Raw genomic sequence first — 72,089 nt, forward strand, 5'->3', positions numbered from 1 at the left:
CTTTTTCTGCAGACTGTATATCTACATGGTACTACTTTCACTTTCAAGTGAAACACAATCCAAGTCCACTACTGGTTCCTTCCTATGCACACTGGCTGGCCTCTCTTCTCCTCTCTTACATCATGTATGGGACTGTACAACCAAAGGTGAATCCCACTTAAGTCCTGGTCTAATATGTTTCATACCGTGGAAGAGGCGGTCTCCAGAAGGTGTTACTCACGGTTTAGCAGAGTACTATACACAGCCCACATAATATGTGGGCCGTGTTCTCCACCGGTGCAGGCTCTATATTATAGAGCCTGCACCTGTGGAGAACACGGCTTGTCATTAAATCTCTTGGCATTGTGATATCATGGAACATGGTGAGAAAGGTGTCATTAGTGCATATATGGAGAGTATTGTGTGTGTGTGTGTGTGTGTGTGTGTGTGTGTGTGTGTGTGTGTGTGTGTGTGTGTGTGTGTGTGTGTGTGTGTGTGTTTGTGTTTGGCAGCTCACAAGAAAGAGGTCATGATTGTTACTGTGTCATTCATCAAAATAGACTGGGTATTGAATGCTACTGTGGCTGTTTTCCATCCTTTGAATGCCCAAAAGGACCTGAAATATTTCTGAAAAGAAATCATGCTGAATGTTGTTTTAGGAAAATAATGACTTGAATCAAATGATGAGTCACAGTTTATCATGGATTATCTGCTTATTATTAAGTTTTCTTAATATTAAGTTTTACTTTAAGTACACTTTGATACCAATACTTTTGTACTTTGTACTCACTCACACCTTCACAACAGACTGATGTATGCTTGTTGTATACAAAGGGTGTGATACATCTTGCCCCAATGCATTTCCAATGGGAGTCACATGGTTTGAGACAACATTTGTGTTGTATGAGGGGGAGGGGGGCAGTCGAAACACAGCCGAAAGCCATACAACAGCTTGTAGTCCAAAATGTTGTATCAAACCATGTGACTTCCATTGGAAATGCATTGACACTTACATCTTGCTTACATCTAGCATGCATCAATGTTGTATGCTAGATCGAAAGGTGTGAGTGAGGCCTTAGTTTGAATTCCGGACTTTTACTTGTAACGGAGTATTTCTACAGTGCAGTATTGATACTTTTACCTACGCAAAACATTTGAGTACTTTTTCCACCACTGCCTAATGCAGAGAAAAACGCTTGACATAAATTGTCGTCATTATAGCTAAGTTAAGCATGTGTTGATGCCATTGCTTACTGTCCTGATTGAAGAAAGGACACATTAGATACCTCTATGCTTTGCCCAAGCACATTCAATGTGGCATGTGCCAAATCAGAAGAATCTGGTATGCAACTAACTTCTTCATACTGGCCATAGCTGTAAGATCAGAAAGAGTTCACAATAAGTATATAAAGCATATAGTATTAGGAATGCACACAATAATCGGTAGCATAATCGGAATTGGCCAGATTGGCCATAAAAATACCATACCATCCCAATTATTTAATTGGTTTAATTGTTTTAATTTATTTATTTCATCAATGAGTTCAATATACATAAAAAGTGTCTAGTACCTCTAGTCTAGAGCAACAGCATTCAGTTGTGAAAACAGACAGGCTAGTACAGGCTATTTATTGATTGATTGAATACTTTATTAACAGGCTTTGGGCCAAACCCCATTACATTGTGTTCCTCTGTATAATGTCGGAATCGGTCAGAATCGGTATCCGCAGATACGACCCTGTAAATAATCTGAGATCAGATATTGGTGATAATTTCATAATTGTGCACCCCTATATAGTATAGTAAGTACTATACAAATATAACTATGTTGGTGGTGGAGTTATGATTATGAATTGGAAGAATAAAGTTGTAATGTGCATTATTAGTCTGTGGTTTTGACAGAATAAAGATGAATACAATATTATTATTTTAAAAAGTCAGTTTCTTTCTCTTTCTTTTCCTGTTTTCCGTCCTCTCCACATCTTTTCCTTTACAATGTGCTTTAATGCAAGTAGACCACTAGAGGGCTGCCTTTACCCAATACATGGTCATCCCAGCACCTAAAAACAGGCAGCTTCCACACTGCCCGAGGACATCATTACACACTCAATAAAGCAATGCAGTCATTTTCTTTGCCTAATTGATCCCGCTGCTGCCCGGCAATGAGCAGTGTGACACTTTTATTGCAGCGGCAGAGAACGCCTCAGTGAAGATACACTACGTATTTATCATTATCTTGTTGTGTTGTCTGGCCAGGCCAGCCATCTGTGGCCGGCATAGAGTGGACTTGTTGGTCAATGGTCGAGGTCAGGGCCTTAGCCACGGGTTCCACTGCAGCCTTCTGTTTGAGAGTCTGTAATCAGCGGCCTTTAAAACAGGCCTGTGAACCGGACCCAAACACACCATGCTCTTGACCAGAGACGAAATGTTTGTGCTAGTCTGCTAGCTTGAAATTGACCAAGTCGTAAACAAACAATGACCAATGTTGATAAGATAGCGATGTTAATGTTTACCATGCCCAGAGGCGAATTGCATGGTAACACACACACATAAACAAACACAGACTCTTTAAGACCCGGATATATTTCTACTTGCAAAAAAGAGATTTCAACCGTAGGCTACTACTACTTTGTACTACGAGGACTTTGCAGAGGAAATTATGTTAATATATATATATATATATATATATATATATTTAATAATTATTATTAAAATAATAATAATACATTTATAATTTACATTTGGGGGATATCTTTCACAATAATAAATGTACATGTTCTAGACATTCTAATGATCATACAATATATATATATATTACAGGCATTTTACTTACTTTTTATAAGCTTATTGACCAATGGCATTGCAAGACTAAACAATGAACATCAATGATGATGTTTAGGTGAAAAAAGAACAGAAAAAATATATATTAATTAATTAATTAATTAAAATATAAATGTATGTAATGTTGGGACAAGACATCATCAACACTAGCGATATACATACAGTACAACATGTGTGTGTGACTCTGTCTGTCTGTCTGTCTGTGTGTGTGTGTGTGTGTGTGTCCTCGCACTCTTTCACAGAGCCACTCCTTGAGCTGTCAAGCACGGCAGGGCGGTAGGTGTGTGGACGTGCACGTTTTAAGCATGCTTCAGGACTCCTGTCCCACCCTCTTTCCCGCTGTCTCATTCTATTGAATGCAGACTGAGAGAGAGAAATTCTGTGCACGCCACAGGCTTGTGCTTTTTTTTACCAATCACAGGGCTTTCCCAACCCTCCCTCCTATTCTCTCTTCTCTTCCCTCCCCTGTTCGCTCCCCTCCCTCTGTCTCTAAGCATGCTGGCCAAAGGAAAAAAAGAAAAAGTGTAGGGGGAAAAAAGTGCTAAGCAGCTTCTGGGTTTTGCTTTCACGAGCACTCCTGCTGAATCGCTGTGTGTGTGTGTGTGTGTGTGTGTGTGTGTGTGTGAAGACTGTATGTGTGTGTGTCCGGGGCGTTCACTCTCTCTGCTGCCACAGAAGCAACACATTGGAGCGGTGTTCGGCCTCCCGAACAAAAGGCTGAACGAGGCAGAGCCACAGGAGGGGAAACTCAGGGAGAGTTGCACAGCGTGACTGTACTTCTCAGGGAGGAACCCAACCTGCCTTTTAGCACTCCTGGCCCCTGGAGTGGAGCGGAGCGGAGACGTGACGGGACACTTCAACAGCCTGAGCACCTTGGATGCTATCCAATACCACGCCTCTCTGTCTGTCTGTTTGACTGAAGGAGGAGCACAATCTCTTCCTGACATTTGTGCGTCGCACTACATCGGTCACGTCTTCACACGCGGAACTGTATGGGAAAAGTAAAAACAGGTCGGAGGGGGCTTAGTTCACGTTTTCTCAGTTCTGTTTCTGTGAACCTCTCTTTTCTGCCTACTGATTTCATCTCTGTAAGCACGGCACCTGCCTGCAGCTCCTGTGCATCATCTCCTCCCGCTGCTCTCCATCCCCCTGCCATCCGCCGCCGAGATGGCAGACGGAGAACCCCGCTCGCCCATCGGTTTGGACTGCTGCAGCTGCTGCCTAGACCTGGCCAGCGGTGCCGATGACTTGGCGCTCAGCCCCACGGGCATCCCCGCGAGTCCCACCAGCCCCAGTGTCAGCCACTTCCGTCAGCTCCGGGACCAGCTGATGTACCACAACCTGAACACTGACAAGCTGAACAACATCATGAGGCAGGACTCCCTGGAGTCGGTGGTGAATGACCCATGCTTCCTCCTCAACGAGGGCATCTGCAACAGCAACATTGACCAAACCATGCTGTCCATACTGCTGTTTTTCCACAGGTATAGTCTTTCTTTCATTCATACTGTCATGGGGCGGTATACTCATCTCAGTTTAAACAGGTCAGGTCAGGTTCAGAAGTGGATCTCTCTCCCCCCCCTGCCCAATATGCAGTGTTTATGCAGTATTTTCTCTCCCCCAAACCAACTTTATGTGATCTAGGTTGACAATAATAATAATGAATTGCATTTTTATAGTGCTTTTCCAAGTGCTCAAAGCGCTTTACAATGGTTCATTCATTCATACATTGCATGTTAGTTCTAGAACTGATCATTAGTTGTAGAGCCAGATAAGTCAAAGAGAGCTGACCAACGGGACATTGACACCTGTAGGTTTTACAGTCAATCATTTGTTTTCTACTGTTTTGACAGAAAGGTGTGAACCTGTTCTTGTATGATGTTACGACATGGTATATAAGAAATGTTTCAAAGAGTGGTTATCTGCAGTAATAGATGTGTCAATAGGCTTACATCTAACTGAATTAACCTCAAACCAACACAGGAAAAAAAAGCCTGTACTGTAGATAAACAAGCATACCGTGATGAGGTTATTCTAAACGTACCAGTTTGTTGTCACGTTGGACCGATTAAAATCAGCTTTAATTGTTAGAGGTCAATTAAAACTGGTCTTTCTCCTTTGTATTACTGCCAAATACTGTTAATAAAGAGCAGGCTTATTTGTTGTCATGTTGGACCGATTCAAATCGGCTTTTATTGTTGGAGGTCAATTAAAACTGCTTGTACTCCTTCTCTGTTGCCGCCAAATAGTGTTTATGAAGACCTGGTTCATTTGGCAGCTCGCTGACATACTATGTTTGTGAGGATTATACGATGTCATGAAACGCAGTGCTGCCAGTTGGCAGGTTGGTTTGGCAGGTACCTTTCAATGACTTCAGCCTCAAATTAACAGTTACCATATTTTTTTGGCTCAAATCTTCCACTGCTTCCTTGACCACTGCTGTGAGGTTGAGTCTGCGCCAGCTGTAGAGGTGCTGCACAATGCTGACGTTGTAGAGGACAAATTACATATGGTGTGTATGGGTTTTCGAGGCAGCAAAATGTGGAGACCCAACGAGAAATGCAATCAGACTCGATGTCAGGCAACGCAAAGCTGTTATCATCAAAATGTTCCCACCTTTGAATAGATACCATATTATACATACCTGGAGCTCAGCAGCATTCCTGGCAAGGGAAGCAGAGATACTGTAGAGGTTCATAAGTATCGTGACATATATTTCAGACACACGTCATACAGTATGATAATGTGAACCTGATAATGTGATAGTGTTTTAGCTTTCCTCAGAAGAGAATGGTGATATCATCATTCACCATTGCCCCAGCTCTGACCCCATCTTATCCCTTGGAAGGCCTAAGGATTACGTATGTCACCAACTCACCATAGACTCAAAAAGCAAAAACGCAGACCTGCTTTTCAGTGTTATTGGCTCCAGAAGGTGCAATAACCTTTATAACACGTATCCCCCTTTCATTGAATACCACAAAGGTTTTGATCTGTTTTGATCAGGTAACCATAACCATAGCAGTCAAAATCTGAATCTGAATCTGTATCTTACTTTAGAAGCCAGCACACGGTTATCTTCATAGCATAATTGTTAAAGTCACATTATTATTATTATTATTATTATTATTATTATTAAGATTTATTTATTGACAGTGTACAACAGGCAGTCGTGAAGAAAAAACTAATTTTGCCTAATTCATGTTTATCTGCCTTTATTTATATCTGCCTATAACTCTACTCTCCTAACCCTGCTGATTCACCCTGCCTTATTGTTTCCACCAGCCGAAGGCATGGGGAGAGTATGTTTTGCACTCCGTCCGTCCGTCCGTGTGTCCATCCGTCCGTCTGTGAACAGCTAATCTCTGGCACTGATGGCTTGATCGCAGCCACACTCAGATTTTTCATACTCCATCCTGACGGGCTAAGATTGGCTTCCAAAGTTCGCAGGAGTGCTCCATTTACAGCCGCAAATCATGACCACATTGTGTGATTCTGTGAAATTCCCACTAGGCCGAGGAATAAATGCCATTTGAAAATGTTCAACTCATGGTGGTGCTATAACTGGCCGATTCGGGTTTTTACCTACAGTATAACTGCACCAATCTGTGTCAAACGTTTTATGCACACTCCCCTAGAGGAAAAATCTTTGCCCTGTATTTTTCACATCTGCTTTTTATAGCGCCACCAGGAGGTCGACATAAATTATGTAAAACACTTTTTATATTACTCCTTCAGATTTTATCCTAATTTCACGCAAATCGGTACACATGATCTCTATAGTCATGTGATCAAGATGGGTTTGTTTGATTTCTCAAATTCCATCCTGATTGGCTAAGATTGCCTTCTCAGTTTTCAGGACTGGCCTGTTTTATTACAAAATGCCACAAATCATCAACGCTGTGTCCGTGTGCATGCATATTCCCACTAGGCTGAGGAAGAAATGCCATTTGACATTTTTCAAGTCAGCCTCATGGTGGCGCTATAACAGGCCGACTCGTGTCTTAACATATAACGGCACCGATCTGCGTACAACTTTATATGCACACTCCCTACAGGCCAAGGAAAAACCTCGAAAAAGCCCACTTATGTGCAACACTTTTTTATTAGTCCTTCAGATTTGATCAAAATTTCAATCCTGGTGGAGACCTGTGCCCTATGTTGCCTATGTTATCTGCTTATCAGAATGCATGTTACATTCCAAAATAATTTCTGCCTAAGTGAAAATGACTTCGGCAGATAGTAGCCTCGGTCCCAGGCTTACTTATCTGCGAAAAGAAAAGCCTGGTCACAACCTAAGGCTGAGAAGCTATCGGCGGTTGTATCCTCCGGAATATCCGTCAGATGTATTTCCCCCGGATACGATATTTTCCCGACCATCACAACACTTGTTGCATTCGCGGAGAATGTAAACTGATTTGTAAAGCATCAAGCATCAATGAGGCTATACGACACATAAACTAGTAGGCTGCGTTGGGAAGCCAATTACATAATGAGATATGTTGTGTAGAAAGTTTACATATATTTATCTGATGGTCATAAGGTTATTCTAAGGGTTAGGGATCAAACTCTGTGAAGCATGGATATGCTCAGCAAGTATGAAAGCATATTTCCACCCAGTTTTCGGCAGACAGTGTTGGGCTGTGTTGGGAAGACAGACTGGTCAGACAGACTGAGCTAGCCGACTAACCTACTGACATAACCATCCATAGCCCAAACCACACCAAAGGGTCAAGACAGGATGAGACCATTTCAGCGTTCGTCCCAGTGGTGTGGTATGTCCTGTTGCACGTCGTCGACCCAACTGGTTCAATTCAATGGCCCAAACCTCACCAATGGGTCGCCATTCAACTCCTTGCAACCGTTTGGCTGCAAGAAGTTTCATGGCTACCCATTGGTGTGGTTTGGGCTTTAGAGCCCCATCCAATCCAAAAGCATGTGTAAACACTATCTTATCATTCGCTAGATAAATAATAATTCACTATCTTATCATTCACTAGATAAATGTTATCATGGATTCTTTTGTATGCAATCCAGAAAAAACTTTAATGTCAAGGTCAGGATTTTTTATCATTATTTTAATCAAACAGCTGTGCTAACCATGCTTTCAAGAATGTACTAGTAAGACTGTTAAATTTTAACATGGTTTATCATGATGAGACCGCCTTGCTACGTGGCTCAGGCTATTAAAGCCTATTTTTATCATTTACTGACACGAGCACAAGATAGTGTGTGAGGACATAATGGTAAACAGGACAATAAAATAGTCCATATAACAACTGAAGTAGTAGATGGCATTAGACTATGTCTATATATGATGTCATGCCTTTTGGCAGTGACAAATTGTGCAATATTGTCGCTAAACAACATTTGACTTATAGTATATACTGTAGCATGGAGAAGGACAATAAATCACACTCAGGGAATGTATTGAGTTTTCCATGTATTTTCCATGTATTTGCTTATAACACCTCATTCAATGCTCATTAATTTGAGAACATTCAATGCCCATTCATTTGAGAACATTTTCACAGGCGTCTCAGCTGTGTTATTTACTAAAGGAACACTGTGTACCTGATTGATTTATTATAAAGGGGTGTGCCAGTTTGATAGGAACATAGCAGAACAACGGGTCAAGAAACTTTGGGCCATGCACTATACAAAATTGACCAGTACTCCCTTTTGACAGAGACAGCTAATGGACTTACTGATATCCTGGCGTGAGTGTTGAGGCTTGGACATGTTTTGATAAAGAAATCTAATATTTGTTATTCAGCAGGGCACAATTATGTATGTACTGTAGCTACACCATGGTTGTATAATAGTAACGCTATATGATCTTGCTGGTTCTGCATTTCCTTAGGTCTGAATCCAGAATCATTCATTTTGGCAAAGGGGACATTTAATATCACACTGTGTGATATTCATTTTTGTAGTCTGTTTTAACAACAGCCCTTGTAGCTCCGTTGTCAATGCAGCATTTGTCGAAATGGAAAGAACGCTGAAAAGGGAATGCTGCTAATTTTGGAAAACAACAACACATCATCATTATTTATTAACAAAAAATAAGTTTCAGCATAGTTAATGAAATGACACAGACATAGAACTCTACCATCTCCCAGGAGGTAAAAAGCAATCAGGTTATGTAAATTAGCAGTGTTTTGACACTATTGGCAGAGAAGTAATGTACGTGTTACCATTGCTCAGTGTGACCCTGCATCTGTCTGTGCCAGATCAACTGTTTGTCTGGCAAACAGATCGAGGCCTTATAGCCAGAACAGCCTGTCCCTGAACCTGATCTTCTCAAGAAGGAATCACGGACACAGGTCATGTGAGGGATCGTGGAATGGCTCTCTCTCTCTCTTGCCAGGATTACAACACAGATTTTTTTTTTTTAAATCTGAATGTACAACATTTTGGTTTCACACACTCACTCACATGCACACACACCCACACACACACACACACACACACACACACACACACACACACACACACACACACACACACACACACACACACACACACACACTGAGAGAGTTTTAATCCTGTCACTTGAAACAAGAAAGCTGCCTTGTTGAGCTTACGCTCTTAGATGTTCATACATTTTTCAAATACTTGGTTCAGAAGGGCCAAAGTTATTATGAAAGAGTTGCCAAAGTTTATATTCCGACTAGGTTGTGGGTGGTCGATCCATTCTCACTGACCTTTTATTGAAATGTCCAGCATAGCACACAGAAGCCTACAAGGACTTGTTGAATATCTGTGTGAGGTAGCAGCGACCTTGTTACATAAAAGCTTCAAGGGTCAGAGAATCCTGCTGAGTGGAGAATTTCAGCTCTCAAGGCTTGTTTGGTGTTTGAGTATGCTGTGATTTCCACAGGATAAAACGGGGGGAAGTGGTTTGAGTTAACTTTTTAAGCTTATAAAGCCACACTTGGCTGGACTAAGAGAGATACAGACAGCACCCTTCCAGTTTCACACCACGTAGTCAGTCAGTCAGTCAGTCAGTCAGTCAGTCAGTCAGTCAGTGAGACATAACCACAATCATAGCCTGCAGGGATGATGTGTAAGCATTTATCCTGGACTTAAGTGTTGTGACCAGTTGGTGAGTTGTTGAAACGCAATAGTTTAAAACTGGTCATGACTGAGAGAACTTAAGCTGTTTGTCAGCTTCTTTTTCTTTTCTATTTTGTAGTTCCCACTATACTGCCACATAATGATATATGTCACATTACTGATTTATATCAGAAACACAAAAAGTGGTGCTGTTACTAGATTGTTTTTAGATGGCAAGATCATCTACAAAAAGTAAACTGAAAGTGCTGAAGGGACCTAGACACTCTCAGTACGTAGATCACAGACTGCAGAAAAGCACACTAATGTACATTTTAATAAAGTAAAATCTTCACAAGAGGTTTCACCAGGGAATGTTAGAATGATGTGACTTCCATGCCCACGGTTAAAGTCTGTCAACCTGTCAACCTGGTTGAGAAAGCAATAATAATGTTTGTCAGTCAAGCCAAAGTGCTTGTCTGTTTGTAAAGCATGAGGAAGAAACTAAATAAAAGGAGGATAAGAGTGGAGGGCTGGGTTTTGCTGCCACCACCAAGTGTGTGCAGTAACTTTAGAACGGGATTAAGACATAACAGTTATAACCTCCCAGTCGAGTCGGAGCCAACCCGAGCCAAATGTCACAGGTTCTCTTTGGAAACATTTACTTCTGCCTTGCAGCAGTTTAAAGTTTTTAACAGTTACGCAAGTTCCTTGGTTTATGGAGACAGGATCCACCTGTGCTTAAAGCTGCTGTACCATGCATCCAATCCATCCTCTTTTGGTTAGGATTGGTGAGCAATACTATACTAACATCATGAACTACTTAAACCAATATATTTAGTTAACCAGGGTTCTTCATGAGTCTATCCCTGGCCCCTCCCTTTTCCCTACAGGATTGCTTTGCCGAAAATAGAACATTGACTGTTGGCTTTAATTATTTTGAATATGGCCACACTAGCCTGAGCAGTGTCTATTATATGTGACCTCAGAGGTATAATGCAATCAGGCTATGCAACCTGTGTAATGTAATGATAACCCAGTTGGAGACGACTATCACATATTGTTGGAACTAGTCGAGACCGGTGCCCGGCTGTAGAGCACAGAGTCTGTAACGATGGAAGTTGGAGACCCATGCTCCACCCGGCTATGCAATATCCGTTGTATCCGTGTCAGAATTCCCGTTCCACCCTGCATATGTCTATGTCCCATATATGGAGATTTCTGTATCTGTCTCTCTGTGTCCAGTTATTCCTATATATGGAGTTCTGTGTCAGGCATGCCCAAATATGAAATGTTGTGATGTCAGAACAGGCAGCTCCATATATGGAGGTATAGGGGTGATCAGGTCCAGAGCCCAGACAGAGGCTTTTGTGCTGGTTCTGGTCAACGGTGTATCTGAAGGACTCGACACCGGGCACTGCTCTCCCTGTGGTGGTGTGGAATGCGTGTGTCAAATAAGTCTGTGGGGCGAACGGTTCTCGAGTTACGTGGATTACATACGTACGTACACATGTACGTACACAGACTTTTTTAAATTAATTTTATTGTTGAAATCTGATAAGTTAAAACTAAGTTATCTGTAAATGGAGTGCTCTTCTGAAAAATGTTCTTCCGCTGTTCAACTAATGAATGCCATGCCTTTTACTATGTCTGTATTTATATTATTTATGAATCTGTGCTCCATACCATGTGAAAATGGTTGTGAGTTAAATAAATGATGATGATGATGATGATAGAATGCAGGCAGGCTGTTTCATTTCATCGTTCCTCAGATAAAGAGGCCATACAGTAGTAGTAGTAGTAATAATAATAATAATAATAATAATAATAATAATACAATTATTATCTTCATAATTGTATTTAGAATGCAATTTACATTGAAACAAATGCCATTGTGATAGTGAATAGAGGTGAAGTCCCAGACAGCTCCTCGTAGAAGGAATACAGTATGATTTGCATAGATCACAGACTGATTAAAAACGGGAGTCATGTACTGGATACAGTGCTCTCTCTTTACAACAGCTTACTACTTTCAACTGATTTCTGCTTTCATTGCCTGGGCAATAAACATTTACACCTTTTAAGCTTCCTAACCAACAACGCTGCTGTTTTCTCTATATGAAGCTTTGTTCATACTGCAGCATCACAGCATAGCACCTTTCTGTATCAATAATAATAACAGCAACAACAACAATACCCTTGGCTAAGTGGCTTTCTAACGTTTTGTGCCCAGGGCACACCAAAGGGAAAGCAAAAATCTTAGGGCTCACCTGTATTCATAATCCAAATTTACACCACTTAAGCCTCACAGATTTTCTATAAACTCACAACATTAGACATTTAAATTATTATTACTATTTTTGGCAAGAAAACCTCACATGACCTAGCCGTCAGGTACATGCACTACACTACAGTTTACGGCAAACAAGAATGTAAAAATGTACATTTGTACACTCGCAATGTTACATGAGCAATCAGGATTTTACAGTTTGCTGTAGGCTACAGTATCTTACTCAAATAATCAGTATCAAAGTGTGACATGTCAGGAACATGCACAGAAGCAAATAATCACATTTCAAGGATAAAGTAAGTCACACTTTAGACTAGGCAGAATTCAACATAAAACTTGTGATGACTCAAGGCATAACTTTGCTCCCCCTAATTTAATATTGGTGATGTCTCGGCATTGCATAAACACTCATGCTGCATTAGCCTGTGAATGAGACTTCATGTTAGCCTTTGGCAAAGCGTGTGGTTTCAAATGTCTCAACCACACATACATAATGTATTTGATTCATACCTCACAAGATAAGAAATCGGTTCCTTTATGATTTCCAAGTATAGAGAACAGATTGAATAACTGCTATGGTGTTGACAACACTGTGAAAATATTCAATTGCACAATGCTGTTAGGGTTATGAGATACTGTATAAATAGTTATTTTAGAGTCACAATTGCCATATTGATAAAGTGTAAACATTATGACAATTCATCATCTGGACACATTGTTTGACCACAGTAAATAGTTGCCCATAAATTATAGTACAGTGATCCATAAATTGATTTATTTTATCTATGAGTTACGTCATGTTAAATCAATGTCTTCCATTACTACAAATGAAATGTACGGGCAGCCGTACATTTCATACACACATTGTGTGTGTGTGTGTGTGTGTGTGTGTGTGTGTGTGTGTGTGTGTGTGTGTGTGTGTGTGTGTGTGTGTGCGCGTGCGTGTGTGTATATATATATACACACACACACACACATACAGATACAGCTCAATGCAGTATGGTGGATGCCTGCGATTATGTATCACAATACATGTCAGCATTTGTTTTATTTTATTTTATTATTTTTTTGTGCATTTTGACACCAGTCAAAATTCGACGTCAAACTCTACGAAGGTTACATGCATTCAGAATGCTCCACAAAAGTCCAACAAATTACTTGCATTTATTAATTGCATTAATTAATGTAAACCATTTTCAAAGGGAATATAAATTCATTGTTAATTCCAGTTCCATTATTATTTGCGTCAGTTCATCAAACAGTTCAACAACAATGCAGTTCAGTTTTCCGGTTGTTAAACAAAGCCTCAAGCGAAGCAATACGTCTATGGAAGCAAGGCTATATTCCCAAGTCCCAACCACATTATTATATACAATTTAAAAAAACAACAACCGGATATGTACAGGAAAATATTTTAACTGGATGACCACGGGAGAGAATGGTAAAATACAGGAGAATTCTGGGTAAAATGAAAAGTTTACAGGTGTGTGTAGGGTGTATTTATTTCCCCACATGAAAGACACTAAAAAAAAAAAAAAATCTTTAGGACAATAGGACCATCCTGCAGTCAAATACAATGGATTTTTTTTGTGCTAAGAAAACATGCACAGTGTAGTCTAACTCACTGTTGGTCTGTGCTCCCTAAGGGTCACACAGGCATTAACATGGAGTTACATAACTTCATGGGCTGCAGGTGTCATGGGATGTAAACAACAGGCGGATTAGTGGAGTGACGGGAAAAGAGAGGAAGTCTGGGAGAGACTCCAGACTCGTGGGCAGACAAGTTGGGGCAGCAAATCTCCAATGAACAAAAGGTGCGAAGACAAGGTCTTCTTGAGCAATGTTAACAGAAGAGAAACAAGACTGAGTGCGAAGACAGTGTGTGTGTGTGTGTGTGTGTGTGTGTGTGTGTGTGTGTGTGTGTGTGTGTGTGTGTGTGTGTGTGTGTGTGTGTGTGTGTGTGTGTGTGTGTGTGCGCGCGCGCGTGTGTGCGTGCGTGCGTGCACAAACGGACAAAAAACCCCAGCTAAAGACAAAACAAAGAGAGTAGGTTTCATGACTTCTAAGATATAGGAATTCAAAGTTTTCATTCTTGGAATTCCGTGGTAAGAGTTCATTGCCTTTCGATAGTTTAGGAAGTCATTGTTTTGCTGCTTTAGGCCAGAGGGAGTGTGAAGTAAATTTGTATTTCCTCAACACTCCAATTTTGTTTCCAGAGTCTCTCCAGTTTAGTTTTAAAAAGAAACAACAGACGTTTGATTTTAGGTCTGTCCTCTCTAAGACTTTGTACCATAGATAAGCCCCATACTAGATGTATAACTCAAGTAGTGATAGTGGTGTGTGCAATAATAGCTCTTTAATGGACTTGAGTTTGAGTTGAGTTACTGCATTGTTGTGTCTGTGTAAATAGGCTGCCTTGGTGCTGTGCCAAGAGATGTCTAGCTGTGTGTGTGTGTGTGTGTGTGTGTGTGTGTGTGTGTGTGTGTGTACTCCTCCGGGATGCACCAAGCACAGTCTATAAAGTGGTAATGAAGGGTATCCGGAGAACTCGCCAGTTTACCAACTCGGCGCAGCGAAAATTCTTCCACAATGTCTTCATCGTTATGCTAACATGCTGTCTTCATCAGTGTAGTATGTCAAACCCGCAGATGTTATAGTTAATTTCTAAAATGATCAAATTATTTTGTGCAATTAAATGGTCAGCTATTCAATGATAAAAAGTTGAGTATGTGAATACCAATGATAGTAGGCCTACCATTTCAGGATATTGTTTACTAATGAATTACATTTGCGGTACTTTGGTGTTTAAACTTTAGCATTCCTACTTCATCTAGTGTAAAGTAAACTCTAAACAACTATTCTCTCTGTCTCTCAATTCAATGCAATTTAAATGAAGGTGAAGTCAAACTAAAATGCACTAAACCGCGGCGAGTCTGTAAAGTGGCCGTGGTGTGAGACTTTTGGTACCTGTGAAACTATTCTGTGGCGACTAGGGCTGCAACTAGTGCTTATCTTTATTGATTTATTATTATTAATAATATTTATTATATTTTGATTAATCAAATAATCGAGAATATCATAATATTATGTCAATGAATCAATGTGATGCAATTTAGGGTGATGCAAATTTAGGGTCTTTACTAACGTACAGATCATTGCTGATCTACAAGCTCACAAATAACCGTGATGGGTTGTGAGCTCCCCCACAATTTATTTTATTGTAAATAGATTATATTTATATATATAATCAATTAAATCAATTATAGTTCAATTAACTGCTGCAGTGCACCCCACAGAGACCTGTGGCTGCAAAATGGCACCAGAGTATTAACCCAACTAACCCAAGTGAGGTCAATTGAGGGCACAAGGCTGTGGTGATGGATTGTTGCGACGTGCATGCTGTCACTTCATCTTTTTGAGCCTTGTCACCGCTACCCTGCGGTGTCACTTGAGCGTGACTTCTGCAAACAAAGGAAACCAAAGAAACTTCAACATGAAGTTTGTAAAATCAAAAACAATCTAACACTTGGTGGTGTGATAACATATGTGCAGTATCAAATGCACCGTTGAGATTGATCCTACGTGCATTCTTGAGGCTTTGCAACTTGTGGACTGGTTATAGGGAGATTAATGTCATGTTTACCTTGGCTGAACATTTTATTTTCAAAGATAAGAAATCTTTTAATCAAACGATCCTGTACTTTTCAAGGATAGATAAAAGGGTCAGGTACGACTTATCAGTCATTATTCAGTCAAGCATGAACATGCACACATACACACACGCACGCAAGCACACACGTGCACGCACACATGCACACACACACGTGCACGCACACATGCACACACACATACACACACGCACACACACATATACACGCACACGCACACACAACCACATAACCACGCACACACTCATGCACACCGTGAGCCAACATTAAGCAGCTGTTGACATCTCAGCATAGCAGCTGATTGCAGCAAGACGTGTTATCCTGGGTGTCAGTCACCAGGTTGATGTAGTTAGGTTCATGTAGATTGAGTTGATCAAAAAATCTCTTCCTTAGTCAATAATCATTATTAATTACTCATTATTAAAACCAAATGATGCAGGTGTGCATAATTATATAAAAACAACTTCCTTCAAAGAATCAGCCAAATTAATCCCTTGAAAAGTGTAATATGTTAAAAAAAATTATGAAAATAGCAGAGATACAGAGCTCACAACACGTCACAATGACACAGATTATGAGCTAGCAGATTGGCTATATTTTCACCATTTAAAAGTATAACTCCAACCGATGCCAGAACAATACATATACCTTATAATACATTTTATATTTAAATATATGATTCTTATAATATTTCAAAGCGGAGAACCAATCAAGCAGTAAAATACTTTAATCTCTCCTATTATTCTTTATGTTAGTGTAACTTTTTCTTCCTCATTCTTCATTCTTTCTTTCTTTCTTTCTTTCTTTCTTTCTTTCAAGTCTCTTCAAGTCTCATTTTATTTGGCAGAAGTCGAGCTTATATAATTCAGAGTGGAGGGGGTGAGGGTTGAGTGACCATGGCTACTGCTTACAGTCTTATCTGTTTGGACCATGGCTGTGGCGCCTATTTAGATAATAAGACAGTCTGTCAACACTCGCCGGCACACTCTCACACACACACACACACACACACACACACACACACACACACACACACACACACACACACACACTACACAGCCCAGTATACCTGACACTGGGGCTGTTGTTCTGAATACGATGTGATGAGTAATTGCAATACAAATAGCCATTATGTTGTAATTACACCATGTAAATGACCATTAGACAGTGATAGGGGTTTTGTAATTTGTAATGCTAGATATTAGGGATAAACTTGAAAAAGACGAAGAGGTCGCACAAAATGCCTTCTTCAGGGTATGATATTGGAGATAGTCATAATATGTCTGTCTTTTTGTCAGAGTACAAGCTTGCTTCAGACAGCATATAAATGTAGTTGTTCTCAGACCACAACAAAAATCAATATGGCCTATATTGTTCAGTGGTCGACAAAGTACTCAACCCAACAGTACTTGAGACTCCTGGTCAAATATTACTACAAGTAACTAAAAGTGAAAGTTACTCAAAAATACATGCTTGTAAAGAATACTTTAAAAAAGATATATATATCAATGCATTGCTGTTTTACAATCTATACATTTAAACAGTAAAAATACAATACTCAAGAAAATGTAATTTTACTGTCCACCACTGCATCATACAAGAGTTATTTTCAGAATACAGCCAAAGTCAGTATTTTCTAGTTAAGAATTCCCTGGTCTCCCTGCAGGCCTGTCTGGAAATTGTGAAATGTGGGCTATAGAGCGTCGCAGTCCCGCCCCCTCGAGAGACCCGGAAAATAAATCGCCGTTCATTTTCCTCATAGGCATTTCTTAAAGTATTTATTCAAAGACGATTACGCCGCGGACAAAGCCAACTCGGATCGTGACAAATCATGACAATGAACACAATATTTTGGGCCGATCAAATCATTAGAAAGAAGAAAATAAAGGCAGGAGACGACACTATTTGTTTTGTTTTGCTTCATATAAATTATTTGATCGGCCCAAAACATTGTGTTCATTGTCATGATTTGTCACGATCCGAGTTGGCTTTGTCCGCGGCGTAACCGCCTTTAAATAAATACTTTAAGAAATGCCTATGGGACAAATGCATTGGGATTTATTTCCTGGGCCACTCGTTGTTCTGAAAGGGGGAGGGACTGTGACGCTCTATAGTCTGCATTGGGCAAACCACCAGTCCAGCCAAAGCGATTTGGTGAATACCGAAAAAAAAAAAATACAGTTGGTTTGTTTTAGTAAGACTATCGGGTTAAGTGGCTAATAAGCTGCCATCTTCCATACCACCCAGACTGTAGCCCCGGAGACCACATGCATTTTACCCAGACTGAGTTATGGAGCCACAGGCAAGTGTGCTAATAAAAGTTTCACTCCTAGCCACACATGTTTCATTTTGATATGCCTGAGGTTCCCTTTTGACTGTTTTCTTATTCAGTATGAGAGTGGTTATAGTTGGATAACCAGACGTGCAAGAGAGATATGGTTTAAACGTTGTCTAACACAACCTCTAAACCTGAAGACCTGCCACAGAATTGAAACTTGAAATTATTTCTTGATCAAGAATATTTCATAAAAAAGATATATGTCAGTGAAATCTGGGATATGCCAGTAGGTCGATTCTAAATATCTGCCTTGTGTGGATACTAAAAATGCAGGCATCTCCAGACAAGTATTCTGATGCTTATTCTTGGAGCCTTGTTTGAGAACAACATGAGCTGTTAGTTTTTTTCTTCTCCCCAGTCCACTGTAGTCTGTCGAACAATAACGCCAGACAGCTTCTTTGTTGAGAGGGCCTGAGCGAGTCCTATCATTAGCTAGTCTAAACCTTCCAGGGTATTTTTCACATGCAGGTTGGGTACATACTGTACAGTACTGTACCTTGAGAGCATGCACAGTCGCACAAACACCCCCCCCCCACACACACACACACACACACCATACAGACTGTAGAGAGGGTTGAATAATGACACTGAAATGCACATTAGGACTCTTGTCAGCCGATTGCACACATCCACATTCACGCAACCATTTATCCATACAAACGGTACACGTGCGAATATTCACAAGCGCACGCTGAACATCTCTATTACTGCCCTCCATGCCCCTGCAGGGCGTGCAGCTGGTGTTAAGGCAGACTTTAGTTACAGCATTGCCAGCATAGCCCATTATGGTGGAGAGCTGCTAGAGTTGCTGGGAAAATAACATGTTTTCTTCCCTTCTATATACCTCTGCCCGTCATGGAGTAAGGTTTTCCAATACACAGGAAAGGTTACAGTGACACTGATGAGAAACGTTATTGCCAGAGTCAGACATCTGCAGTTGTCAGTTGTGCAACGCTGTTGTTGTTGTTTTTGCTCTCTATAGCCACGCTTTTGTGTTTTCTAGTAAACAATTTTGAGCTGCGGGGGCGGATGTGTAATTAAAGTCAAGAAAAGTAGCCCAAACATGACTGTCTTGTCATGCAATGAGAGAGATCAGTTGACAAAAATAAAGGAAGACATTTTTTGTCATAAAGCACAGGCAAACTTAGAACTGATATGGTCCAGATAAGTTAAGTTAAGTGTGCAATTGGCTTTCATACTGGAAGTTGCCATGGTATATCCTTTATGAAAGCTGCAATCCATAATTATGCCCTACCCGGGATTTGAACCCCAGTAGTTCCCCTGCGCAATCGCCCACATTTCTACCATTGAGCTCTGCCACACAGATTGGTTAAAATTATGTGTTATTCACGCACAACCAAAGTTATGAAAATTGTACCATTAAATCTACTTTAAATCTGTGAAAACTTTAAAAAGTCAGTGCTTTGTTTTTCTACACCAACTGTTATTGCATCATCAATCTTAGATATTTTCACAACATGGAGATGGTTTAGAAAAGACACAGTGAACTCGTCTCACCTCACAGCCCCCGTGCTGGGAACCATGGGTGGAGAAGAGTTGGGCAACTCTAGCGGTTTCATCAGACCGTGTAGAACTGTGCTCCTCGATGAACTGTGAATGATTATGAAACAACCTCATATGTGTGCAGATGTGCTGCTGTCATTGCTCCTAAATCACAAAAATGACACATGGCCAAAATGTATGAGCCATATAACTGCCAGTAGAAATGACAATTAATGTGTTTGGGGGGGGGAAAGTCAAGTAACTGGCAAAACTTCATATATATATATCCCCTCTTTTAACGTAATGAATACAGTTTACTGTTTATTACCAATGCTTCCAAGTTTCCTATTCTGTACAGCAAGTCTCATTTTCCATCTTGTATTTTGGGACAGAGGATCTGTGGAGAAAGAAAGAGAGAAAGAAAGAATGAAAGAAAGAAAGAAAGAAAGAAAGAAAGAAAACAACCAAGGAAACAACAACCATAAAAGTATGATCTAACTTGGAAAATAATTGTCATGTTGGATGCAATTCTCTCTACGCTATAACATAAAAGTATGTAATGTAAATAATACCTTTTAAAAGTTCTGAAATGTAGATTCTTACAATAGCACGGCACCCACCCGCAGGAGAAGTGACCCTATGTTCTACTTAACCCATTGACGCCTGGTGCAACGTATACGTTGTTCTACCCTTGATGCCGGCCGTGCTCTCTGTGTCTCATCAGCTATTGCTATACATGTAGCAACATAACTATTAAAAAAAAATCATCAGAATTTGAAGGTTTTCAGAAACCTTAGGTCAGGCCCTAGAAGGCGTTCCCAGATTCGGCCTCAGGCATCAATGGGTTAAGTGTGGTTTTGGACTCTTACTGAACTGAAATTATGTGGGTTTTTTTCCCCCGCTCAGTCATGGTAAGGCAGCTTTAGTCAGATGAAAGAAAGAACAAAAGTACAACAGAAGTTAGAACCAAGCACGCAATAAAGGAAGGAAACGACAAAAACAATATTTTAATCTAATTTGGAAAATAACTTCTGGTTCACAGGGCACTTTACGAAGTGGACACTCCCAAAAGTACCATAACATTTCCTTCATGATAACTGTGTACTGTATCAATGGCACAATGCAATTTAGTTAATCAGGGTAACTTCCTATGATATAATAAGTGTCCCTTTGAACAGAATCAACGTCGCTGGCCACAGCCTTTCCATGGAAGCGATGCATGCAGGACTCTGGTCCACTTGGGCCCATTAGCAAGCTGTCCTAGGACTCTGGTCCACTTGGGCCCATTAGCAAGCTGTCCTAGGACTCTGGTCCACTTGGGCCCATTAGCAAGCTGTCCTAGGACTCTGGTCCACTTGGGCCCATTAGCAAGCTGTCCTAGGACTCTGGTCCACTTGGGCCCATTAGCAAGCTGTCCTAGGACTCTGGTCCACTTGGGCCCATTAGCAAGCTGTCCTAGGACTCTGGTCCACTTGGGCCCATTAGCAAGCTGTCCTAGGACTCTGGTCCACTTGGGCCCATTAGCAAGCTGTCCTAGGACTCTGGTCCACTTGGGCCCATTAGCAAGCTGTCCTAGGACTCTGGTCCACTTGGGCCCATTAGCAAGCTGTCCTAGGACTCTGGTCCACTTGGGCCCATTAGCAAGCTGTCCTAGGACTCTGGTCCACTTGGGCCCATTAGCAAGCTGTCCTAGGACTCTGGTCCACTTGGGCCCATTAGCAAGCTGTCCTAGGACTCTGGTCCACTTGGGCCCATTAGCAAGCTGTCCTAGTGGAATGAAGAGGTGCATGCAGGACTCTGGTCCACTTGGGCCCATTAGCAAGCTGTCCTAGTGTAATAAAGAGGTGCCAAGCTCTGTCTCATGCTCTGGATGTCTGTCCAAAGTGTCCATGCAGAGGAGAGAGAGAGAGAGAGACGTGAACAGAATGTATGTGCCAAGTTTCACTGACTCAGTGATTGTTTCTGGCCATTCCCCAGTAGAGAGAGAAAGAGAGAGAAAGAGACAGAGCAAGAGGGAGAGAGAGATTAGGAAGAAGAGAGAGAGAGAGCGAAAAGCACTAGCAGGTTCTAACGAGCGAAAATAACAAGATGTATCCTGTCCAAGACCTCGCTCCTGGCTTTTTGTCCGTTTGTTTACAACAGGCTGTCGTGCCACAACGTGAGACAGGGAGGGGCAATGGTAACTGGCACAGGTCGGTCGTGTCTACGCATAATGCTCATGCCAACCTGCAGCACCATCAGGAGGAGCATTTAGCATGCATGACAGTAATTGATGTCTCGTCAGTCGTCACATTCTTTCCAGCCTGCTGTCATGGAGAGCAATGAGTCACATGTACTTGTTTGCATGCTCGTTTTTAAACAAGCAGAGATTTGGGGTAAACAGCCGACCTCTGGAACACATCGATGTTAGTGGAACAGAGCTCTCTGATGCAGAGCTCAGGGACTAGGGAATGTCCGATACTGCCAAAAGAACATGGGGTATTCAGGGAGGAATGCTGAGAAATGTCTCCCTTCCATAACCTTGTCACGTTCTTCTCCTTCTCTTTAATTTTCCATTCTTTAACCATGTCACTCTCTTCTCATCTCCTTTCTTTAACCTTGTCACTCTCTTCTCTCCCTTCAATGTCCACCTCTATGCAAATGTCTCCCTTCCTTAACCTTGTCATTCTCTTCTCCTTCCCTTCAATGTACTCTGATATAGACACGTCACGCACGTAAGCAAGCATGCACGCACGCACGAGCATGCGCACACACACACACACACACACACACACACACACACACACACACACACACATACACAGTGTCTTATAAGGGGAAATGTATGGCGATAGCACTAGAGGACTGGTAAAGAAGGGGGTAACTTATGTAACAGTTGAGTTGAAGTCATGGCTCTTTAGTTTAGGAGTCAGCTGATGCCTGCGGTCTAGACGGTTCTTGGTTAAATAGCGATGTGGCTTTTTGTTCTGGATTACCTCGGGCTCAACAGGAAGGTTGACAGCTGCACTCTTCTTCACCTTCAAAGTAACAGCTTATGGATCAGCAAAGGCCACCTTGAACTTGTTAGAGGTTAGGGGTTGCAGTTCATGGCTTATATAATATGTCTCCATGCTCCATCTAGATATTCTAAACTTAAGCCGGCAGCACTATAAAACAGATCTTTTCCACTTTGGGTGCCCTGTAATTGAACATATCAATTCAATTTAATCGTAATCTGTTTTCCATGCAATTGTTGTAATTCTGCAAGGAAAGCATATCAGTCGACATGCAGAATAATTCAGTCATAGTGGTGTGTGTCTGTTGCTCTCCACTTCACTCCACTTAATGCAAGTGCATTTACAGTATACTGTTTTGCTGTGGGTTACTTATTATGCCAGAGCGCAGCACTTTGGAACAAAATGATTGCGGCAGGGCACACACAATAAATAGTTTATGGTGCGAATTTGAAGCAATTGCAGAATTGCATGCAACAAACCTACAAACAAGGCCAATGTATTAGACAATTTGAATATTATTCTAACATATTGTGGTGACTTCTGTTATTTTACCCACACATTTGTATCTGTGATTATCTGAAGTAACTATATCAGACATTTACATTGTTAATGGCAACTCAGTGCAGAAGATCAATGCTGAAGAGCTCTAACAGATGCATGCGGTAAATCCCTCTAATTGATAGGAGAGAAAGGAGGGTCAGGCCCTCAGGGTTTGAGTCATTTGCAGGTGTGTCGGCTAAGAGACAGCATCCATCCATAGTTCATCTCTAAGGGTTCAGTGTATTGGCTGATAGCTCCTGTTGAAGGACTATTCACAGCTTTTTTAAATTAAAAAATGTCCTTATTGTCAGTCAAATGTTGCTGAACATACCTCAATAATTCATTCAATTTTGCTAAACATCATCATGCGAAATTTTTAATTACGTTTGTGAATGAATCTCTACAGAAAATGTTTTACTAAACCTTTCAAATCAATCCGTATTTACAATATAATTATAATATAACCAATAACAATTATTATGTCTTGAATTCCAAATTACGTATTATCTTAATCTTATTAAGTTTCAAGTCTCTGCAATTGTTTTTTTTATACCATACTGAAATGAATGGAATCCAGTGGCGTCTTAGGAAATCAAACAAGCCACGGAATGCTTAGGAAAATGGTTTAGTGAGTAAGTAGCAATGTCAATTATAATACTGTGAGTTCAAGAGGCTAAAAATGCCAGACCACCAGTATGGTCCTTTGAGTCCCAGATAGCGTTCTCTTCTTACTGAGTTACATAACAAATCGACATCCTTCTATAAATGCGCCAAGTGACTGAGTGTGATCCTCCGAATATCTAGAGAACTGCTTTAGCGATCAACTTTAAACTCAGCGTGACTAATGCAGAGGACCCAAGGACAGTTGCCCCAAAGAAATCCATCATGTAGAGTACCCTGGTGAAATCAACATAACGCCATAGACTGGCCTGGACTCCATATTTGAACATGGCTGACAGAGAAGTTCTATATGGGATGCAGATGTTAACCAGAGTATTCCTCTGATGAAACAATGGGCACCCGTGTTTAAAAACTATGTGAAACGGGCACAAGACCATTTGGACTGCCTGGCGGCCTTTGAAGACTACTTCCTGGAGCAGGAGAATCACTGGGGGGCAATGGTCAAGGTGTTGATGAACATGTATACCAGCTGGAGATCTTGGAAGAGGAGAACATAATGCGCTCATAATACCCTCCAGTGACAGGAGCAGACAGCTGCGCAAGAATCAGGGGCTTCAGAAGTTCATCAAGTGGTTGCAAGAGGCAGAGGATGAATCGTCAGAAGAGGAAGAGACTGCTTGATAAGAGATGAGGACGACGTCAAAGACTTTGAGACTGTTGTGTTCTTCATTAGGCTCAGAGATTTTGATTTTTTAGGGAATTATCTTCAGTTACCTTTGCAGCTTTCCATCACTAATCTACATCCATATCAAACTGTTTTAGTTTTATTATTGAACATTGAAAACGGACATGCATTGTTTCTCATAGGGCCTGCTACGCATGGGGCATGCTACTGGGCTACTGTATGAATATCAACATGAGACAATAAAAAGGTAAAAAAAATAAAAAAGAATAATGTCCTAATAAAACTCTAAACTCTTATGTTATATAAGGAGTTACCAATGCAGCTACGCCTAAATATGGAGTGTGTTTTCTAACCTCAATGTGTCGTCATGGCAGTCTTCAGGCGCAAACAAATCAGTCAGCTCCATATATGGACATGTGCTGATGACATCAAGATACAGAGATCTCCATACATGGGCATATCAGTCGGATCGGCCGTGCGTTGTAGGTGTGGCACCTAGATCATTTCCTTTTTCTGAGGGTATCCTGAGGATTTTTTACGATTAAATCGTCACTTTAAAGTATTGAATGAAGGTCCAGTGGGTTTCTTGTTGTGTTTAGTTTTACTTTTTTTTCACGTTTGGGATCACTTTAGACTTTAGAGGAAAAGGATGCTATTGTACCTGACATGAAGGGTAAATTCAGAGAAATACCCATAATAAAGACTCCTGGCTGTGGTTTGTATGGAAGTCAGCAAAGGGAGGATAAAAAACAAAGTCTTGTTTTATCACTTGTTCAGACAGCAAAGATACTTCCTCCCATTCATATTGAAATAACCCCTCCAACTACACATATCAGTTTCAGACAAGGTGGGGCTTGCCCCGTTTCATTTATTTTTTGTTTTGAATGTTATTGTGACTATAAAAGGATTTGGGTCATCACAGTGAATACAATGCAGCAAACACATCTTGTGTGGTCTCTCTTCATGGCAGTGTAGACCTATTCCTCTCTCAGTATCACCTTTCAGGCGATATAGAATTAGCATTTTATAAACGTACATTATTACTTGTGTGTTCTGGAAACAAAATGGTCAAGGAGAGCGTACGGTTACTACGGTAGCCAGTATTCCTGGAAGGAAAGCACATCCATGCAGCAGGGCAGATTACAGATTTAGATGTGCCTTATCATTCTGATCCCATGAGCCTAGCTAATTCTGCAGGTCTAGCACTGCGACCGGTAACACACAATGTCACACCACACCAGACAAGCTTTTGGATATGAGATGTTACATTAAATAAAACTAGGATGATCCTCTAGATATTTTCTGGTTCATTTATATTCTTATTATTTCATAACCACATTAACCCTTGTGTCCCTATTTTGGATAAAGATTTCCGTCTATTAAAATAATTCAACAATAGCAAAAACTACTTTTTTACCTGTAATAATAGCCCTATGCATCGCATGATGGAATGAATAACTTGTTATGTTTTTGTCTTGTTAAGATAAGACACACTGTCCCCACCCTCTCACTATCCATTCTTCCCTCCCTCTGTCTCTTTATCTCTCTTTATCCATCTCTCATCATATCCCTTTCCTCTCCTCTCTGTCTCACATTTCCACTCTCCTCTCTCTCTCTCTCTCTCTCTCTCTCTCTCTCTCTCTCTCTCTCTCTCTCTCTCTCTCTCTCACTCTCTTATGTCAAGGTAACCATGGTTTTTTTTGATAGTTTACTTAAAGAACTGGGAGTACAGCCAGAGGTTCCTATCAGAGGAAACAACAGCTGTGAAAGGCCTCCCTTCCCATCCCTTCCCCTCGTTCTTTTTTCCTTTTCTTCCCCGTTTTTTGCATTTCCCCTGTTGTTGGTGTCCAGTAGCTGTCAGCCAGGCTAACCTGTATGCGCTACAAAAGCGAGGGGTTGTTCCTCGGGCTCTGGAACACACAAAGACATCTGGGTGAACTGTGGCACGGGAGGAAAGGCGATATACTGTGCATTCTTCTCGGGGTGCTACTCCGCGCACAATTCACCCGGGCTCTCTGTGTGCAGACGACAACTACCCTGACTATTATCCTGCAGCCAATACAAAGACACGGATTTGGATCTTTTCTAGTAACTCTCCAAAGACTCCAAAGTATTGGCTGGGACTTGCAGTCTCCAATGTACAAAAAAACAGGATATGCCGGTTGTTGTTGTTCTCTTCTGTGATCGGCCACTAACACAGCGTGCTCATAGAAATATATTGCCTCTGCTCTGAGTGTGGTCAGACATATCTCCAAGCAAACGGAAATATGCATATCTTTCACCACTTCCATGTCTTCCATGTTAGTGTCAAGAGCGGTTTATAGTCTAAATATAGGAAGCCAACACTTTTTTCTATGTGTGTTTGCATGTTTCCTCCTTGTCCTCATGAAGGGGTCACACAACATTCCATTCTCTCTGCTATCCAGCAAACATTCATCTTCAGATAAAACAAGAAAACAGCACCACTGCTGTCATGTTGCTTCTTGTTGTGTACGTGAGCACGTGCACAGCAGCGTACGTTCTAGCACGTTTGCAACTGTTTGCAGGCTGGCACTGGTAGATGTAGATGTACTGTCTGCAATCAAGGGTTCTATGATGGACAGGCATGATGTGGCACAATGTTTGCCTGCCTAGCGCGGATCGAAATTGGTGCAAACATGGAACAGTTGCAAAGCAAACACAGGTATCTCGTAACACCCTGCACAGGCCTGACCTGGTTTCACCCCTTAAACGGTCCCCGCCCTTCCACTACCCGCCTTTCCACGCAAGTACAGTCACAGTCGTGTGCACCGAGCAGAGCTGCCTTGCCCTGTCAACAAAACGTGAGCGACACAACAGTCCCTGTGTCATAAATAGGTTAGCCCGTACCAGACAAAAGCCAGGACTGCATCCAGACACGCCTGAGACAGATAATTACCTCAGGGCTCCTTTGGGCTCGGCAATGCGTGCCAGTGAGATGAGCTTTGCTGCTCACAGACGGTGTAAAATGGATAGGAAAAACAAAAGCTAGGGAGGGGCAGACAAAAGTAAAGAGAGCAAGAGGAGAGACATAAACAGGAGAGAGAGATATGGGGGGAGTAGACATAGACGAAAATAGCCGATAGTAGCTCACAATAGCCGAACTTAGTGCTTTTTCTGGTTCTATCCTCGTAGCAGTTTTTTGTATTGACTGTATACAAAAATGTACCCATTCTACAAACTGTGAATTACATTTTCAATCAATCAATCAATTAATCTACAAGCTCACAATGAGCTTGTAGATCGGCTATTTTCAGCGAGTGACACCGCCATACTCGAAGCATGAATCAGGCCAGACAGACCCTGAAGGAGAGCAGAACATTACAGTGTTCACAAGGTGGCAGGCGAGAGGCACCGAGCGGTCACAGCTGATGCTGTGCTAGTCACTGGCAACAACAACATGTTTCTCACACTAATCAAAACAAGAGGCACATATTATCACACTGTAGGAGTATCGCCTGGGGTGGCCATTTTTATTTTTTTTTCTATAAAAAAAAAAAAAGACGGCAGCTTCCATTGCAGGCGCCACACTGTGCTTGTTCCTCTGTGGCGGGACCATAATTACAGCCCTGTCAGAGCAAAATACTAAAGCTGTTAAAGCGGAGTGTGAGTTAGACAATCAGTTATGTAATGTAGGCTGGACAACAAAGATGAATGACGTTTAGTGTCAGTGGATGTTATGCTAACTGTTAATCATGAAATAATGTATGGGTGTGCAATGTGCATACAGTAGGCCTGTGGTGGGTTGTGTGCGTGTGTGTCTTCTGTACAGTGTGTGTGTGTGTGTGTGTGTGTGTGTGAGTCAAGGGGGTGTCTAGTGGGGATAGGAGGCCTGTAAGAATTGGTTTCAATTCTGCAAACTCTCTGCCGTTTCCTCAAGATTTGACCTCTGTCGATGTTATTGTAAATGATTTACAAATACAGCAGCTGGATTTTACTGTAATTACAAAGAATATTTCAGCGGAAAGAAAAATCTGGGATTTTTCTATTGACAAGGATCTGTAGGGCACAGTGGAGTAACTAAACCATGTTTTTTCTTCCGGTGAAATATTTTATTTTCAGGCCAAAAAGTGCATTGTATACGTGTGGTGGGGGGCTCAGAGTGCGACCACTAGGGAAAGCTGAAAGTACCATATCGTGAAGGAGATGGCCTCCTAACGCTATGGACCAGAGCTAATGCCTGGGCAGAGCTGCATGTTACTCCCGACTCCCTGTTTCCTGTCCTCTCTACACTGTAACTACCAAAAAGCAAGAAAAGGCTAGAAATAATAACTACAATTTGTACATACATTTTTTGTTTACCGATATACGTTTTATATTATAAATAAAATCATATGTTTTTTGGGGGGCTTCATTATTGCTATAGGACAGTAGGCTGAGAGGAAATGGGGGAGAGAGAGACATGGAGAGTGACACACAGCAAAGGCCGTCGCGATCGGGACTCTTGTGATATTCGATATACAATCTGATCAAACAATGCACGAAGGATGGCAGCTAGCTTCTTAGAAATACTGCCCTGTAACTGTAAGGTCACTAGCTTTAATCCTGTGTGAAAACTAATGTGTCTTGGCTGACGTCCTTGACCCCACTGATGAGAGGGATATGCTGAATGTATTTCTGAGACGATAAAGTGAAGAAACAAATTTGTAATTACACTGTGTATAACACACAAAAGTCACAGAATGCACGCACGCACCCATGCACGCACGCATGCACACAGACACACACAGACACACACACACATACACTACCAGCTATAATCCCTGTGGATGTAGCTCATTATTCTGTCATAACACAATCAAATGTAGTCAATAGGCTGGGCTCATCTCTCCTGTTCCGAGAGGACATACAGTGTGCTGCTGTGTTATTACAGGGTTGAAGCCAAGGACAAGCCAGGCTCAGTGCGTTGACATGGAATGGAATGCAGCTCTGTAGCGTTTACCTGACTTCACCTTTCATAGTCTCCCTCAGTCTCACTCTCTTATTCTTTCCCCTTCTCATTTCTACCCACATGGAAATCCACTCATGTGCCATTTACATACTGTAGTGTAGCCTACTGCCATATTCTCCCTTCCTCCCCTCGTGACGTTTGTTGTGCTGCATGGCGTGGTGCCAAGGCATTGCCATGTCTGTGGGAACCTCTTCTAACAATACCTGAAGTCTGTGATCGGGGCAGGAGATAAGGTGACAGTTCGCTGGCTCCCAGTCACTGTCTACGTGACATCTATTTCCCATCTCTAAAAAAACAATCTCCTGGTCTTACGCACGATCTCCCTCCATCAGATTAGTCCTTTTTCTGTTGGTGCCTGCCTTACCTTTCCTACCCGCAGATCTGAGTGGTCACAGTGGTGTACCATTATGTTCTCAAATCTCTCTGCCTTTTCTTCTTTTCCGTTATCTCACACTTTTAAGAAGACAGACGTGTCATTTTGATTGATGTCAGATGATGACATTTGGTGGAATGACTTTGCCTTTTTCGCATAGATTTCAATTCCTGGCAGTGTAAATCCCTTGCTCTTCAGGAGTATCACCTTTCAAATGTGGATTTAATCCCAAGGGAAGGAAAGCTCAGCTCTACTATAGGTGTTACGCTAGTACGAAGTTTCTTCATCTATTCAGTCTGCCAAACACTGTAAATCTATACACGTCCAGGCAGAGGGATATTATTGTGTGTGTGTGTGTGTGTGTGTGTGTGTGTGTGTGTGTGTGCATGAAGGTGTGCAAGCTTGTCTGTTTCTTCATATGCATGCGTGAGTGTATGCACATGCATGACTGAGTGTGCTTGTGCACCACTTTGTGTTGTTGGCGTCCACGCTCGGATGGATGTTCACGCTTCCGTGAGAGTGAAGCTGTGTACCTGTGCCTGGGCGGGTGTGCGTGCGTGCATAACAGACAGAACAGTGTGTTCTACGGTTTCACCGGTGAACTTTGGACCCATGCTCCTTGCGTACACACTGGAGACAGGCCACATTGTTTACCTGAGACCGAGACTGGAGTGGGTGGGGGAATCATGTTTAGCAAAGTCTTCTGCTCTGCGGTGAAACCAGGAAGACGACATTGCAAAGGCGCAATTTGTCTGGCGCACTTTGACCGGCTGCAACTTCAAGAGGCTGTTTGAGTGGAAGTATTTCCTGTTTGGTTCTTGGACGAGAGCTTGGCGACGAGGCCTACTTTGTAGCGAGCCAGTCCTCTGTTGTCACATGTACAAAATTAAAGGTAATGACAAGTTGGGGAACATCAAGCCAACATAAAGGAGAAGCTGTATTTATGCTTTAAAGAAGTCGATCAGAATCAATTTCGGGGAAAAGATATTCTCCAGTGACAAACTTGCTCTGTTTGAATTTCAAAACAGGGAACATTTTCCCCTTCAAACCTTAATTGTTATTATCACCACCTTACACTTTCATAATCATGCAAATTAGCCATTTCACAGCACGGTAATACGTTTGTACAGACATTGCTTGAGTGAAATTGTCAGTAGTAGAATGGAACTCACAGAGTTACTTCAGGAGGTGTAAGAGGTTTTAAAAAGTCATCTCTTTTGTCATTAGAAAGAAAGTAGTCACAGTTAGAATGTTTTAATGATATCAGGTTAAAAGGGAAAGTAGACACATTACTTACTGTTTCTGATGTTGTTTAGGTCCATTTCATTTACCTTCATCTCTTAGTACACTGGAAATTAAGGTGATTATGTATCAACTTTAAACTGGAAAAAATATTTTCCAGTGTCCAAAAGTGTATTTTTTTTTTTTTTTTATAATTTTTATCCCACGATTTTGTAACCCATTTTTCACCCCTGTGTCAATTATCTAATGTGATCCTGGGCTCTACACACCCTCCGTCAACCTGGGGAGAGCAACGGACTTGAACTCATGCTTCCTTCATGCCTGAGTGTCCAAGTTGCTCCTTTACACCTGACAGGGGGGAGTTTCCCTGGTTGGACGTAGCGCATGGAAGGAACACGTTATTCCAACCAGTTCCATTCCCATCCATCAGGCGCCCCGGCTGGCCAGGGGGAGGCAGTTTAGAGACCAGCATTACTGCATGTTTTTGTGAGGGTGCCTACCCTAGGGGACACGGGGAGAACATGCAAACTCCACACAGAAAGGCCCTTTCGCCAACACCGCCTCGGGTATGGGCACTGATGACGCGGAGGAGGAAACACGCCGCCAGCACCCACAGCTCCCCGAGCGGGAATCGAACCCAGGACCTTCTAGCTGTGAGGCGACAGCACTACCAACTGTGCCACCGTGCCCCTCAAAAGTGTATTTTGAACACATCTTGAATTTATCCCAATTTCCGTTCCCACAACCCAGCTCTACCAAAGAGCCAGGACTAAGAAATACCCAAATGACCAATCAGTATGGCTTAAAAGACGTGCGTATAGGATTTCAGTTGCACGTTTTTTGACTCAGGATAGTCTGGGGTTTCTGTAAACTCTTCGCTTCCTAAAACTCAGTGTTCCCAATTAGCTTGGATCATTAATATAAAAAAGAAACAGACCTGAAAATAGTTTGCAAAATTGCGTGCGTGCGTGCGTGCGTGCGTGCGTGGGTGGGTGGGTGCGTACATGCGTGAGTGTGTGTGTGTGTGTGTGTGTGTGTGTGTGTGTGTGTGTGTGTGTGTGTGTGTGTGTGTGTGTGTGTGTGTGTGTGTGTGTGTGTGCGCGCAAGTGTGTATGTATGTGTGAGTGTGTAAACAGAAAGTACACAAGTGCTTTTTTTCCCTCCTGGATACAGGTCATAGAATCATGACCTTTTCTTGAAAGGCAAGGAAGCATGTGACAGAAGAGAAGCTTTGACTTTAATGAGGTTAATTAAGGCAAAGAAAATAATCTACAGAATAACCCTTGTGGCTTTCCTTGTCTGTCTGATTGTGTATGATGAGCACACAGTGCACACACACAGATAACACTGGTGTCCATTCTTACATTCTCCCAATTAGATTTTACAAAGTCACATGTGAAACTGATGGCATGAGATGTGCTATCAAAGGCTGTGGTCTCCAACGTATCAGGATGGTTTCTAGTTCTACTGGGTCTGCAGAGGGAAGGCTGGAGGCTCACCACAGTTGCCATAGGAACCAGAGGTCCAGCTCTTCTTTCACTTTCCTTGCACGCTCTTCTTTCATTCAACTACACATGCAGGTCCACACTGCAACCTTCTCTGTGTACATAGGCATTACATAAGACTGTGTGTGTCGTGTGTGCGTGTGTGTGCGTGCGTGTGTGTGTGTGCGTGTGTGTGTGTGCGTGTGTGTGTGTGTGTGTGTGTGTGTGTGTGTGTGTGTGTGTGTGTGTGTGTGTGTGTGTGTGTGCTGCGTGCGTGCGTGCGTGCGTGCGTGCGTGCGTGCGTGCGTGCGTGCGTGCGTGCTGCGTGCGTGCGTGTTTCAGAGTCAGAGAAAGAGAGTGCATGGATGTTTTCTCTCTACCAAAGCAACAAAGTAAATACCGTACCCTCATCGGCAGGACACCACAGCTGGGGGCCACTCATGTGAACAGAACATAAGTTCACATGGGTGGTCCATGCTGTATTATGCCATTTGATTGATTAATTGAAAACTTGAATACAGTTTGCATAAAAAATGCACAGGAGAGTACAGTTCAGTACAAGGTCTGAGAGGATGTATAACTCAAGAAAGCACTATTGCTTGTTTCCATTGAGATCCAGACAGTAAAGGGGGGGGGGGCTTTGACTTTTTTAATGGGGCCACTTTCGAACTGCAGCCACCTGTAAGTGCTCATTGAGAGCGGTTTTGAAGGAGAGTAGGGATTCACATTCCTTTATGACTGTTGATATGGCTTTCCACATTTTTGTGGCATTAGAAGCTAAATTAATTTAACCCCTTGTTTGAGCCAAATATGGGTTGAACGTGATTTGGTGTTGTGATTGTGACGTTTAGGAAGTAGTTTGACAGGTACATGGGTGTCTTTGTGGTGTAGTGTATCTTGTAGACCAGGTTGTTGTACTCTGTCCTCTACCTTGCACCATACCAACCTATCAAAATGAGCAGCGAGGGATACGGTCATTTTAAAATCCCCCAGTCGTACTCTCTTACTAACAAAGAATGACCAGTATCACTCTGCATATTTCACTTGACATAGCATGAAGTAAGTTACACGGATGCAATTACACACACTATGACATAACATCAACAGGCCTAATAAGCCTCAGATGTGTGTTAATGCAATAACTTGATCCATCCCGTAACCATGCATGCATGTTTGTGGCTAAGCCTGACTTATATAAGCCTACAATGTGGTGACAAATATACATATGTGTATCTTGGTTGGTAGTGGTGGTGTTGGTGGTGGTGTGTGTGTGTGTGGGGGGGGTTTATAACTACAGTCAGTGGGGGGGGGGGGGGGGTTGTGTAACTACAGTCAGTCACACGTGAGTAATACATAGACTGATGTGGGGCTCAACAATGCAGCATCAACACCTACTGTAAATATAAAAGGCAATGTAAACCCTTGAAGAGGATCCATAGTTCATACTGCACATTCTGACAGGGATATAGAATAATATACCAGTCGAACAAAGAACAGCCCCATACTAGTATAGCCTGCATACAGTAAGCATCATGTGTAGGCATAGAAACAATCAACGCGGCCCAAATCTCTAGTAATAAAATCTGGTAATGCCCTGAGCAGTGTACTCGGGGACCCACGGAGCGCGGGTCCCCCTGGAAGTGTGCCCTGGAGTTCGTCGGTAGTGCATGGCAACTTGCATAAAGTACAAACATTATCCTCACATTGAAATTAAACATTCACAATTACCATTTTATAATTTTCACTACTATGTGATTGTGACTTAATTTTTAATGCAGTCAAATTAACACGCCAATAAACCCTCATTACCTTTGAACCATGACAGACGTTATGTAACGGATACATTTACTGCACAACGTGTTTTTTTTTTGTTTACGGATTTCACAAGGGTGGCCCAACATCTGGATGCACATTTTGGTCTCTCCATTTAAGTGGGAGTGGCAGGCTTTAATTGCAGTCTCTCGTTAAAAAGCTTCTCTTGGCATTAAACGACATGTTTCCGTTTAGCAGTCAACGCAATGAAGCTCACATCTGGAACATTCCAAGTCTGTCTTCATCTGCCTGTCCCCCATCAGTAGGGGTTCCTCAACACAAAGACAGGCTGAACGAGGGTGCATTCTGCACACCAGTTTTATATTCCGTTGTACGACGATGTACGACTCAGGCTGGCAATGGCATTACCCTTCTCTCTCACGCTTTGTATGCGTGCAAAACGCTGTACATCTGTTTCATTTTTGTAGGGATAGATCTTTTCCCCTCCTTGACCGAGACGGTGAATGGTTTTAATCTATGACTTTGTCGAATATATACTGTACACAAGGGTAAGCTGCACTGTTGCCTGCAGCTGCACTTAAGAGTTATATGACGTTCCCCTTTGAACAAAAATAAATAGTGTCGCTTCCAATGACTGTTTTTAATACAACTGCATATCTTGACATAAATTACATACACACTATAGCTAGTAGCTACATACTGTATAAACACAAAGGAATTTATTCATTACAGTAGACTACAAGTGATAAATCAGAGGCATCAATAATATTTTCCTATATAATAAAGTGTTGAAAGATTGAACAGTTGAGTTATCAGTTCACCACAAACAGTGGGGGAGATCCCTGGAAGGATTCGGAATTGAAATACAATCATATAATTATCTATAATTAACTAATCAAAGTATGATATTACCCCACGTCCCGAGTCACAAATGTACCAGATCTCCTGTCAAAATATATCATATCGGCTCCAGGTTTGCACATAATTCCACATTTACTCATGCCATATTCTACTTCAAGTGTGCTACATGAATGTAGGCCTAATAGTGTTATATTTCACAAACCACCTTGTTGATTCTTCAACATGGCATTGTAAACTCACTGCCAGTGCCAATACACCCATAACCAATACATATTATTACATTATTTCATCATTATTTAGTTATTTTGAGTGAGTACATGCTGCATATTGTTGGGGGAAATTTGCTTAAATATGGCCCAGTGTGTATCTGTGGTCTTTTTGAAGGAGAATAATATATTTTGTGCAACTCATTGAAATCACTGGAACCTGGTTCCCACAGGAACGCACCAGGGTGCCGGCGAGCTGCCACCCACACACACATAACTCCGTAAGGGAGTAGTTGCACCACTCAAAAAGGCAGGAAATCTGCCCCAGGCTAATATACCAACATAATAAGCTCCAGCACTGGGATCATTGCTGTCTTTCAATGAGGAGCAATCTTTTAGCCATTAACAGTACAATTCCTTTTAACAGCTGAAACACCATACATCTTCTTTCACTGATATCACAGGGGCAATTATGATAATAACTTTTGTGTAAATGTTAGCCAATTTTGGAGATGGCAGTTTTTTCATCAATGAGATTTTACCATTAATCATACATAATTTGACAATATTAGTGTGAATCGACCATAGCAGTCATGCTTAGCCTATTGACTCACACTATACATTACTGCAGTGCCGACCATTTCCCAAAGCACATAGCTTCCCATTATTTTCAGTATGTTTTGAAAATCAACTTGGGGAGACTTGAACCTTGTTTGAGATACACAGTCCAATAAGTATCATTGTGCGGTTAATTATTTGGGGCATGAGGGGTACGTTGGGATAAGGATATGCTGAAGATCCCTGATGGGAATTATTTAAAAATAAGAAGACTATTGCGTGAGGGGCATGACCGCCAGTGACTGTCTCTGGTTGACCATGGGAACTTGGCTCGTTGTTCCATCATCTTCCCCCAGGTGACAGAGTATTAGCTTTGATGCTCAGCAGATGAGTCTGCTGGAATCTGTGGGAAAGGCCCATTGTTTGGATGACACTGATGGATAGAGTTAGCAGGGTGTCCATCAGCCAGTTGAATCCAGATTGTGCTGACAAGGCAGGCACACATCAGTATGAACCTATGCGAGCATGGTTTGCAGATGAACATGTAACGCACGCACGCACGCACGCACGCACGCACGCCAGTGATGTGTTCATCAGGGCCTGCCTCCCTCCAGCCGTGTCCCAGTTGCTGGTGACATGGGTCACACAGCTGCACATTCAGGCTGCCTGGTAGGCTGGGAAAGTGAAGGGGTAGCAGCAGGGATGGAGGTCTGAGAGAGACTATGAGGGAGGGAGAGAGGGTTTGTCTAACTGTGTTCGTGGTTGGAGTAAGTGAAGGGGGGTGGGGGCATTTTTACACTCATTAAGCCCTATATAATTTGTTGTACGGCAAATAGTGAAAATAGCTGATCTACAAATTCACAACACATTTCATTGTGGCACGTTGTGAGCTCATAGATGTGCCATTTCCTCTAACCCTAAACCTCCTAGCCCTATAATGACATGCCAAATTAGAGACGCCAGGTTGAAAGTGGTTAACTGTCATGATTTTGCACCGTGTGGGGTCGCATTGTGAGTTGCACCTACACAACTGGATGAGGGTGATGTTTGCACGCAATACTTTTAGATGTAGCACTAGCTGTGTGACATTTTTGTAGGGTTACTGTAACTCGTCTTTAGTGCAGGATATCCAATAGAACCATCAGATATACCGTATTATGTCTGTTTGATACAAGAACTAGAAAAAGTGCACAGATCTCCACCAGGTCAGGATGGAACGTTTGTTTGTACATCATTTGAGGCATTTGGTTCTAAGAAGAAGAAGAAGAATCATCATTGATATGATTCTGAAATATCTACTATCTGAGAAATAGTTTTATGAAACTAGCTGTGCTTGTGTGAAATGTGAATTGTGTCTCTCTGTCTGTGCGGTCTTGTGATGGATTGCAGAACAGTATGCACCCCTCAGCCTGTTTCACAATGCTCCTTCTCAGGGGACACATACGCACACACACACACACACACACACACACACACACACACACACGTGCATGTGTGTGCTCACTGCTCACATTATACTGTACATACATACATACTGCTCACACGCATACCATGGTAGACTAGACACAGGCATACACATGGATGGTTTTGACCTCTGTAACCTTTTGTTCTGGGATGAGGCCTACCAGTGCATTTATATTGGGTCGTTACCCAATTCAACATTTCATGCTCTGGTCCATGACAACCTCATCCGTGCTTTGTCATTATTATACCTCTCTTTTTCGCCCGTCTTTTTTTTTTTTTGTGACACACTCTTTCTGTTGGATATTTTCAGACATAGCTAATTGATTTTCCATGGCAAGTGTTCAGTGTTGAGATAAACAACTGGCAGCACAGATGCCCGATAGATCTCTGACAGTCTGTTGTAAGACTTGTTGACAAGTTACAGTCTTCAGGGCAATGAGTAATAATTATTAATTTCTATCTAGTATGTAACTGGGCACCGCCCTGTGTGTGTGCATCCATGCATGCGTAAAGTTGAATGTTACAATGCATGTACAGAGCCAAACTACCATTAATGGTTTCATACTAAACATTATATGGGCGGCAAACATCTCCATATTACTGATTGATGTTTCATGTAAGAAATTCGTCCTATTAGTAAAGGTATTAATTACATGTTTTAGAATAACACTTTCATGACAAAAACATGAAGTAAAGTACTCCTTGTTTTGACATCCAAATCATCTGACTGCCTAGGGTGAAGATTAAAGCGCAATTGACAATACTGTTGAGTGATGACATCTGATATGTAGCCTACAGTTAATGTCAAAACTCTTAATAGATGAATGGGTTATTTGGTGCTAGATTTATTTACTGATGCCTGTCAAACTAGTAGTGGCTAAACATTGTTCAGCCACACCTCCAGTATCACTGACGCCTTGCCCAACATTAATATCTGAATTACACTTGCAATCATGCCAGGGTGATTCTTAAAATGTGACAAACCTGTTTAATTAAAATATAACAGTGTTTAAAGGATTATGAGAAGGAGGTGCTTTCCCGATATTTTACTTTCACACGTTTCAACTTGTTTCGACAAAGATAGGCTATAAGGAGATAAAAATCAATATTGCTTGGAGGTAAACAACCCAAATGACTTTTCATGGGATGTAGAACATGTCGCAACATTTTATGACACTATAAAAGTGTCATAAAAGTACAAATAACTGTTGACATTTGTTTCTACTCGACTGCCTTTTAGTGAGAAAGCGTTGACAGATGTACCATGACACAAATGGTACATCTCAAGAGTCTTCATTTCATGGAACAATGATGCCACTGTGTATATTATCAGAAACACTGTTTTAACGAGGTATGGAGATTGGCCTTTTCCGGTAGCATTTGAATATGTTGTTCTCCGTCTGCCAACTATATGAAAAGATTCCATCCGACAACGATTCATTGTTGGGACGTTTTTCACTGGTGGCATGAAAGCCCTTTTACATTGCAACAGAAATGGAAATGCATCAGACAAGTGCCACTCTGTGCATGGTTCTTAGTCTCCGGATTACACATCCAGAAGTATCACCAATGGTCAATTGTCTCTTTGTCCTTTGAGAGGACACTGTTGACAAAACAACAATAACAGCATAAGATATCTGTGAGCAGTCGAGGAAGTCAAAGATACTGTCCCCTGAACATCTCCCCTTGCCATTCGTTTGCAACGATGGGATGCCCTCAGTCGCGTCCCGCTGAAATGGTCCTGTCCGCGGCCAAGCCACCCTTGCCAGGGGCGGTGTGTGCGTGTGCCCGTTGCCTAGCAGAACATCTTCCGAGATCCTGCTGTCAAAGCTACCAGCACCACTTCAACTATCCTGAACGAGTTTTGAACTATGCACCCCCTTATTCACCTAGTCTTTTCAGGATACCTTATCGCCGGTAAGTGGGGGCTGTGTGAGTGAGGAGTGACAGTGAACGTTAGCCAAGACAGTTCAAGGGAAAGCTGGTTAGTGTCTTCCTTTTGAGCTCTAATTGTCAGAGGCACAATACAGTACTGTATATCGCTGTCTTTCATTAGAGAGTTTGTTGAAAGAGACAGAATACTGTGTTCCATTTGAGAGCTTATTGAGAGAGACAGAGGCAGAGTATGTTGTTTTCTTCCATTTCAGTACTTATTGAGAGAGACAGGCAGAGTATGTTGTTCTTTCATTAAAGTACAAGAGAGACAGAGCATGTCGCCGCCTTCATTTGAGTGCTATTGACAGAGACAGAATAATGTATGTACAGTACTGTCTGTAGGTGTCTTCATTTGAGTGATTAATGACAGAGTACTGTATGTCGGTGTCTTATTTTGAGTGCACATTGACAGAGGCATAGTGTGTCAGAGTACATTTCTTTGAGGGATTTTGTATTTAACTTACATTTTCAAAAATAATTTGGTTCAAACAAAGTATTGGTTACTGTAATGGTAAGGGTTAACACCAGAAATTGTTGCTCACAAAGGCCAACACAGCAAAAAAAAAGAAATAGCTGCAAGTGGGCAATAATGTGGTAGGAGAGGTAAATACGTTTTGTTCATCCATCTGTCTGTTGGTCCAAACTTTCAAGTAAAGCTGCCACAATACAAAACAAGTGATGGATATCCCTGTGTCCTGACTGACTGAGAGAGGTAATAGAGCATGCACATCCACTCTAGCCCAGGTGCTGGACAAATGGCAGTACTAGAGAAATAAAATAGAATCCGCAACACTGGTAAGGAATAACTCAGCTCCACTGGTTTATTAATTCAACGTTTCGATCACTGGGATCTTCTTGCTTCCCAGTGATCGAAACGTTGAATTAATAAACTAGTGGAGCTTAGTTATTCCTTACCAGTGTTGTGGACTCTATTTTCTTTCTCTGACTGACTGAGAGGGCATGCAACAATAATAATTATTACATTTGCATTACTTTATTAAAAAGACAGCCTTTATACAATGCTGTATGTACAGTGCATACTAACTAACTCACACTTGTGGGTAAACTCATAGCTGGCCACAGCGTATCACAGATAACGTGCTTGTATGTATTTATTGATAGCATGGAGATAAACCGATTATGAGGGTGGCCACTGTGTGTAGTGCAGTGAGTGCACCCTGGTAGAGACATCTCTACCAGCCTCTGACTAACAATGCTTTATACACAATGTAAAGTCTGTCGCCATCCTCTGTACTGTACTGGACGGTATGTGTGGCCTTTGTAACTAATATTATTTTAATTGAACATATGAGCGTGGATTATTGTCTACTAGATACTCTAGTAACTTATTTTTCTTCTTTTTGGGGGGTGTTTCTGCACACACACACACACACACACACACACACACACGCACACGCACACGCACACGCACACGCACACGCACACACTACAATCAAGCAAAAGTTAAAATAAGAACAAAACCTGGGCACATGTCTCACTGACATGTGGTGCAGATGAATAACAGTATTATATAATGTTGCTGGCTCTCATGTAGAACTGGAGCCATCTGATGGAAAGTATGGCTGTTAGAGTGACTTGCTGGATCTGGCACAGGCTAAATGGTGTGCCAGTCAGAGTGCAAGGAATTTACACAGCTGTGGGTGAAGATGCTGCAAGTTCAGACACTGCGATTTGATAAATTGTAGAAACGTGGAGCAAGAAATGCATGTATACCCATTACCCGCTTTCTCTCTGTCACTCTTTCCACCTCATAGATTACGCCTATACTTCCTCACTTTACTGTGTCATTCAACGCAACTTATATGGTGAAGTGTGAATCAGCCTTTACAGTAGTGACTACTGTGGCAAACCTTGACTAAAGAACACTCAACAGAAGACTCAAATGAATACTAGTTTGTGGACTATAATCATTTGATACCAGTCAAGCAATACCACGGCATGTGGCTTAAAGTGCGGACGGAAGGGAGCCTTAAACACTGTGGCAAACACAGTGTGTATCTAGGCTACCTGCCGTCCGCACTTTGTGCATCTGAACCAAGCTGCTGGCACACAGCAGTCTGCTCTCCACTCCTATCTGAGGTAGTGGGATATAATGGAGAGGCTGGGGCAACCGAGAGGCCCCTCATCACCACAGCAGACTTGGTATTATACCTGACAGCTTTACTGTCACAGCACAAAATACGAGACGACAGGCCCTGTGCACCTTAATGCCCAGTCAATGTGTTTCTGCTCAGTGTCATTAGCCTGACCAAAAGTCAGCCTTTCTCCCCTAATTGTTATGTTACATAACAGGCCTGTTTTATATTGCAGAAAATGTGGTAGACCTGACCCATGAGGTTTACAAGAGGCTAATTTACAATAAACTTTATTAATTTAGCACTTATTTATATAGCACTTATCTAAAAGCAAGTTTACGTAGTGTTTTACAGCATGACAAAGATCAGTAGTAAAAAGCAATACTAATAATCATAAAAAGAATGTTAAATAATAAAAGCATACTTGGCAGGGTTTGTTATTCACCCTTTCCTTGTTAGTTTAATGTACCCTTGGATGTTGTCAACAGACAAAATAAAAGTTGCCTTTTGGCTGAGATTGACTTGTTATAGTATAAATGTACCCTTGGATATTGTCAACAATAAATGTTGCCTTTTGGGTTTGGTTGCAGGAAGTGATCGACTTTAGATAGCTGTGTGCGTTTGCTGTAATGTTGTCCATTGCAGACAGGAAACATCTAGGTTTTGAGGAGGAATAGGGCAAAGGGTCATGGAAAATTCCTACCTAAATCATAATCTCCTGGAACGTTTTACTACTTTTTACTACTTGATGATGTGATCAATAGTTAGGCTATATGAGTATGATGAATTATACGTGTTCTCCACCAGAGGTCAGTAGTGCTCTGAAAAATACAGAGGGGAATTTTACAGGGAGATCGGGTGGAAAAGTACCTGTGTGGAGGGAATCCCTCAAAACAACCTGGGGGTGCAGCTGTACATTATGTTAGGGCATGTACTGTACTATACAGTGAACACAATAACAAAGTGAAATGAACAATATTTCACAATCACACCAATGCAAACAGACTGTACAGTACACTGTGAGTGTGAACGCAATAACAAAATGAGCAATAATTATTCCACAATAACTGCAGACATATCTGTCATTTTATGTGAAAGTAGACAGAGAAGGGCACGAAGTAATATTGTTGTATCCATGAATTGCAAAAGAACATAAAATTCCAAACGAGAAATAATGGCATTGTGCATAGAATAAAGCAAAAATAATAATAATAAAGAGGATTATAAATTGCAATAATAAATCACATGAATAGAATAATATTTAACAGAATAATGCATAATAACATATTGTTATTGGTGTCACAGCAGCACCTCGTACAAATTATAGGCTTCGGTTTTGTAAATGTGGTCAATGGATGCATGCAGTCTTAAAGTCTCAATGAGAGCAATGCGAGGTGACCCTTTATGTTTCTTTGTGAATATAAGGTTACAGTTGCGTTTGTTTTGTTTGTTGTCTAGTTCAGTGGTTCTCAAAGTTGATGGGGGGGAGATCATTGACCCTTACAAGTCTGTAACTCTGACAGTGTCGATTTGGTTCTATTTGTACATTACACTGCCAGAGAGTTAAGGGGAGACGGGAGACCTTGAAATGTAAAAGTTTGAGAACCATTATATTGCGTCTTTGGGAGTTCTGAAAATCGGTCAACACGAGAGAGGCGGAGTTGAGTTCAGAGGGAGGGCAGAGGAAGGGGAAAATCATGCCAGGCCACTCATTTGACTAATTTATTCACGCGTCAAATGACGCCGACTACCCGGCTCGTTTATATTGCTGCCGGGTGCAGAAAATAGCATCAGTCTCCTGAAACTCAACGAAGCTCAATTTGAGCTGCTCAAATCACCCGACACTGCACTAAACTCAACCTCTGAGTTATCAGTGCATCGTGATTTAAGCTGAAACAAAGCAAAGCGAAACAAAAAAGAAACCCGGATTTATATCTTAGGTGACCAACCAGATCGCAAGCGTGGCGAGAGGTATTATCCAAACGAGTCTGGTACTCGAAATGAGCACGGAGATGTTCGCCAAAACACCAATGGAGGTGGCCGTCTACCAGTTGCACAACTTCTCCATCTCCTTCTTCTCGTCGTTCGTGGGGGGAGATGTGGTATCGGTCAAACTTGACAACAGGTAAATATCTGGAATGTCTAGGCGAGGTGCTGCGTTGCATGAAGGCATGCATTTGCGATAATTTAATGTGTAATATTAAAATAATTAAATCAACAACATAGGCTACTTTTCCGTTAACCGACCGATATAACTAAACCCTACAGATTGTCTCGCAAGAGCGATCGATCACGCAAAACAAAAAGAGGAAAAAACTGGATACGCCAATGCACAATTTTTAATGCAGGTATGCGTTTATTTACGTGTCTGCCGCGCTGTGCACTGTACTTGATACAGTGTTAATGTCTGCTAGGCTCTCGAACTTTGAGCGGCTTGGGCCAAAAAGTGGCCCACTGCCCTCATAACTTGTAGGCTGCCAACAATTCAAAAATATTTAACATGCAGTCCGTGGCATGTTGAGACTGAGTAAACTACATTAGTCTACTCTACATTATCAGAATGGACAAGTTTTCCTTGCATAAGAAGGAAAAAAGTAATGGTCGTAGGCTGCCTATTCACCACATAATACCAGGCAGTCTGGTATGTTACATAGGAGAGGTTTCATTAAGCTAGAGTGAGTGTTCCACGGTGTTGACTGAATTAACTTTTAATGTGTTTTGATGAGTCATCTTTTTTCTTTCTTTGCAGTGCCTCTGGTGCTAGCGTTGTGGCCATCGACAACAAGATAGAACAAGCAATGGTAAGCTCATTCAAAAATATTTTATGTGGCTGGTATAGGCCTACTAATTTGTCTACTTCTGCAGCACCTGCCAAACTAAATGAACATCATAACATGTAGAAATAGAATAATTAGTTTTAATCCTTAGAGCTCCCAAAAGGAAGGGCACTCCTATTATGGCAGTGCACTGTGCAGCTATGGCCTACTACTTGATATCAACAAGAGTAGCCCTAGTGGTTGGAGAACACATGGATGCCTGCTTAATCACCTCTTCTTTTTTTTTTCAAGTTCAGAAGATGATTGCAAAAACCCTTTAAAAAAAAAAAGTCAACACATCTTTGTGTCAACATTAATGTTATTAATTAGATGGCACATGCCAAATACGATTTTTTGTATTATTATTCTCACAAGACCCAGGCCTGTTTTTACTTCCCATGGATGCTATTGAGGATATATTTTGCAACTTTACAGTGTTATTGTGACATTGACAATACTAGACTTGGGCAAAACGCTGTGTTCACCTCAACAGGTAGACAGATATAATACATGTTGACCTGCTTGTTGTCTAATTGGACCCCCCTCCCCACCTTCTTCTGTCCATGTGCAGGATCTTGTCAAGAACCACCTGATGTATGCAGTACGCGAAGAGGTGGAAATCCTCAAAGAGCAGATCAAGGAGCTGGCTGAGAAGAACAACCAGCTGGAGAGGGAGAACAACCTGCTCAAGAACCTAGCCAGTCCAGAGCAGCTGGAGAAGTTCCAATCCCGCATTCCCGCAGACGGCCTGCTAGCCCTGGATAACCACCAGCCTATCAAAGTGACCCCCGACCATCAACACCAGCAACTGCAGTCTTGCTCCCTCAGTGCTGGCTCTGCTGTGTAAGTGGCTCTGCCTAGGGGCGGGCAGAGCCACAGCCAAGTAACAATAATGGACCTCCATGGTTTTTAAACGTTAGAGTTGTAAAGTAATCGCCGCTGTTGAGCAGTTTCCCTCGCACGAAGTGGAAGAGAGGGAAGCGTCAGAGCGGTAAATGATCGATGAAACCCACAACTGCTGACATATAAAAGCACAACACACACAAAGACGCTCTGACTGGCGGTGGTCTCAGGCCCATCCTCTGACACCATTAGAGTCGTTGTTTTTTCTAGTCTTTCTGTGTAGACAAAAGCGCTAGGAGCGAAGGCTGACTGTACGCCAGCGAGCGCTTGCTACGGGACTCAGGACTGGGGGTGCTACCCCCCACCTAGTCTTGCCCTTCCTACAAGAACCCCTTTCTCTCGAAAGGGGTTAGGAGGTGTGATAGGACTGGTCCCGCAAGGTGCTAACTTGGAATGGAAGAGGAGGAAGATCCAGCCTCCCCATTAAAGGTCAAGTCAAGGAAGTGGACGTCTTGAGACGGCCCTCCATGTCTCAACACAAAGAACCCCAACAAGTGGACTGATCTCGGCATACAAGCTCCACAATTTCAAAACCATACACTTAAGTAACCTTTAGTTTAAGACCTTACCGGCAGTAGTATATTGCTCATTATGTTAATGTACTTTTAAGTATAACAAGAATCATAACGAAAATAATCAAAAGGACAAACTTGGGTAGCAAAGGTGGAGGTCAGTGAAGCATAGCTTATTACGAGCTGGGGGAGCTATTGCAGTACATTCTGATCTGATTGTTTGCTGTAACCATTCATAAAATGCAATGCTTGTATTTTCTGCAGTTGGGGCTTGCTGCTTATTGGGGGTAAAACAAATCCTGCTATTTTCTTCTGTTTTTTGTGATTAACAAAAAAATCTGCATTTGTAAAATAGGAGTACACTGTTCTGTAAAGGTGATTTTTTGTTTTATACATATAGCAAAAATATGGAGGAGATGGACATATCTACCCCTCCTTTGTTGCCTTGCTCTGCACAGTAAAGGATAGCTACAATGATATGTATATAGTCTTGAAAGATTTAGTGCAGTGAAGATGGTGAGCAAGCATCTGCTTGCATTTCTTGCTGCAGATGCACTCCTGACTTTGGTTAGCATTTTCCACAGAATCTGGTCCCCTGTTTGATGGTCAGATGCCAACTTGAAAACAATGGCATGACAACAGTGCCTGTCAGTACTAGTAGTAAGAGAGGAACATATTTCCACAATGAGCTCTGTTGTTGTTTGTCTACTAGATACCAAAGACTTTGCCTCACTGAAAGCCACGCAACCCAGGACCACATGTACAACTTCACAGGGACAAGTCTTGTTAGCTATAGCTAAGGTTATCACTTTTGTAAAGATAACGGTATTGTTGCTGTACTGTATCCAAGAAGCAGGTGTTCACTAATGGTGTATGGATACGAATGCACATTTGCAATAAACGTTATGTTTACATAATACAGTATCTTCTGTCTTCTTTAACTGCTTAAACCAAACGGTATATACTTAATGTCTGCATGTCACACTCTTCCCCCCCTCCTCAATACCAAATCTCATCACTGAAAATATCTACAACATGTCACATTGCGTTGGCTTGTGAGCTTGTAAATATTTCCAGTGAATTTCGTTGAATGTTTGTATAGGGATGCTAGTTGATGTGGTTAAATGAATAGGGATGCTAGTTGATGTGGTTAAAATGAAGGTAGCTGTGTCTACATATAGTTTGTGTGCTTACATACTATAGGCTTTAATGTGCTGTATGCTGTTTTATAATGTTGAGTGGTACGTATTTTCCCTTCAAAGGTGATGTGATATTTCCGGAGATGGCATGTTTTAGTGCTTAATTGATTCATTGATTGATTTAGGTCCTCTGTCATTGCATTGAGAGTTAATTTGTATTCCTTTTCATGCATTGTGCATTTCACCACAAAATTGCCACTGCTACCCAATGCTAGTACCTCACAACAGCAGAGTGCACACTTTTAAGTCGACATCAGGGGCCCTGCTTGAACTGAAGTAATAATAGCTAGGTTGTCAGTGGGGTGGAATCTGCAAGAGGTGGAAAATGGCTTGCCATCAGTGTTTTCCCCTCAGACACTTTGGCAGCCAGTCAGTGAAGCAGTGTGAAACCGGAGACGTGGTTGGTTTCCCTGCGGTGTAGGCCAGGCGCGACTCCCATCCATTTCTCTGAGTCCAGTCCGCCGAGTCCGTGCAGCCATACTGTATGGATGCATACTGTAGGGCCGAAAACTTAATTGACTTGCATAATTGAAAGGCATTAAATATGCCTTTTATGCTTTGTATATTAAATGTAATAATTGTGTACTTTCAAAAATATTAGAAAGTTGTGAAAACAGTTTGGTATCCCATAGTGAAAAAATATTTTTGGCTTGCTAAAGAGCTGGTGAGACGGGAGACCTACTGAACAAACACTATATGATTACTATCATATTATAGAGAGTTAATTAACACTCACAAAAACTAACAAATCACTTATAGTATCTTTGAAATAGCAGAAAACCAAAAACTCACTGAAAATATGTGTACGCCACCTGTGTATGTGAGGTACACACCTTCTAATCAGCTTTCTTTTATCAACCAATAGTACCAAATGTAGATGTAGATTTGTACTCATCACCCTTAATAGATAGGGCCCAGCTGGGTCTGTTGGAAAGTCCACAGCCCACTGGTGATCACATAGCTCACCAGTGAATACAGTGTCTCCTTCGTTTGTTTCCCCCTCAGACAAAAAAACAAGTTCTCTTCAGATGTTAGTGTTTAAAATGTCATAAACAAGTGATTTATTTCGATGAAACGTGACCCAGATTGATGTATTTGTTCTTGTTCTTTACTCTAGAGGTTTGTAGTGGTGCTAGTGTTGTGCGTGTGGTGTTCAGTCATCTTGTGAAGTCGTTATTAGATGGGGTCAGGAGCACATTAGTCCTCTTACATAAGGATATTAGAATCAGACTGTTTCTATTTCTTCCTCTTACTAAACTCACAGGGCTCCCGATGAATCCTCTGTGAATGTCATTGGGAAAGAACGGCTCAGAATGAGCCACTGTAGGGCTGTAGGCAGCACTTAGTAGTTTTATAATGTGTGTGCTATAAATGCCAACGTTTTCAACTGTCTTGCCTGTTAAAACTGTATGGTGTACATATTCTACCGCCCACATACAATTCTGATAGAAATCTGGAGACAATTAGTATTGGCTTGAAATTGGTAGATTACTTTGTTTTTGTACCAGTTCTATTTTGAGATTATTTGGTAACAATTTAGTCCAGTTAATTTTTTGTGTGTGTAGCAGCCACCTAATTTTGTAATCAATAGACCATAAATCTCTATAGTCTGCAATCACAATTATAAAACGGTAAATTAGAAAAACTTGTATTATCACATTTATGCTCTATTGCATTTTAGGTCATGTCTGTTGTCAAACATGCTGTTGGACTGGATATAGTACCATTTGTGTGTCTCTGAACAATCACAGCATCATATTCTACAAAAAATAGTTAGTGAATTCTAACTGTTCATACATTTCAGTTAAATATCAATTTAAACCTTTTTTGTTTGAAGCTTGCTCTGTCTGGGAGCATCAAGCAGCAGGCAGCTACAGTATGAGCGGCAGTTCGGCTGGATTACTGGTATGTTATGCAATGAAAAAACATCTGGTTCAGATGGAAATTTTGGTGGGTGTGCTGGGACAAGTGGACCCAGCCTAAATGTGGTTACATTCGCATGCAAGGGATTGGCTTGGCAAGGAAACATAACCATACAAGGGGCTTTGAACAGTTTAAAAACAGTGCCAGAGCCAACATAATTTGCAGTTGTATTAGTGTGCTGAACGATAGCTTAATCTTTTATTGTGTCTGTGCCTGCAGACAAAGCATAAAAAAAAGCTCAATGTCAATATGTTATGTTTATCTAATTTCATATTTGTCTTATCAAAGATAATCTCATTGTATTTGGATTGCATCTGTATGGTTGCTGACATGATATTGCAGGAACAGATATTAAAGCTGGTATGTTTGTAGGCTAACGGCGAAAGGCTTTATATTTTACAGACAGTGCCTATCTCCTATCTTGTCCAAAGTTCAACGGACGTGTTAGTCATTACACCACAAATTGAAGCTGGCTTGGACTTGTTTCATGGATAACCAACTTAATCCACAGCCATGTATCTGGTACATAAACTTACACGTTTGCCATACTGATCAGAATGAAGAGAGACGTTCATTCATTTATAAAAGTTTTGTTCTGCGATTGGATTATTATTACCCTTTCCGCATGCATGCATGGCAAGGTATTGTATCTGTGACGTGCACAAAAGTTCAGATGGGTGCATGGATCTTCATGAAATTTGAGAATATAGGTCAAAAGGGGCAAGGTGACCATCAATGTTAAGGTCAAAACTATTAATTTACCATATATCTCAGGTGAACGGATGGAACAAAATATGTTGGGGTGGGCAGGGTTTACTTTGTACCCCAGTCCCTCAAGTCATTAATCAATATAACATTGGAGCCTGCACAGATCCAACTGCAGAAATCCTCTCACAGCAGGGCTCAGCTGTAATTTAGGACACATTCGTGACTAATCATTCACAACATGAGAATGGCCACTAAATATTTTGCTTTCAAGGCCTTGCCACTTGAGTTTGCAGCATGCAGAAGCGGAATACAGCCAAGAAGAGAAAACTTATTTTAATATCACAAATCACCTGCACAATATGCTTTTTTATGTTGTTGTTGGCTCTGTTGTTTTGTTGTTTCGACCGTCGCATTTACTATGAAAACCTGCTTTTCTAATACAAAAGACGCTTTACATGTGTGATGGCTGGGGGGGGGGACATGAGAAAATGACAACTTTATTAGAAAACAAGTAAAATAAGAGTAAAAACGAATAAGAACAGTACATGTAAAAACACATCAGCTCGGGAATGCTATTCTGAACAGGTGGGTTTTCAGTGCGGCATTGAAGGTGGGGAGTGAGGGGGCATCCCGGATCTGTTTGGGGAGGGCATTCCAGAGGGTAGGGGCGGCCACGGAGAAGGCCCTGTCGCCCCAGGTTTTGAGCCTGATTTTCTTGGGGATCACCAGGAGGCCTGCATCGCTGGACCTGAGGGAGCGGGATGGTGCGTGTGGCTCGAGTAGGGCGGAGAGGTAGGGGGGAGCCAGGTTGTGCAGTGACTTGTAGGTGGTGAGGAGTAGTCTTATAAGATAATATAAGATTATATTGATTGATCACTGGAAGGAATTAAATGTGTTATAGCAGCAACAGCAGTGAGAAAGAAAGAATAAAGAACCAAACCAAGATAGATCATAAAGAATAAAAATAAAATAAGAAATTACTGCTGGTTAATGATGTCGGCACCGGATCTCTGAATGAGTATAGAGAACATAATGTAGCCTACAGTCTATCAATAACGGTAGCTACAGTACAGTGCTGTATGAAAAGCTTGTGTATACAAATGTAAATTTACTTTTTTTTATGGACAAACTTAAAAGGCACACAATAATGAACAGAACTGGGAAAGGCGTTCCCCACTAAGCTGTCACAATATGTGTTGCATTCCTCTCCACTAATCATTCCCAGGCAGCAGCTGACTCACATGTTCACAAATCAGTCTCTTCTATGAGTCAACCACATCATGTTAGCCCAGGTAACCCACCGCCTGGTCTGATCAACTAATTAAGCAATTTCCTAATTTGACCATGACATAATTACATATCCCCTTGATCAAATTGTGACATTCATATTGGAACATGACACTGTGAAATTAACCACTTTTAAGAGATTTACCAGAGACATTACGGAATTGCAATTTAAATTGAACTTCATTTAATCTCACTGTTTTTAATCTCTTATCTTCACAAAAGCCCTTCTCAGGATACGTGTAGCAATTCGCTTTTGATAAGCACTATGATACTTAATTATAACTTACAGTATATCACTACTACACATCTATAGCCAATATAAGGTCAACATACAGTCTACCTGGCATTTCGTTGACTAGCTGTTCACATCTTCCCAGGTGTTTGGCAGGCTGTTTCAAACTGTGTGGTTTCTCCTTAGTGTGTTTGATTTGTAGAATACTGTAGTGGCCAATTGCTCAGCATGAGTGCACAGAACAGAACAGTTGGAGTTAAGTATCTTGCTCAGGAACACTTAACCTGTCTTAAAGGCAGACAAGGTTTTGAGAGTGCATATACTGTATGGACAAGATACTGCAAGCTGCATATAATGATCAACTAGAAAAAGTGCCCCTCGGGTCACAGGTCTCCACCAGGCCAGGTCAGGTTGTGGCCTACTGGTATCGCTAAAATAGGCCAATGTGAATTGGGTGCCATTTCTTCTTACGCCTTTGATGGCAATTGCATTATTTGAGGCGTTGCAAAATCCACCTGTTGGTGGCGCTATAACACAGGCCAATGTGAAAAGGGTGGGATATATTCCTCAGCCTAGTAGGAAAGTGCGTGATTTCACGTAAATTGCACGCTGTGTTCTTGATTAGAGGCTTTTTGTTCAAAACGGGCCAATCCTGCAAACTTTGAAAGCCAATGTTAGCCAATTAGGATGGAATATGAAACATCGGACAGATCCATCTTGGGCACATGACTATACAGATATTGTGTAATGATTTGTGGACAGAATCTGGAGGAGTAATAACAAAAAATGTGTTTTACAAAAGTCGGCCTCCTGATGGCGCTATAAAAGGCAGATGTGAAAAATGCAGGTCAAAGGTTTGTCCTTGGCCTCTAGGGAGTGTGCGTGCAACGTTTCATGCAGATTGGTGCAGTTATAGGTAAAAATGGTGAAAAGCTGCCGCTACAACAGGCTGTTTGAAAACAAAATTGAGGTTCATCGTTGGCATCTAGGGAGTGTGTGTGTGCAAAGTTTGGCATTGACCGGGTTAACAGTGCCGGAGATTAGCTGCTAACGGACGGACGACGGGACGGACAGACGGACGGAGGGCAAAACATATTATTCTCTCAATAACTACTGCAATTGAAATGGATAGAGCTACCACATGATTTAAAAGAAACAGTCCCACACAAAGCAAACGTTGCAAAAGAGCCTTTCATTGCTATTCACTCACTCCAGTGTCTGAGCGAGACAATTTTCAATACAATTAAGAATGAAAGATGTAGTGGTTTATTGTGGCAATAGTGTAAGCCTCAGGGGATGTTACTATATTCAGCCTACCATTTGAATGCACCGCCTGTATTCTTTTGTGAAATACTTAAACACACTTTACAACTTTTCAGTCCTGGGCCACAGAGCCCAGGACTCAATGCAGTTATAGTCAGATACTAATCTGATCTACTAATCAATTTAGCGGTCTGGGAAGTTAATGGATTATCTGCATCTTTTTTTTTTCCTTTCAAGGAATTCTCAAGGACCATGTAAGTCTAGTCTAGGCTAGTCTAGTATCTTTGTTTATTAGTCTCTGCCACAAACAAACCGAACTGCTTGAAGAACAGCTATAATTCACCAGCTTATGCAACTGTCTCTCCTCCCATTGCATTGTGGTGTGTTTGGGTGACCGTGACCACTGTGTGGTAAACATCCCTCATCCTCTGTTATAGTTTCGGCCTCTGCCTAGACAACTGTCACTTGGTCTCAGGAACTGAAAGATGTAAACAGACGAGGAAATTAGATCTGCCCAAGGAGATTTGGATCAATAGCACACCGTTTATTACTGCACAGTTTTAAATTAGTTTTTTCCCCCAATCATTATGCTTTTCTGTAAAAGATCCAATAAACAAAACAACAACTACACATAACCATGAAGCCCAAAACAACATATCACAAAGACAATGAGGTCCCCATCTGTACACAAAAAACCTCCTCCTGCTAAAACGAACCGTTTTCTGTATCTAAGCCCCGATGGCATGAGGTCGTAGTAGAGATACAGGGGATGACGATCAGTGTCATTTGTTATTGAAAGTGCTGTGATATGAGGATATGTTGGCTGTCTGTCACATGAACCATCTGTGCCTTCTTTCTCAAATGCTGAAAGACCCTGTTACAGTATGTAGTGTACAAGCACTTGGATTTCCATACTGAATTAATTTCCACACTCATTTCTCACAAATTCTATGGGATGTTAAACAATGTAGAATTGTCTGACGCTGCAAAAGTTCCCATTCTTTTAGGTCTAAAACTCACCATGCTCTGATACTGTATGATTTCAGAGTTATGTCAATACTGTAATAACAATGATCATGTCATCATCTGTTACAGAATGAATAGCAGTGTTTGACATAGCGTGGCTTAAAGGCTAATGACCAGACAGACTGTATCAACAGAACTCAGTTCTCTTCTCTTATTTCAAGCATGTCTGACAGGTATTCCCTGGGGCAAACATGTCTGTCAAACACTTGACAGACATGTCACTTGGCACTTGGCGATGAAAGAAAGGTTTCATGAGATTCAACGTGAACAAATTTGTCTGACACCAGCACTAAACTAAAGAAACAATGTAACAATAGAAAGTGGCATGGATTCAATCAACCAAATCCTAACTAGGGTATATAGTTTTTCCTTGACTCTTGACAGTTTTAAATCACACAGACATTGAGACAGAATTTGTCTCAAGAGGCGGCGACGAAAATCAAGCCCTTAATCTTTGCAATTCTTTGTTAAGCTGATTATTGAATCAGATGTCACTTAGGCCCAAACCACACCAATGGAACTAGTTGCAACTCCTTGCAACAAAACAGTTTTAATGTTTACATGTCACACCAATGCAACTCGTTGCAACTGCCAACCATTTTGGTTGCAAGGATTTGCATTGGTGCGGTTTGGGCCTGAGACAATGCACTTTATTCCCGGTCTTTCAGGGTGGTACAAGACGACAATAGCATTGAATTTGCAGCTTGTCATATAACTTTCATAATTTCATGAAATCACACAGGTTAAAAAGAGTAGAAGAAGCAGCACTGCATGTGCACTTGTGCAGACAGACTCTGCAGAATAACATGAGACGTTCGTGTCTGTATTTAGGGTTGGGGAAGGGGGAAGAAAGGCTACTATTTGCGGCATCTTCTAATGGAAATTAGCCCACACCTGTCCTCTGCTATAGTCTCATTTTTTAGAGGCATATACTCTTTTGAGCGTGGTGAAGAAGGCAGAACACCATGTTCTCTGGGAGCGTTTATTGCCTTCCTGTGGTTTTCTGGGGTTGTGAACTTCACAAGGGTTGCTTTACAACAGTAGATTGATTTATTCTTAGCTGTGGACCGGTGCCACACACTGAAAATTGACGATCTACAAGGACACAACACGTCACACTACAATAAGTTGTGAGATGGTAGATCGGGTATTTTTGGTGCACCACACACCGCACAACCAAATTTCAATCAGCCTGCCTAAACCAAGTATAAATAAATCAGCCTGCCTCAGCCCTATTGAGCTATTTTGGATTAGAAAAAGATGTTCGCAGGCTATGTGTTGCTATATTGCCAGCTAACTGCATCATGTGATTTTTTCCCTTCACATTATAGTGCCGGCCACCCCTGTTTGTTTACCCTGCCTTATGCAACCGTCGAATTCCAACATTTATTGACTTCATATGGGCTGTCCTGGTTCTATCATAGGCCACACACCTATTCTTGGCATCAGCTATGAATTGTTCATTACATACATACAGGAATAATTATCTATAAAGCACTGAAAGTAAAGTTGACGCATATCTTCTTTAGATAGTGTTTGGAAATCATCAAGTGTGTTTGCTTTTCCAAATGCAAATATTTCCCTTTCTTTATATTACCTTTGACTACCTGGAAAGTAGAATAAATACACATAGTCCGAGGTTGTGTGCACGCATCCGCCTGGGTGACGGCAGACTGCTGGGCGAGTGCTGGCGCTTTGGAATGGGGATCAACATGTAGAATGAATAAGAGTTGTCTGTCTGACTGAACTGAAAATATGTTGTTCCACTGTTGGAATAGTTTTTTTTTGCTTTAGGCTCACTTCCCCCAACTAATAAAGGAACAACTTAGCTAAAAGAGAAAAGGTAATTTTATTGTTTCATTGTGCACAATGAAATTGCCAAGCATATTACTTGTCAATTAGGATTTGTAATGAATCATGAATGCAGAAAATTATGACAAGTTCCTTCTGCCTTTCTTGGAGTAGGGGTAACTGCATGTACTACTGTTGCTCTCTAGCCTTGATGTCTGCAACTCATTAAGTCAAGTACCTTCACACCGGGCAGAACAGAAAAGAGATATTCCTGTCTTAATTAAAGTAATGAATGTGCATGATAGTGTAAAAAGACACCTGCCACACCTATGTGTCTGTATTAGGTTCAGTGGTCTTAAGTTGCCAAAAATAATTACTTAGGCATGTTAATGTTATGTCACAGTGTGCATATTATAGTATCGTAATAATATGGTATATATATACAAATAACGTGTATTTGTTTTGTCCCTTTATTATTTATTATGTAGTATCACTGCATATTTATTATGCAGTGATACTAAGTGATAGCCTACAATAAAGTCAGTGAGACCTTTTGAAAATGTATTCAGTCAAACTGAATAACATTCAATCAGAGACAATCAGACATAATAACAAATTAAAACGTCCATCCAAGATTGTACATTAAACATTATTTATTTTCTCCTGTCACCTGCTAAGTAAGTTCTTGTACCTAATCAACAGATATTTTAAGAAAAGCAAGTTCAAGCTTCGTGTTTATTGTGTAACACCTTTTATTGCCAGCAATGGCACATTAAAACACTCACACACACTTGCCTTCACACACCTTTAACTCAGGGCTGTGTGCAAGAATTCTAGGATAAGAACATGCAGTAAATGAAACCTTTCTGACCTCTAGTTTCACACGGCAGCTCGGAACAACACAATTGCTTTCACCTCTAAATGACACGACCAGAGTGAAACCAATTATTACTATAGTAATAATAGAAGTATACTTCTACCAATTAGTACTACTTTATTTCATGGTTTACTGTGAAAATAATAATAATAAAAGTACAATGATGTACATGTATAAAGGATCAAGGTGATCAGTATTTTCAGGTGTTGTCTACACTGGTACATAGTGGTAAAAATCATTTTTCTTCAGCTTCTCAGACATTGTAGCAGAAAAAAATCTATTTATTATAGCATCAGTACAACAGTGTTCCCCGTATATCTCATCATGTACATTTTCACAATATATATATTTCCCTATTCCTCAAAATAAAAGAGAAGAGGCTTGTTTGATCTGCCTGACAGCTGTCATGAAGCATGGACAGTGTACTTTGAGGTTGCAAAGGTGTCAGATGAGTTAGATTGGTAAACAACATTCACAGCTGTTCCATTTAGTGGAAATTACAAGCACGACCTGTCTGTAGGAGGAGAACCAGACAGACAGACAGACAGACAGACAGACTGACAGACAGACAGACAGACAGACAGACAAACAGACAGACCGACCTCAGGAACCCCGTCGCAATAGACCTTTGGCTGACATGAGGGTTGGACATTCTTATAACCCCGGGACGAAAATAGCCGACCTACAAGCTCACAATGTGTTGTATGTGTTGTGAGTTTGTAGGTCTGCTATTTTCGTTGTGCAATGCCGTCGTGTGACGGAGCATGAATTAGGCAATAGACTGACAAGTTTGACAGGTTTTATGAGGGAAATATTTTGTCGCCCTTTCCAAAATTACATATTGTACATACTCTGGATAATGATATACAGAACCCTGCATAGCTAGACGAGAGAAAATACCTTTCTGTCATAGTTCAGTTATGAGTCGTGACTTTAACCCAAATACCTTGAGCTAAAAAACAGATGCAGTGGCTTGTCATGAAACGTTACATAACATCAGTAACACGTGGGAAATAATATGTAATGTTGCTGCTGAGTATCTTACCACCCCTTACCCCTTATCCCTAAACTTATTTAGCATTTATTTATTTATTTCAAGCTCACATGTCGCGACATTAACATGTCGATGTAGATTGGCTAGTTGAACAATTTTTAAATGTTTTAAAGATAGGTCATGTCTGCTTTGAATACAAATTTATTTTTCTGGAATAACGTGCAAAAACCTCAGCAAGCTTCTTTTAATCATCACTTTACTTCAGCAGGACTCCAGTCATCGAGTTGGAAAATGCATTGAAAATGAAACCTTGTAATTAGAACAAATTCAGCCTGAGATGGTTCAGCGGTGTCTCAGATAGGCCACATACATAATGTGTTCTACTTTAGCAAGGCCATAAGTTTTATACTCTGAGCATAGGTCAGACTAAACATAACCTGGCATATGTTGAGTTGAGTGGTCCCATGCTGTGTCGTCCTGCAGATGCAGGGTGAGACTTTGGGGCTTTGACACGCACGCATGCACGCATGCACGCACGCACACACACACACACACACACACACACACACACACACACACACACACACACACACACACACACACACACACACACACACACAGTATTGCGGCAACACTGTGTGTGTTTGTGTGTGTGTGTATTGCGTAATGCCTATGCAAACAGAGAGGGTTGCAGTGAGGAGTGAGGACCTGTGTCTATAGCTGAATGAAAGAAGGAAAAGTGAAAGAAGACCTCTGGTTCCTACGGCAACCGTGGTGATCTCCAGCCTCCCCTCTCCAGACCCAGTAGAAAACATCCTGATGCGTTGGAGACAACAGCCTTTGATAGCACATTTGAACAGCTATCTGTTTATACCATCAGTTTCATACCGTCGCTATCGGGCCGAAACCAGCTATCTCCACTTTTCAACTTTGATTTTAATAAATCATTGCTTCAATGCTAAATGAAGACCCTTTACAACCTTCTAACTCACTTGTAACAGGATGATAAGGACACATTCATGTATCTGTACAAATTAATGTATAGTCACCATACCAACTTTGATGAGGCAGTATTGTGATGTTCTAACCCCCAACCCCCTTTCATCTTTTAATTTCCTGTTGTTTTGTTAATAATCATATGAGGTTCAAATGAATGAATGTACAGAATTGAACCCCCATTTTGGTATGCCCAACATACATAATCAAACAAGGAAAGGCACAAGGGCTTTAGAGAGTTGATATTGATTGCTAGAAGGTCCTGGGTTCGATTCCCGCTGGGGGCGTGTTCTCTCCTCCGCGTCATCAGTGCCCATACCTGTGAAAGGGCCTTTCTGTGTGGAGTTTGCATGTTCTCCCTGTGTCGCCTATGGGTTTGCACTAGTTTACATTGGTTTATGTATGAGCATGTTACATAAAAGCTTTAGGCTATCCCCCATGTGGTGCATTCTTCACAAGTTTTGAACTAAAAAGAGTAGGTGTGACAAGGAGGGTGACTGTCTGTTGAAGTGTATTACATTGTCATTACAATATTGTCAATCACTTTAAATGACAGGTGCATTATTTGTAGCTAATGAACCAGTGTCATTGACATGTCTTGTCAACAAGCTATTAATGGTTTTAGCCCTCAATGGTGGGTTTGTTTCTATTCTTTTCATTCATTCTTCTGGCATTTCATGCAGCTCTTGTATAATCTCAAACCTTGTAGAACAAGTTTACAGAAAGATTTAATTGTATACAATTGCATGAATAGTCTCTTGCAGGAATTCACACAATGCTCAGTTGTCCCTGTGTTGGTAAATCCACTTTATTAGATTAATTTTATTTAATTACAAAATGGGATAATCTAAAGATACTACGCAGTACGCAGCTCTGACTTAAACTCACATAACACGTAATTTAACTGACGTCAGTATTGCTAACATCTAACCTTTACTTGAGAAAGTAGTGTCAGGTCACAGCCCTGAAACATACTGGAGTACCATTGAAAAGCTTGGCCAAAAGTACCTGCCATGCCCTGCATGCCAAAAGGCCAGTATGTAAGTAAGTAAGTACAAAAATGATAATGCAAATGATGCAAGCAGCAAGCCCTGTGTTCATTTTAATATTAACTAATGGCTATATTGAGTGCTATCTTTTATTGCTGCTGTAGCTTTGTGTGCATGAATTCCTGTACATTTACAAGTACAGCATAACTACTGTTTGGGGAATAACTGACCCTAATCCCAACTGCGCCTGTAGTTGCCCTTGTGTTTAATGTCAAATTAAGGACAAATCCAAAATGACATGTAGAAGTTAACCACGTGTCTGTGTTTAAGCTGGATCCCTAAGGGAAAGAATAGGACTTTTCATGTAATACATCACATGACTCGGACACATAAATACATATGCATATGCAACAGAAAGGTATGTTGACAAAAATGCACGCACACACGCATGCACAGACTCTGACCGTCTCTTTTTCACACACTTTGATTGACAGGTGATGACTTTGTCTGTTAGCCTCGTCAGAAGATCAGCCTCTCTGCTCTGCCCTGGGTGCTGAAGTGTCAGCAGAGTGTGAAAATACTTCTAAATGATATGTAGACCTTATACTGCCTGAGAATGTATGACCACTACTTCAAGTTCAGGCCCAGCAGTACATACAGTGCTGGGAGGATAGATGTCTTCTTTGTGCGTTGCAGCCTCAAGGCCATGTGCAATACATACACTTTTCCTCATGATTGCTTCATTTAAGACCCTCTGACCTCCATGGACCATAGGATGTACTCAACAGCTCTGAATACAGTAAAGATACGACTGAAGAAACGTAGAGGAAAATGTAGCATAGATGAAATATAGTTCAGGTTAATAAACATTTAAGCCCTATTTTATACTTTGTCGTACAATGGCGTTGTGGTGAAAATAGCTGCTACTTTCTTTTAGCAGCTATTTCAATCAATTAATTACCAGCTGCATTATTATTATCTGCGGGGGTCCGCTATAACTGCCTCTGTGTCAGTTTCGGCGCAGTAGTTAGTAGGTAGGTAGAAACCAGTTAGGAAGGTAATTTAGGTAGGAACAAAAATTATCTAAGGCGGAACTATTGTGTTCTGAGTCGTTTGTTTCTGCCCGGACATATTTGCGGTGCACACATACATAAAACCAGACATGTTTTGATCTCGCCTATCCCATAATATTTTCAGATGGAGTTACGGGGAGTGTAGTCAAGATATAAGCAATCCAGGGGGAAAATATTATTATTGTGAGGATTCAAGGATTCAAGAGTTATAGGCCAAAATGATAGGGAACAGTAGTCAGACTAGAAAGGGGGAGAGAGATGGAGAGTAACACGTACGTGGCAAAGGCCGTCGGGCTCGGGAGTTGAACCCGCGGCACGCTGTCTGGCTGGCTTGGCAGCCGGACGGCCTCCTTAAGTGGGCTGTTTAAGTGCAGCCATGACTTGATTTGGCTGATTTAAAAAACAAACAAACACTGCTTTGAGGCCTTGGCCTACTGGCAGTATGTGTGCAGAGTTTCAAGCTGCTCCAACGATGCCGGGGATTAGCTGTTCACAGACACACGGACTCACATGGACAGACGGATGAACAGAGGTGAAAACATAGACTCCGTCCATCTGGCCTAGCTGACATGAAATAAATCAAGAGGAAGTGCCTCAAAATAAGGTAAATATGCAGTAAAGAGACTATACGGTTATCGGTATAATATAATACAGAAGAGCTGCCCTAAAAATGGCCGCTGCACCCATCAGTTATCTTATGCATTCAGCAATGTACACAATAGCAATGCAAACTCATGGAAACGGCTGCTGTATAAACAAAAAGGTTGTAGATAACCTTCCCACCACTACTGAAAATCTTTAAGCTGACATGGTGCCGATATTTCTGCATTATCAAAGCAGAACAAATCCTGACATTCTCTAAGGGTGACAGGTTTGCCTCTTACCATATTATGAGAAGCATGAAGCGGAGGATATCTTCATTCTTTCTTTGACATTCTTTTCATTTTCTCCCTAAACTCTGGTGGTCCACATTGTTCAAGTGCTGAAGCTGAGATTATGGCTTGTTCATAGTAACAAAGGCAAGTGCTTTAGTGAGGCTCAGGGCTCAGTCCCAGGCGGCTAGAATATTTTGCTTAGTTTTTATTTTTGGACTTGAAAAGAAAATATATTATGCAATGTCTCTTCCAAAACCTGAAATAAAAAAGGGAATAAATTACATAACTGCTACAGAGAGCCACATTTGCTGAATATGTTGCTTTAGATTTCCTTTTCTCCAATTTATTTCCTTTTTGAATCAGTCTAGGTCCTGCTAAACATTTGTTTAACCTACTATACTTATCGCCTAAGTTAAGTAGAGATAAGTAGAGTAGGTTAAACTACCAGTAAGCTCTTTTTCCCCCCTGTTACATATTATACTGAAAAGTGTATTCATTTGTTTAACCTACTACTAGGTGTTTCAGTAGCTTTCGGGGCCAGACACGGGCATGCATGAATGTGGTCAAGTATGTTGCATAATATTTGAGACAAAGAGCAAAATCACAGGCTAGTAGCCAGGACTGCAAAGCTTTGCACGCAACACTCCATACTGCGTGGATTTTGTGTACACGTGTGTGGACTGTGGAATCAGGACTGTGCATTTCTATGTACAGTTGTATGCATGCATATTGCACACTATGGTTACTTTAGCTGTTTTCCTCTAATAGAACTGTGACATGGGCATGGCATTTAGCGCTAAACTATACCCATGCCATTGAAATTCAGGTTTCTGAAATGGATACTGGAGAAATGGCTGGAGAGAAACAAGTTATAATGTCTTCATCATTATGCTAACATGCTGTCATCATCATGTCAAACCCACAGATGTTATAGTTCATTTCCAAAGTGATCAAATTATTTTGTGCAATTAAATGGTCAGCTAGTTTAATGAATTACATTGTTTCGGTACCTTGTGTTTAAACTTTAGCATTCCTACTTCATCTAGTGTAAACTCTAAACAACTAATTCAAACTCAGATTAACTGTGTAATTCAGGCTTCCAATTCATTCTTTAGGCATCTTTGCACACTAAAAACACTCAAAGCCGCTTAATGGTTTACCTTTAACATTCTGAATGAAAATGTTATTTTGGTTCTTTTCTGTTTTCACAAGACCTGATCCCTAAATGATTCCGAAAACACCTCTGAGAGCCACTTATCCAAATCACCATGACGTTATTGGTCTTTAAATGAATGCTCAAACATTCATTTGGCTCAGAGATGAGATGGCGGTGTAAGTTTACACAAAAACAATGAACGCCCTCTAACCAATTGGAATAAGCATTCTTCCAGGCTACAAGATTTCACTCTCACAATAATCCAAATCATTCTAACTTCCTACCTTGTGTTGTTTGTGGAATGCCAAACAACAAATAGAATCATGGAATGTCAGGGCCAGAGTGTTTATCATATTATAAGAAACAAAGGAAGCCATCAGCTCTGCAAAGAGCGACCGTTTATGAGGTAGATTCTGCACAATAGCCATTCATATTCCCCAATGGGATGGGATCTGGTCATGGCAGGAGGGAACAAGGTCATGGAAAATGTTAATTACAATCCCATTTGTTTTTCAGGTTGGCTTACTCATGTCTGGGACTTTCTTTGTGCAGAGACTGTTTTGACTTTATATAGGCTGCCAGAGTTGAGGTAAACAGCATTGTGTCTGAGCATTGTGTCATTATTATGATAAAGTCTGGACCAGTTACATTACAGTCGGGCCCGGATTATCAGTGGAATTTAGTGGTGCTTAAGCGCCATGAGGGCCCGCAGCCTGCAGGGCTCTGTGCAAATGGTACAGCTGTTGCTTCCATTGAAGGTCATCGATTTCAATGGGCCAGCTGGGCCTGCAGCCTGCAGGGCTCTGTGCGAGACTATGTCAAATGGTACAGCTGTTGCTTCCATTGAAGGTCATCGATTTCAATGTAACGCAACACAGGAACCCTCACATTGTTTTTTGTTGTGCAACAGTTTCTTCATAGACATAAAGGTAGACGTAGACGCCTCTGGGGCGTGTATTCTCGAGAGGGGGCAAAGCTGGAACTGAGAATGCGCGCGCCAAAATACTTGGAACTGAGAATGCGAGCGCTGAAATACTTGGAACTGAGAACGCATGCGCAAAAATACTTGGAACGGAGAACGTGCGGGCCAAAATGTGCGCGCGTCAATGTCACGGGACTGATGGTTGATTGGCCACAGGTGTGGTATGTCACACTATATATATATGTACGGTTTACTCTTCTCATGTGAAGGTCTGAGGAAACGTTACCACCTTTAAAGTAATTATTGGGAGCTGAAATTGGTGTGCAGACTTTTTTATTCTTACTCTTGTGCTCCACTCCACCTCAGCAATCCATTTTGGGGTCCAGCGCTTTGAAAAGGGGATAGAAACCTATAGACGGATTCAGAAACGGTTCTCATGGTCGCAGCTTACGTATTTCCTGTAGGCGGACTCGACATAGCTGCTGGGTTTAAACCCTCACCAGGCGCACCTCTTCTACTACAGTGAACGGTAAAGTGACTGATGTTAGTCTGCCTCAAACGTTACTCTTTTACCTGCTTTTTACTAACACCAACATTACAAAGATGCCTAGAACATCGAGATGAACCTGTGTAGTTTATGGCTGCTCCAACAGTAGTGGCAACATAAAAATAAAAATAAAACGGAATGTCAAAATATCCAGAGACCAGAGCCATTGAGTAATGGTTGAGACAAAGCAGTGAAATGTCCTGAAAGATACATAACGTCAGTCTTACCCAATACCCAATCTTTCTGTTTTATGAACACAAGGCTGCTGTACTTTATACCTCATACTATGCATTTAAAGTATGAGGTATAAAGTATGGAAGCCTTGTGTTCATACATTTCAATGGAGATAGAAAAGGGGTCCCCTGCTCAAAGGTTTCTTGCTGCAACCCATTGTACTGTAGATCATTGTAGATTGTAGAATGGAATAAAAACATGAACTATTGAGCTAATATAAATGAAATAACAGGTTTTGTCATGACAAAACAGAATTATTGGTTCAGATAATTACTTCTTAGATTGCAGATAAGTGTGTTTGATGTGGTTGGCAGTGAATGCTGATTGGGGAAATTGGCACCTAATGAGGAAACTGAAGGTGTTGTGGTAAATCAAATGTGCTCTGTTTCCCACCAGGAGATTGTGCTTGTACAGTTTATGTAACATATCAAAAACCCGAACACCGGAAGGTTTGTGTTTCAATTGCTCAAAATCCGAGCCATTTCCCACAATTTGATCAACAATAAGATATCAATGTTGTAACATGGATGAAAATAAACTGAGGAAAGGTTTAAAATCCGCATGGCTTTAGCCTGTGCTTCCTCAGCTGCGGTGTGATACTCTATTCAGGTCTGACAGTGCGTTTTCAAGGAGTTTCCTGAGGGAAAAGCTATTCTGGCACACTGACAAGAGCAACATTCTCTCTTTCGCTCTCTTCTTTAGGGACTCGTGGCCCCGTGAGTCGGACAGGAAAGAGCATCAGCCTACTTCCATAATTGTTTCCTCTCAGCTGTCAAAGCATGGATCCCCCTCTGAAGGGCAGGTTGCCTGGCAGTCGATCAAGAGCTAGCTGCTTTCTTTAGACCTATAGCCAGTACATGAGGACTTTATCCTTCTACATGGGTCGATAGCGGTCACTGTGAGTCTATAATTTAAGTGATGCAATGGCATAAACTAGCACAAACAACTTTACAAAACATATGAGTTTCATTTTCTCCCTTGTTTCATCTCCCTTTTTAGCAGTTTCCTTCACAGAATCTGCTGTAAATGTCACCTGATAGAAGCTGACATGTACAAGACACAGACAGCTATATCGGTTAATTTATAATTATTACTAAAGTATACTGTATGTATAGTGGGCAAACATGGCACCTCAAGAAACACAAGAGTCAGGCCTGGAAAAGTACTGCACAAGGCAGGAGCTCACGCACGCTGAAGGTGCATGCTGGGTCGACAACACGTCCATAACATTATGGCATGTGACATACTTTGTGCTGACCAACTGACCTAATTTGGTTCACGAATGCCACACTTCAAAGTAATCTCCGTATCAGGTCATGTGCATGGGAGTCATTCTTAGAGATCATCATTAGTTTAATCACGCGTGAAAGGCGCTAAGGCACATTCATGAAGGCCAGACAGAATTCATCGATCTAGGTCATGGTTTTATAACCATGACCATGACCCCTGAACTGGGGTACAAACAAACGCCCACACCAGTGTTGTGGAGGCGCTGCACCACAATGAATATAAGATCAATGTTAGAAGAAAGAAGTTGCACAGCTCAACTCGTAGCCACATCGGAGCACAGGTCTCCAACAGGCCAGGAATGTTTGTGATGTTTGGACAAAATGTGTAGGAATAATAAACGTGTTTTTTTTGTGCCTCCTGGTTGTGCTATAATAGGGCAATGTTAAAAGTGGCATTAATTGTTCCTCAGCGTAGTGGAAATGTGCGATGTGTTCATAATTTGAGGCATTTTGTTCAATAAGGGCCACACCGGCAAACATTAGATTTTGTTAGTAATCTTAGCCAACCACGATAGAATATAAAAAAATCACACAGATCCGTCTTATATAATTCTACTTTATAAAATGTAAATGATATGCATGGAGCCCCTGAGTGGCTGATTGAACAAGATATTATCTCGATTGAATGAGATATTATCTCGATTGAACGAGATAATTATCTATTTTCACAAAAATAATTCATAAACCTTCCACTTTATACATTCCTACGGAGCTAAAACATCAATCCCGAACAGCATCGGGGATTCTGCCAAAGCTAGTGGTAAAGAACTTAATACATACATGTTTAGCAGGTCTATTTAATGCAGCCGTTCCCACTCCCATACAAGCATGTAGGCATTCTTAACACATCAACCTGTGTGTTCTTATTATGGCCATTTTCTTCCTGAAATATCAGATTTACAATCTCACAACACGGTGCCGTGCAAATTATGCAATGCTTTATGAGCTTGTAGATCTGCTTTTTTTATGCGAAACTGTTGTACAATGTATAAAATAGGGCTTAAGTGGTAAACTACATACAGATGAATAGGGATAACTTGACCAAAGTCTCCTATTTTAATTTTTTTTCCCGGGGTTCAAAATAAGAGGATAAAACATTCTGGGCATGTGAAGATGTTGTTGTTCTCAGATAGCTGGTATGTTAAAGGCATGCACTGAAAATGGTTCCAGCTAATTGACTTTATTTGTTTGACTGGCTTGTTTACAAACAAATACAACTATGAAAAAGGGAATGTGTGTTTAATTCTGCATAAAACGCTTGGGGAGTTTTATAGCTGCCTCCCAATTATTTTTTTCACGTTGCGGCCTTGCGGGGAGAAACATTTAACAGATGGTCAAAGATGACGCCATGCCTGTTGGAAATCACTCAAAGACCTCAAAGTTTAAAAGTTCTGAAGGCACCGACGTGCTTCCCATTTATTCACCTATAAAGCAAGTCAATGAAAGCAGCTGCTGAATTGGCAGAACGGAGGGTTAGTCGTTCTACTGTAAATTGCAACACATGTGCAATAATGGCTTCACTCTAAGCCCAAGCAGTAGTGAAAGTTCAATTCCTCATCAACTTTACAGCTTATTTACCATCCGCCACATAAGTGATTGCCAAAATCCAAATTTAGGTACACAACTCCAAGTGCTTCCAGGTCCATGGTGAAAACTAGTTCAATGTGTGTTGCGAAACACTCCCATGGCCCACATAGTAAATTCTGATAGGATTTGTTAGGTTGTCACGCTACAGACAAACTGTGCTTATCATCTGCACAGGGCCTAGCTGTGCAGATGATGAGCACAGTTTGTCTGTAGCGTGGCAACTTATGCCACGTGCAGAGAAAGCCATGGTTGTTTAGAATGTCAGGGCATGCTAATGGAATCTGCTCATGTTGGGATGCCTTCATAGTGTAACAGTGTGGCTCTTGTCTATACTGGCTCAGGCTGCATTATCACGGAGAGAGGGCGAAGATAGTTTGGTTTGATAATGTCAAATGGTTGTTACGTAAGTCGTGACGAGTTGACTAAGGGTACTGCCGAAAACACAGACATTGTGTAAATAAACAAAAAGAAAATAGCAGATCAGCTATTTTCAGCAAAAGCTGTCACCACAATGACAGAAAACAGAAAATACACTAGCATAGAGCACTGCAGGGACTCAGTTAAACCTCTCTTTCTATTATCGAACAACTTATTCTGTGTCCACCAAGATGTTTTTTTTTCTTCTCCGGAGCAGCATGTTTTTGGAAACGTTCTGTGTTATGTTGATCACTACCTGCCTGGCTGTACTGCCAGGCTTTTGGGTCCTCACCAGAGACCAAATGTTTTTATAATCGTCAATCGTCAAGCTTAAATATTTTCAACCCGGGCGCCCGCAAGCGCTCCCAGGCGATCGCCCCGGCGTTTTCAGCTGAGGAAAAAGCCTCAGTGGACAAAACTCCTGAATGTGCATGTACAACAATCAATGACTGACATGCACAACAAACAAAATATACAGCAGAAGACATTTCAATAGACAACAAAATATAATAAGCAGCAGGGGAAAAAACTACAAAAATATTATATTGGCAGTGAAGGCTAATCTATAAAAGTGTGTTTTCAACAGGGATTTAAAAGACGACATTGATTCAGCGCACTTGAGCTCTAAGGGCAGTGTGTTCCAAAGTTTAGGTGGAAGTATGTTGGATCCAAATAGGAGTTAGAGGCTATTTAACCATGAAAGCATCATTGGTACATGTCACTGTCTATTCAAAGGTTCGGCCATAACCCTGTATATCATATAGAAAATGTTTCCAAATTTCCTGTCTATTTAGATTTTCTCCAAATTAAATCAATAATGTTAATAAATCTCCATGAAATTAAATGTTAGTCAGGGTGGGCTCTCATTGTTAGGGAAGGCACATGTGGAGTTTAAAGGCCGTAATGCCAAATGAGTTTGGTATGAAGCAACGTGCCGCGCGCCTGCAATGGAGATGTCCGTGGAGTCAGGCTGCTGCTTCAACTCTCCTTATTCTCCTACGCATCTCTTTGTAATTTCCCTATAATCAGCAGAAGTGAGTACCTGTCACTTCCTTGTGTCCATTGTGTTTATATAAATGTCTAGTCAAAGAAGTTATTTGGCTTGTGCCAGGCATTGTGCGCGATTCCATTTGCTCGTTCAGTTTCATCACCCCATAGCAAATGGGGTTTTATCCGATTTCCCAAACTTTCAAGACGTCAAGACAGCAACCCATCACTCTTCCATGGGCTATGAGCATAGACCGTAAGGCGATGAAGCAAGAGCACTGGGCATAACAGGCAATGGATAAGGGATCTCTTCTCTCCCTGGAAGGGGATCTCTCCCTGGAAGGCAATGGCATGTGGCACGGCGATTGGTTTCATTATTGTAACAGCCAAACCACACCTATGCATAATGTAACGGGTAGCGGAGGTGTTTTAGGGATTTAGACAGGTGACCATAATAGCCACTTTATTGCGGGAACGCCCCTTCCCCAATGCTAAATCCCCTGAACCTGTGTGGTTCAGTTGATGTTCTCATTTACAAGGGGGGATTTGCTGTTGGTTCTTGCAGTTCAAAACAAGACTAATCTAAAGCACATATTGTAGTACAATAAGCTGTCCACCAGCATTCCAAGCCAGTGCTGTACAAAACTCCCAACCGACGGTACAATGCACTTCTTAATCCTCTAATGTAACATTGTTCTTGGCACTCTTGGTACAAATGGGAAATCCCATAATGCTCTTCAGCTGAGAGGGGCCAGTAGGTCTCTCTCCTGGGAGTGATATGGCACTAAAGCACTATTTGCTTGAAGCACTGATCTGAAATGGTGTGAAGTATGGTGGCAAGTAGGTCTGGTAAGAGCTTCTTTATGGTCAGACATCGGCTTGCCTCATGTATGTCACACCGTGAATAGAGCACGTGTCAAGCTCAGGCACCAAAGGACTCAGATTCTGTGAATTCCATGTGACCTTGTAAAAAAACAAATGCAGTGGCCACAGTGAATCTCATGTAGCCTACCCCTGTAGATTGCATTGGAACTATGTCCTATAGGAGAGCACAGAGGGAGTCGGGCCTCCCTGCCGCTGGTTATTTGGACAGCTGCGGACATGCAGGCCTGCTCTAAAGTACACTCTAGGGGTTATAACAGATTAAGTAAATCAAATCCCCTTTGGTTGTTGCGTAACAGACACCTATAAGAAAGGATAATGAAACTTGACCCAAGGTTCATTTATCATTGAGGATCAGTGTTTGTTGATGTAACATATATAATCCCTTGGGAAGTTAATCGGAATAAGCTGTATTACTCTGTTTCAGGCCACTGGCACCGACCTTAACCGCATACACCACTGGACAAAAGCCACGAGGCACTGAGTGTGTCAACTTTGTTGTGCAATTCTGCTGAAAGAAGTCCTGCCAAGTCTCCCGGTGACACACATCTGTGCTAAGTTGGATTTCCATGGCACACCGGGGACCAGTCGTCTTTAATTTCACTTAGATTCTCCCACTGACCAGGAACTCCATGGGAAAAACTAGCTGACTGAACTGTGTCCAGCCAGCCAACCTAAACACAACATGTCAACACCCCAATCCCTCCTTGATCAAGGCAGCTTGAACTGGTTGAGAGACAACTATTCAGAGACACTGTTGGATAGTTGCTGTGTGCAGTTTGCTGGGTTTCTGTCTCTGAGTCAGATGTTCTCCCTGTTAATTATGGGCTTCCCTCTGCCACGGTTACCAAGGAGACGAAGTCAGGCCACTACATGTAAACAGAGAGGGGGGGGGGGGGGGGTATGGGAAATGGAGGGAAATGAGCACTCGAGCCTTGAGTTATTCATTCATCTAAAAATAGCCTCAATATGGCTTATATGTCACATTCTTAAACTAGGTGTGGCATGGATAAAGACACACTAGTTTTCAACTCATACACCTAGAAAAGTAAGCAATAGTATTAGTCGCCCAAACACTCTTTCCTCTGTATGCGGTGGATGGTTCTCGTCTTCCACTGGTTTCTCTGTAAAAGTGCAGTCAGATGTGCTCAAGTGGGACATTCACAAGAATTGCTCTCTTGGGGCAATACACTTAACAGATAGGAGGTAGGCAGACAGGGAAGCATGCTCTCACAAGCAATGAACTCACTTGTTCCTCAAATGTAAACCAAGTGTGGATTGCGGAAGGAATGTCTGGGACTGGATGACATTCAGTTCAGCAATTGGAGCACAACTCTACACACAGGCACTAATAGAACCTGTCAGGGAACTAATAGATTGTAATAGAGTAATACTGGATGAGTGAACATAGGAACAATTTATGACCATGGGAATCGTTTATTACTTGTATTGTATTATGTAATACATAGCAGGACTCAAAACTAAATTTATAAGCGACATGAACGCACGCACACGCACAGGCACACTCACGCATGCACGCACACTCGTGCGAGCAGACACACAATTTGCATGCTGTATCATGTGATTTACTGCTTTAATAGGCCATATACTGACTAATGAAAACAACAACGACAATCCTACGGGCTTTAGCTTTTAAAGTGTCCATGACTCAATAAGCATCACCTCCATTAATCTATTGTTAATGGAGAAGGTTAATGACACACATTAATGACAACATGTGCATCACATGGTTTTAACAATAGAAGCCATTCAAATCTGAGCCACATGCTTGTGTGTTGCCATTTCTACAAATATACCCGAACATCTAGTGTCCTTTATCACAGAATAGCATAGCCAGGCCGGGCCCTATTGTAGATTTTGTTGTGGACTTAAATATAGTATTTAGCAGAATATACTATTTTAACCCCACCAGTTAGCTATTTTTAACTTGTGTTTACGATTACATTTGAGTGGTTTACCGTATGTGTAAATTTAGGATTACTTCTATACAATCATGCACACACATACACCCATGTACACACACACCACATAAATACACATACACACGCAGTACTGCACATATACACAGATATCATAGTGGTGTAAAGTAACAAAGTAAGTAAATGTACTTAAGTACTGTACTTATGTACAATTGTGAGGTATTTTTTACTTTACTGAAGTATTTATAATTTTCAGTACTTTTACTTCTACTCACTACCTTTCATTTACTTTAACTCTTGGAAACTGTACTAGTTAGGTTGTAGATTTTTATTATTATTAGAAAACATACATTAACCACTTCAGCACTATTTTGTTGATCTGAAAATAGCAAGGTTACAATGCATTGGGAATGGGATGTGAGTATGTGACACATTGTGAGCTTGAAGATCTATTATTTTTGACAGATTTTTATAGGCTACATTTTTATACTGAAAACTTGTGAAATTGAACATGATGCATAATGAGTACTTTCTACTTTTGGTATACTTTAAGTACATTTTTATTTGTACTTTTACTCAAGTCAATTTAGAATTCTTACTTGTTTTACATTGCAGTATTAATTAAGGAGAAAATGTGAGTACTTCTTTCAGTTGTGAATGGCTATTTTAAAGCCCTCATCAATGATGCAATGTTGAGGCTGAATGTAGGCTGCCATTCCAGTGCTTGATGTAACAAAGATTTTGAGAACAAGCATTGAAAGTAATGGGCGGTATTACTAGGCAACTCCTATTAAAAAAAAGCCACATTGCACAACCGATTTACCTACATCACATTATAAGTGCATGACAATTTATTGAACCCATTTATGAATACATTTGCATGTATAATCCAATATAAATTCAAAGTAACACATAATGTTTGTCAACAAATGTGTGCACTAGTATAACATTATGAGAAAACTATGGCGCCATAAATATCGACCGCTGCAGCTGCACCAGGGCCCAGACAGTGTGGGGGCCCAAGGGAACCAAAATGAGCCAAGGTGATCCAATTTTCTCTGCTGAAAACCTGCATGCATCCTTGAGGTAAGTTAAGGAAAATGTATTTATAAAGTGCCTTTCAAAACAAATGTTAAAAGGTGCTGTACTTGCATGCGTGCCCATGCATGTGCATCTGCTCAGAGCG

The 72,089-nt window shown here is 41.3% G+C and overlaps 1 protein-coding gene across 2 annotated transcripts; it reads left to right on the plus strand.

Annotated features, from left to right (window-relative positions):
• The first annotated feature begins 3,417 nt into the window (after positions 1-3,417).
• Positions 3,418-46,631, plus strand: tsc22d3 (TSC22 domain family, member 3). Of its 2 annotated transcripts, none has more exons than XM_080774208.1 (3): positions 3,418-4,304; positions 44,228-44,279; positions 44,866-46,631. In XM_080774208.1, the coding sequence occupies exons 1-3, from the start codon at positions 3,988-3,990 to the stop codon at positions 45,139-45,141; spliced, it is 645 nt and encodes a 214-aa protein (XP_080630334.1). In that variant the 5' UTR covers positions 3,418-3,987; the 3' UTR covers positions 45,142-46,631. The 2 variants fall into 2 exon arrangements, with proteins under 2 accessions (XP_080630334.1, XP_080630335.1); XM_080774209.1 differs by lacking the exon at positions 3,418-4,304 and adding an exon at positions 43,248-43,603.
• Positions 46,632-72,089: the final 25,458 nt, after the last annotated feature.

Source organism: Protomyctophum bolini (assembly GCF_963924005.1).
Source record: "Protomyctophum bolini genome assembly, chromosome: 10".
NCBI lineage: Eukaryota > Metazoa > Chordata > Actinopteri > Myctophiformes > Myctophidae > Protomyctophum > Protomyctophum bolini.

Coding starts and splice junctions, on each gene's coding strand:
- tsc22d3 (XM_080774208.1), top strand. CDS start 3,988: ATGGCAGACGGAGAACCCCGCTCGCCCATCGGTTTGGACTGCTGCAGC. Junction 4,305..44,227: donor ATACTGCTGTTTTTCCACAG/GTATAGTCTTTC, acceptor CTTTCTTTGCAG/TGCCTCTGGTGCTAGCGTTG. Junction 44,280..44,865: donor ACAAGATAGAACAAGCAATG/GTAAGCTCATTC, acceptor GTCCATGTGCAG/GATCTTGTCAAGAACCACCT.